Raw genomic sequence first — 70,020 nt, forward strand, 5'->3', positions numbered from 1 at the left:
ATAAAACACTATAACTTACCCAGCAACACAATCGCTGTTGTGTCACTCAGATGGGGTTACCGTCTTGTTCTAAGCGGGGTGCGGTAGCGACTCTGAAGGAAACGACACTAGCAAACACATCAAAACGACCACCAACAAACACGTTTATACATAGAATGGACTAACATTGCAAGCGATTTGACAAACTAAGTTTGTGTGACCATCTAAGACAAAAATAAGCACATAATATGCATTATCTTGCCCATAATACCGAGCGAACGCGACCATTTATTATCTCCGCTTAATATGCGTTTTCTCATAATAGGTTTTTTGGTAATCTGAAGAAGGCATATGTACTATGGTTTTGTGCTGAAGGCTCGCCGTAGCCCGCCCTTTCGGTATCGGTTTCCTGCTAGTGGTGCCGATTGAGTGCCCATTACTACGATCATTTACTCTCAAACACTTTCATCAATCGAACACGCATCGACTGAATTGATACAACGTTCGAATCTTGTATGACGCTCAGTTTGCGTTTTAAAATAATATGCATAATCGGCAAACACGGCCTAAACTTTGTTGTGTATCCATATTTCGATACCCTGATTAACTAACCAAAAGGGATGTGTGTTGCCTTCAACAGGAACACCGCAATTAGAGCTCGCGTTCGGCAGCAAGTCATGCAGTGTGACGGGGTCACACATCGCCTTGCGCTAGAGGAAGTTGGCTTTCGAGAGTATACAAACTCTCAGTGAACGGCAGCTCACAAGTCCAGTTTTGCCTAAGGGAGCGAAGTGACCAATTTAAGATAAGCTGTAAACTAAATATATTCATAGGTAGACTAAGCCTGAGTTAAATATACAAACTATAAGTCACCTATAGAAAAGCAATGTCATCAGCCAATGGTTGGCCTCGGACGAACCTGGTACCATGTACCAGATATTCCGAAGTGTGACGTGTCACACTTCCTGTAACTAGGGTACACTTGAGGCTACGTACCCCGTTACATCCCCTACTTAGGTTCGGCTTACCGATCAATCAGAATGAGGAAGTGTACGTCACAAAAGCTCATTCTCAAAGTCGAAATACATCGACTTGGCTGCGCGAGCGCGGCGAAGGCTCACTTTACAGTTAGCGTCTCGAGCAGCGGTCGAGCGCTCCTCTTCTTGGTCTCCATATCGACCGTTACCATGCCCCGTGGCACTGCGAAGAGCGGTGCGAAGACACGCTCCAAGGCTGCCTGAAAGGCATAAGCCAAGAGCACTAAGCCTCACGGCAAAGGCTCGGCACTCCAGGAGGCTACTCAGGTGGCCTCCGAGGCGATTGGCTCAACTGGTGACGCGGCTGTGGGCAAGCGAACGAGCAAGCGCCGCACTCCGTCACCCTCGGCCTCTCCAGACAATCGTCCGAGTCCTCGGTTCGCTGAACGCGAGTTCGACTCAGGCAGTGAGGACGAACCCGAGTCCGGGAGTACGCACGATGCTCCTGTGGGCTCTACTGGAAGGCACAGCCCAGTGCCCGGCAAGCACAAGGACGACAGTGCAGTCGCTCGCTAATGATCACGGTGATCACAGTCCCAGGACGTCTGTGCGCTCTGAGAGTCCTGCGGGCAAGGCTAAGGGCACTCCCAAAGCTAACAGCGACGAGGAGAAGAAATATCGCAAACGTCTCTCGCTCGCCGAGAGTCTTGCACGTGCTAAGGCCGCCAAAGCCGAAGACGCCAAGCCTATTAAGAAGCGCACGGCTTCGAAGTCCCCACTCCGCGAGAAGAAGGAGACTCGGTACTCCTATCGGAACCTCTTCGGCTCCTCGGATGAAGAGGACGACGAGGAGGAGGAGGGTGCTATTCATGAGCCCGGGAGATCGCTAACGACCTCGACCAGCAGCAGGAGTACTTCCAAGCTGACCAGCGCACGTGTGCGGGTCCGGCGGTAGCACCCGTCACCCAGGGAGTACCATCAACGCAAGGGTTTATTGGCCTCCCGAGGAGAGCTCTGGGGCTGACCTCTTCCTGGAGATCCTCGTCGCTCCTCGTGGCCTTGTCGGTGGCCACACTTCTAAGGGTGTTTATGAACGCGCCCTGGTCCAGAACGAACAGTTGTTCGCTGACAACTTTTATGCCGCCCCGGTGCGTGCTTCTCGCGCCGCACCGAATCCCTCTGAAGGATTTCACGACTTGTCGTAAGAAGCCCGAGAACCGGGGTGGTCTCTACCGTCTCTGGGGTTACCCCGAGAACTGCCCCAATTGGAGCTCTTGTGAGGGCATGTTCTGGGCTTGGGTGGAGTCTCTCAAGTACTCACCCTCGGAGTTACGGGCACCCCATGAAGATCAGCTGTTGTCCCGCATCCTGGACCAGCGTGATCTTCGTGTTCAGTTTGCCCACAGAGTCAGCAAGCGCATACTGCCAAGGGACATTCTGAAGCGCACGGCTTCTAGCGCTCATGATGAGCGCGAGTACGGAGTGTCGTCAGCGTCCGTACCCCGTTCGGGCAAGAGGCCCTGGACTACTTATGAAGCTGCCATCGCTTCTGTTCCCAGATTGCGACAGCCTTCGGGCAGTCAATCAGGAGTCGCTCAATCGGCTCCCCCGAGTTCTCGGAGTGGGCATAGCCCCTTCACTTCGCGAGAAGCTGTCCCTTACCACGACGCCGTTGCTCCTGGAGGATCTGCTGCACGTGGTAGTGGACTTCTCCGTTCTGGTCAAGCAGGGGCGGAGTTGCCCTCGTACGAGTACGAGTACTCGGCGCCTCCGGAATGCTACTCTCGTCCGATTGCTTCTCCGGTGGGTCCGACGCAGGGTCCTGAGGTTGATCGCCTCCGTCAACGCGTCCTCGTGCTTGAGATTGCACTTGGCCTTGGGACTGGCTGGGATGCTGCCGCCCAGGCCGGAAATCAGGGCGGGCTCGCTCGTCTTGCGGGCCGCCTGGACCTGTTGGAGCGTGAGCTCGCGAGCCTGCATCTGCGAGTGGCCCAGCGGGCCTCTTCGTCCGATCTTGACGAGGCCTTCCGCATGATCCAACGTATCGAGGCTCTGATGTCACGCCCGGAGCCGCCTTCGGCACACTCCCAGTCGTATGCGTATGGTGCGTACCCGGCGTACGCGACCTACTCGGCGTATGGATCTGGGGTCCGTTCGTACGGGGATCCTCCGGCGTACGGTCTCGACCGCCGCCTTGCTGTTCAGCCCGAGGATTGGGTAACTGCTTCGACGCCGTCGTCGACGTCTGTGGTCTGCCCTCGCTTCGAGGAGTTGGGCAAGGTGGGTCTGCGAGTCAGCGACCGCCTGCGGATCCTAGTATCGCTTAAGACGTCCAACGTCGAACGTCGGGTGCGTCGTCATTGACTTGGTCAGGTCGATGGTGTACGACGCACCATGCTTGGCAAGGACTGTGAACGGTCCAATGAAGCGGTGATTCAGCTTGTTGCTGACGACAGAGCTTACAGTGTCTAGCGGTAGGTTCCTCGTGTCTAATAGCACTAATTCACCCACCTTAAGTACACTTAAGTTTCCTCCTCCATGTTTGTCAGAGTACTCCTTCTGCCTATCCTGGGGCCGCTGCCATGGCATCGCGGACCCTGCTGATCGCGCTCTGCTTGGTATCCACAAAGGTTTCCACCTGTTTCCGCAGCGAACCGGGCTCACATCTGAGACGTGGGAGGAAAAAGATTTCCGAGCCTCTCCCCCACTTAGAATAGAGGATACAGTCTCTCCTTGAAGTGTGAGAGGCACTCTGGGGTGACGGAAGCCGTTCAAGTAGAACGGCGTGAGCCCCGTGGACGCGTGCACCGCGTTGTTGAGTACAAACGCAACAACTGGAAGCTGCATCGACCACGTACGTGGTGCTTCCGCGCACACACTGCGCAGAGTGTCCTCAAACACTCGATTGACGCGCTCTGTCTGGCCGTCTGTCTGTGGATGGTCCGCGGTGGACATCTGCAGACGAGTTCTCAGTAAAGGAATTAGCGTTTTCCAAAACGCGGCCGTGAACCGCGGGTCTTGGTCCGAGACAATCGTCTCCGGGAGCGGAGCACAACATCGACAAACAACCTTGCGTTTCGCTCGCCTGTGACGATAACGGGTACTAGAGCAAGATGTACCATCTTGCCCAGCCGATACGAACACCAAAATCTCGGTGTTGCTGTGTCCGTCGGTGGGAAGCCCAAATATGAAGTTAAAACTCATCAACTTCCAACAGTCAGCCGGAACGGGCAGATTCTGTAGTGAAGCCGAAGCGTGCCCTGCGGGTTTAACCCGCTGACATGTTTCACATGTCTTCACGTACCGTGCGACCCACTTGTACATGTGGGTCCACCAGATAGCCTGAGAGACCGACAGGAAGGTCTTCTCGCGTATCCGATCATATAGATCCGTTGTCACCCGTGTGATGTGGGCCAACTCGTAGTCTGGACGCCGAGAGAGGGCGTCCGCAAGTACGTTGAGCTTGCCCGGCTTGTACTCAACGCAGCTCTAGCTTCGTCCAGTAGCACAAATAAAGCACATAGGCTTTGTTATGCTAAACGTCTTGAATTCATGATCACGCGTTCCGATAGACGAACAGTGGCTTCAGATATACTGAAGATGGATATCAAATCCTTTCATAATTCTTCCAACTTTGCCGGTATTGTGTGATACAATGGTACCTGGGGGCGATTCCAGCTAAAACGACGCCGTCAGTTATCAGACCACTATACTCCTAGTCATCTATTTTGTACGCTGTTTCAACATCTCGCCAGAAGTGAGCTTTCTCCGAAAACTGGGGTCGTTAAATCAGCTCGAGTTAAAGTTCTTTCCTACAAGTACAGCAACCAAACAGCAAGTTGCACTGCAATTATATCCAAAATTATACGTACCAGTAACTTCAATAAGTCTTGTCACCATATCCTTAGACAGCACATTATTCGCTAAGCGGAACATGCAGTGCCAGGTACGATGAGTGTTGCCAGAAGCCATTGTCGATGCAGATGAAAGGCCTTCGCCCTTTTTAACCAGCTCATCATATCGGTGGAGGAACTTTATGCGATTGGCATTGTTTTTCGGCGTGTGAGGCTTGATCTCGCTGTAGTGCCCATTCCTTGCGAGTGAGATCCTGTGGCATTTTCTCGCATGAGTCCCCACGCAAAATGTCCTTCCCTTAGTGTGCCACAAAGGGTAGTAGGGACCGTATTAACCCTTTCCTCATCATTCGCTCTTATTTGCGCTGGGCTTTCCATGATGTAAACAGTGCGGATACCGTAAATGGTGGTATCGACAACCCGGCAAATGCTATCGCCGAAGCTGCCACAGTAACGAGCTCCACTGCAAGACGGCGAACCACCCGAGCTTGTCGATTTGGGTCCTTCTCAGCTTTCATTGTTTGGCTTAGTAAGAACGAGGAGGCGGACTAAGCTTGGATCCACAGCATAAACAGCGCACTTTACTGCCTAATATCTTTATCGTTGTATTAATCATTTTCGCTCAGTTTTATGCTCAGTCGAGCACACGGGTATGATAACCGTGCACCGCATGCGTCAAGAAAAACGCAGCGGTTGAGAATGGGCCTTCGTAAATAAAAATGCAACATGGCATAGGTATTTCGGCGGGCCATTATTTATTAAAGCACCAATATACACTACATTGAATAATATAATGTGGTTTTTCTTAATCATACATAAAATGCGCTATTCGGTGGCCTGACTACAGTGCATAGCGTTTGCTAGCCTAGCGTGCCGTTCTTGTTCTCCTGGCTTTAGCTAGTGGTTATCGGTCGAACGTTGCTTACTAGATAATATCTCGGGCCCTCGCTAACAATCGTCGAAAGTGAAAAAGTAAGTTTCCAACGCGATCCTCAAAAATATACTTACTGAAAATAGTGGTTCTCATGGCACGGCTCAAATGTTTCGCATGTTTCAGCAGCCAATAGGATTTTAGCGCTTTTTTCTACCGGCAAAGTTGCGCTGACCCTGAAAACTGAGAGTAAGTATGGTGATCACCCTGCAATGATTGTTTTCTACCTGCCGCGGGGCTGTCGTAGATTTAGCGTCAGAGGATGACGTTCGACTCAAAGAGTCCTTAATACAAAGTTCTTTATCCCAAGGAATTTAAGCACGGCCCTAAAGCCAGGGTCAAGAGTTATTAACTCGAAATAACTCTTCTGCTTCAAAATCCGAAGTGTTTTATTTACGTTTTTTTTGTCATTGGCCGCCTAGGGATAAATTTATCTGTTTAACTATCTAGCATAGTTAAACCTTATCAAATGTATAAAGTGTGGCTTCTCGCAACGTACTTAGATGTATTGTTAACTCTCCAATTTATGTACCGTATTCCTTATGTGATTGGCGACAGTCAAATTCTTGAGGTGGTCCAGCCTTTCTGCCAGCATAAACGATACCTGCATAGAAAAACTATATTAGATGTTCAAAAGTATATTAGTCGCCAAGCACATAAAGCGCGACGACACGAAATTTAAATCAATTTGATTGGCTGCTGGATTTGTCGCTAATGACCGAGCGTCGCCAATCACATTAGGAATACGGTACTGTGAGTTTGCTAACTCTGCGGGTACTCCGTACCCTGTGTGTGTCACACACCGTGTAACCCGTTGAACTCTCCCCCACTAAGATGCGAACTCGCTCACTCTCGAAACTTCCTCAGCAAGGTCTTGTCTTGTCAAGACGTTAGAGGTTACTACCTTTAACGCCGCATTTCACAGCTCATCGAGCTCCCTAACTCTTTCCCATCTTGAATGCACAACTCCACCCTCTCGGCCCACGGCCCAACTACGCGAACTCCGCCTTCAAGTGGCCCCCGAGTGTCGCTCACAGTCAGCGCCATCACTCATAGCCCCATCCGTCCTCTCCGTTAAGCAGTATCATCGCGAGTATGAACTTTGTCACGGCACGCGCTCCATAAGCCGCCATACCAACAAGCATAACACTTCGAGCTCGCCGGAGCCGCGTACGCCGCCCAGGGCAGACGACATTCTGTTTGAAGACCTCGAAGAGGGGCAAATGATTTCATGGACAGTGAGTCGCCCCCCCCCCCTTGCCTCCGCAGTCTAATATCAGCGACCCCATAGCGTGTGCTTAGAGCTCCAAATCCGCACCCAGAGCGTGACGACAGCGTGCGCGCCTTGCACGATGCTCCGTTCCTACCGGCTCAGTACGAAACCACTGATCGTTTTGATTCGGGCTCATCAGCAATGACTTGGATAGGGCTCAAGACCAACAGATATCCGCGCAGTCGCGCTCTCCCCAGTCCTTTCGACCCGTGACTCGGCCACTAACGAACCCGTCGCGACTATGGCTTTGATCCCCGTGACCCTGCCGAGACGGCGCGCCGTGCTGCTCAGCCGCTTTTGGACAGTATGTCTGCGGCCCGGTGGCCTCTACTGCAGATGAGGGAGATCGATGTCATTAGGTCCGTGAGCAATTCCTGACTCCACAAGCCACTATTCCCCAGACGTATTGGGAGCGCTTTCGGCTCCAGCTGAACCAACAGTCGGATCCAGCCATGCGCACAGCTCCTGCGGTCCTGATCCCAGGATAATCTTTGTTCGCTTACGAAGCGCAGTTTGTAAACTGGGTCGAGCACGCTCGACAGGACCCCAGTTATGCAGCTCTCCGAGCGAGTTTCGCTAAACTGACATTAGCTTGGAGAGGCGGCTACGCCTGGTCTTCGCAAAGTCGAAAGCGCGACGACCCACCCCTGGACCTCGTCCTCAACACCATGAGGCCCCTATTTCTTCCGCTACGAGCACAGCTCTTCCTTATGAGCCTACTGCTCCAGTCACCGGCTAGCGCCTGAGCTCAGCCGCCGCCCTCTCGTCTCCCCTGTCTACGGGGAAGCGCTCCGCGCCTGGCAACGTCACCGTACATCGAGGTGGCGCGCCGGCATCGGATTTGCCTGATCATAAACGTCCACGACGTCTGGGTAATCCTACATCACGAGGTCCTTAAACTACCACGAGCTTTGTGAATGAGGATATCATCGCTACTTCGCCCAATTCTGGGTTTGACCTTGGCTTCGACGCCGCGCCTCAAAGTGTTCCACAAGGTAGTGGAGTTGCCCATTCTCGTCGAGCAGCGCAGGTGGAGGACGAGCCTCCACTGGATTGCCACGCCGCAAGTCGTAGCGGCTTATTTGCGCTGGAGCGACGTGTGAGTTCGTTGAACCGGAATCTGTGGGATACGAACGATGCCCTGCACCGGTTTGCGGGTGATCTCGAAGAAACCCATATCCGTGTGGACTGGCTGGTCAACCGCAATCGGTTCAGAATCGGGTCTCTGCTCTCGAGCATGAAGATGCTCAGCTGCACAATCGGCTCGACCTGTTGCTGCGTCTTCACCAAATCTTACCTTGCGCTGAGGTCCTGCCACCCGCTGTCGCTGCTCCAGTCGTGGGGCCATCACAGGCACCTGTCCCGCCTGCTGTCGTGGCCCGGTCACCTGTCGGCCCAGCGTCAGCATCGCTGCGCTCACCTGAGCCGGATCTCGATATGACTCATGCAAGCCCACGTAGAAAACTGGATGTGTCCGCATCTTCTTCGGAAACTTTAGCGTGTACACCAGGCCCTTCTTGCCTACGACCTTGAAAGGTTTGATAAACCTAGGTCTCCGTTTGATCTTTAAGACTGCAAACACTGCAAATGTAGGTAGGTATTTCTGCCCTTAATAAACAAGGTCTTTAACCTCTTCAACATTTCCTCTGCTTCTCGCATCAGCATGTTCTTTTGCAGGTCTTGGCGCTCGGCCATAGCGTTGCGTACCTGACGCATAACGCTAGGTCTCAGTGAGACAAAGGAATCGAGTTGCTTGCAAACCGCAACAGGCTGATATCAGCAAGCCGCTTGGCTATCTCTCCCCGTCTAAGCGCTGAGCCATTGCGTGGTGGCGACAGTGGGACGCGAGGAGCTGTCAAGCCGTTTACATATAACGGGGTGAAGCCTGTCGAGGCATGAACGGCATTGTTCAAAGCAAACGGCGCATCGTGCTCCAGCGTCTCGGTTCCCCACCGCATACACTTCGAAGGATGGCCTCCACAACGCGGCTCACGCGTTCTGTCTGACTACCGGTCAGCGGGTGATCCGCTGTGGACATGTCTAAACGGGTGCGAAGCACCATGAACAAGAACGTCCAAAACTTCGCAGTAAAGCGCGGGTCTCGATCCGAGACAATTAAGCCAAGTTGGCGAAAGACACGGTCTAAAAGAACAACGTTGTACCTTCACCATCGATGGTGTCCAAAAGCACCGCTAAGTGAGCTATCTTGCTCAAACGGTTGACAAAGACCATGATGCCTGTATTACCCGCCTTATCTTTCGGAAGGCCAAACCCAAAGTCGACACTGATGAACTGCCAACATCCCGTGGAGAGAGGCAAGCTTGCCAACGGCGCTGCCGCATTCGGTGTGGCCCTCGTCTGTTGACACGTCTCACGCGTGCGTACGTAGGTGCTCAGCCATTTGTACAGTTTGGGCCACCATTACATCGAGCCCACCGATCCATAGGTCGTTTCACGACCCAAGTGTCGACCGACGGGTGTACCATGTTCCTCGTAGAGAATTCGATACTTGAGGTCCTCGTCATGAGGATCGATAACACAAGGAGTGACCTCAGTGTTAGTGCTGTAGTACAGCAGGTTATTATCCGGAATGCATCGATGCAGCCTCGTGCGTAGGCGCCTAGACAATTCCTTGTCAGAGTCTTTAAACGCCTCGCTCCCAAGAGCTCGTAGCAGGGCTTGGCACATGTCATCCTGTGCATACGCTGTGCGTATTAGTTCAGGTATGGACGACGTCACTATGGTGACGTGGGCTAGCTCGATGTCCGGCCAGCGCGAGAGAGAGAGCCGACCACTGCATTAAGCCGCCCCGGCTTGTACTTCACCTCAAAGTATACTTGGCGAAGAATGAGAGCCATCTCGCCATTCTCTGAGAGAGAGGTGTGGCGACTGCGTCGCAGTGCGTAACGACGCATGGTCAGTAAACATTACAAAAGACTTAAAGCCCAGCAGGTGTACCCTGAACTTGACTAGAGCATACTTTATGAAAAGTAGCGCTTTGTCATGACCTTAGTAGCTCTTTTCTGCAGCTTTGAGCTGGCGAGACTCAAACGCTATAGTACATTTTGCGCCCTTTGGGGTCTGCCTGTTGTAAAGCACTCCCGATTGCAAAATCAGAGGCGTCGCAAACGACGCTAAACGGACAATCCGGGTCCGGTGGCGCAAGTACTGGCGCCCGAAAAAAGGCCCTCTTTCACAGCCTCGAAGGCTTCGTCGTGTCCGACATCCCAGCACCACGGTGCATCCTTCTTGAGGAGATTCGACGATGGCCGAGTCATCCCCACGTAGTTCGCGCTGTACTTATGCAGGTAATTGGCTAAGCCAAGCTACTTGCAAAGTCCTTCTGGTTCTTGTGAACCGGCCAGGTCACGATGACCTTGACTCCGGCAAGATCTGCCCGCAAGCCACGCTTCCCAATGAAGCAACCGAGGAAAGGTATCTCCTCCGCGCCGAAGACGCACTTGTCCAAGTTGGCCTACAAATTATTGATGCAAATACACTCGAGCACCGCTCGCAAATGATCAATGTGGTTCTCCATGTCTGGCGTTCCGTGCTCAGCACGACTATGGACGAATATATCGTCAAAGTACGTCTGAGCGCACGCCCGATGGAGCCTGAACAACTGGATCACAAGACGATTGAACGTTGATGGTGCGCTCGACAGCCCCTGGGTCATGACCAACCACTTTCAGAGCATACCGCTCAGACTGCACACCGCTGTCAGTGGAAAATCGCTTGCTCTCATGAGGTAATAACCATCGACCAAGTCGAGTGCGCTGAACAACGTACAGCCTGCCATGTCGCTCTACAGAACATGTCTGCGAGGAATCGGCGTCTGCGCCGGAACGGTGGCCGCATTCAGCTTATTGAACAGGAACAATGCGCCACTTGCCGTTCGGCTTTCTGACACAGAGAGTGGGTGTCGAGTGCGATGCCTTGCTCTCACGCACCATCCTTGCATCGTGCTTCGCACGGAAGAATGCTTCAATTACGTCACACGGCAAAGACCATTGCCTTGTTGCGCAGTATTTGGTTCCAGTAACCAGATCAATCTCATGACACACGCCTCTATCCGGAGGCAGGCCCGTCGGTGGGTCCTTCGAAACAACGTCTCCGTACTCCTTCTCCACCGGGTAGAAGGGATCCGAAGGATTTTTTAGGATCGCCGATCCACTTCTTGCGCTCAGCGTCTTCTTGATGTCCTCTAGGACCGCATCATCCACGACGAACGAGGAGTTCAACTCCTCCTCAGGTCTTAGCAAGACCACTTCGGCAAAATCACCCACCTTTCAGGCCTAGCCGAATTCGACAACGGACATCTCGTCCAGCTCTAGCAGAGCCTGGAAGTGCGTTTAGGCTGATGTCGCCTCCGACCTCTCCCGTCTCTCGGCTCACGAGTGAATACACCGGTTCGCAGCAATCACTTGGCGCCTCACCGCTCGACACGTTGGCCATCTCGTCCGGCATCGAAGACGAGACAGATGCCCGGCGTCATCTTCTCCTCTCCCTCCGTGACCGAGCCCGGTCGGAAGAGGGTGGTGCGGTGACATCTGCGTCACCACCACCGGGTGCAGCAGCACCATTATTTCTCAGAGAGGATACAGCGTCTCGCGAGACACTCGCCTCAGAGCCATGCGGTCCGCGCCCCTTACTCAGTAAACTAGGCGTCACGTCACATGCATCGCCTGAGCCTTGTCCACAATGCCCCGACCTACGGTCGTCCTCAGCCCACGGGCCACGCGGCGGTGGGTCATCGACCAGATACATACCGCTCAGTGGATTAAGCGCCTCTTCGCGCTTTCCCTCGCCATGACGCAGCCGTGAGCCCTCGACCAGACCTGCACCGCTCTGCGGATAACGTATCGCAGCACGACCGCTTTCAGGGCAAACCAAATCCTCGTTGTCTACCAATCCGACATTCTAATGTCCAGCACTCCGGCCGCTTTGGCCTCGTGCTCGCGCCAAAAGCGCTTCTGCTACCTAGCAGAGATGGGTTCATGACTCACCAAAGCTCCACTAGGTACAGAGTGCGTAACGTCCAGTGTTTCTGACGTCCAGTCGATCCATGGCTCATGGCGCTCCGGCCTTGCCATGCCAAGAATGAGGTTATACCTCAAATCCAGGTCTAAGCCCAAACAGCGCTCCACGCCGTCCAAGTCCGCAAAATTCACACCGAGACCAACGGAGACCTTCGCCACCGTCACAAGTGTCCCCGTCATGAGACGGACAGAGATGGTATCTCCTGGTTACATATTCAGTGCCTCAGCATACCGCGTCGTCCCTTCCCTGGTGGAGCGACGGGCGCGGTGTGCTCAAGGCTCTCGAGTCAATTTAATCTCTCCACGACCTCGCGAAGCACTTCCCGTCCGCTTAGACGACCAGCCAGCCTGACTTGCACACACTCTTTTTGTAAGAGAGCCCGGATCTCTTCGGGGCTGAGCCCCGTTGCCCTCTACCTCCTCGAGGGAGAACTCAGTTCTTCCCCAGTAGGCTGCCCCGCGCCTACTGGGAGTTGCCGTATCCCGGCGATGACCCGGAAGGTTGGCTCGCCGGATACTCTCGCTTATTGCGCAATGGACAATAGACGAGCATATGCTTGATGCTTCTGCGCACGAAGCATCGTCGGATCCCTGCGCGCTGCTCCGCTGCAAGAAGTCCCGCTTCTTCCTCTTCAGCATAGCTGAGATCCATCGGCTCTGGGCCGCTCGAAGGTCCCACATTACCAGTGTACCAGCCCGGTCTGGCCGACTTAAAGTTGGGTTCGACATTCAATGCCACGTCCACCGCCTCTTCAAAAGAGGTAGTGTGTACACGGAACAGGGTCCGCGAGACATAGTCCAGCAGCTCCTACTTATCCTGTCGGGTGGCAAGGAACTACGACCGAACACAGTATGTCTGGTTAGGCGGCGCAAACACGCGCGACAACTGTTGTTCTCACAGCGCCCAAGTGGGGCACAGCGTACACAGACGTACCGCATGTTAGTGCCCACTCGCGATCGCGACGTCCAAGTTTAAAACCAGAAAATGCAACGCATTGACTGCTCAGACTGGAGAGAAGCCGATCCCATGGTCATCTCGATCTCACGGGTCCAGAGACGGATACTCGCTTCATCCTTCTCTTCGAAGCTCTTCACGCTCAGTAGGATCGGCTTTGGTCTCGCCGAATCATTACTCGTGGCCGATGTTCCCACGGTTGCGGGGCTCATCTTCTCTTAAACATGCTCAAGAGCGCGTTCTCATATCGGGAGAACGACTCCAGCGGGGTGGTCACCGCTTCCGGACCTTTCGATGCAAGGTGAGCCACACCCTCCGGGCCAAGCAAGGGCATAGGCTTGTTAAGCTTTTTAAGCGCGCCCTACTGCGCCAGAGGCAAATTTGTGAGCACCGGGTGCTCTATCTCGCAGAGGATACATTCAACCGACTCAGGAGCGGGATTTACTACAAGTACTACCAACTGTAGCGAGGCTGCGGTAGCTTTAACGTCAGAGGAAGACGTTCAACTCAAAGAGTCCGTAATTCAAAGCTTCTTATCCCGAGGAACTTCAGCACACCCCTAAAACCAGGGCTCAAGAGTTACTCGAAATAATTCTTTTGTTTCAAAATCCGATGTGTTTTATTTACGTTTATTGTGGCCAAGACGCCTAAGGGGTGATGTATAGTTGTCTGGTCCGACAAAGAATTAACAGTTCTTTAAATCGACGATAACTTCGGTGGTACAGTTTTAACGGAAGCGTGGTTGAGCTAGTTTGAAAGCTCTACTTACGTACCGTCAGCACAAATTTTTATGAACAATTTCCCACCAATTTTGCCAATATCTGACCATTTGAACGATCACATTATGGAGGGGTCGAGTTTATTTTCACTTTGACGTCAAAAATAATCAGAATTAAACATTAAAATATACTGGAAATAGAGCTTGTTCTATTGGTATATCACTAAAAGCAATTGAATCCATTTTCGTGCCAATTACTTTCAATCCGTGTGCCTACAAATCCTCCTATAAACTCATTTTAACCAATCGTACCCATCTCAGAATGGATATTGACCAATCACACATGCGAGGTTTTTTAAAGAGAAACCTAGCTGTTAATTCTTTTCCGGACCGCAGAAGTCTGTTTTACTATCACGCATCGCTAAACCTAACCAAAATGCATATTGCTTGGCTTTCAGCCCACGTACTGAAAGTCTTTAATAATTTCCAACTTATGTACTGATAGTTTGTTAACTCCCCGTGTACTCCGTACCCTGTGTGTGTCCCACACCGTGTAACCCTGTTACATACACGTTTCGTGAACCTGATTGGGCAGTAAAACCTGCAATTTGCCAATCTGCCAACCGTGATAACCACTAATACATTTCTGGAACTCTGGAAAATCGCTTACGTATGCGCTGGCTACATTTGGAAATTTATATCTGATGCCTTCCCAGCGCTCAAAAATCTCTTCTAAGCAGGTCACCACTGCCTTCTTTTTCAACTTGAATTTTTTTAAGCGATTCCAAGAACAAAGTGAGATCATGTTACTGAGCCATAACATATGTCCATCCGGACAGTTCATATTTATCCCAGACAATTTTCTAAGCAATTAACAATCAGAGTACCGTATTCCTTACGTGATTGGCGACAGTCATATTCGGGAAAAACTAACGAGGGCCCTCCTAGAGAGGGCCCTCACACAAAACGGGCAGAGGTATTACCGGTACTGTTATCGGTACAGCGTTACCGTACTGTAACCGGTACAGCGTTGCCAACCAGACGAAAGGTTGTTAACATATTGAAAGGTTGTAAGAGTACCATTACTGTGGATGGGGTTGCCGTACGCGAATGGCTGGCGTGTACAGGAGCTCAGTAGCGAGTACCACAAACCAAGTTACCGTACAATGGAGAAGGAGAAACCCCCGCTCTTTTTAATTCCACCTCCACCTGAAGCCAACTACTCGTCTCATGACGAAGCAGAAGCCGCAGTACATGCATGGACCTTAAGCCACGGCTTTAATGTATCTCGACGCCGTGTACGCTACAACATCAAACAAGTTGAAGTGTTCAAAACACTTCAACAAAGTCTATAGAAAATTGAATAAAAAATATTATAAAAATCACAAAATAAATTGAATTGAGCTATTGGGTTAAGAGTGTTTGCGGCTAATGTGACTCCTCAAACTACTTTTCACTGCAAACGATTTTTGGCACAGATCACACGAGTAGGTTCCCTTTGCGTTCTGTAGTTGCTGCCGAATCACCCGGTGTTGTTGTCCGACTGGGTTAGATAAGCAAAAGTAGCGATGGTTACGCATTCGATTGGAAGATGCATCAGCGTAACCAGTATTGACAGTTAAAACTTGAGGTTAAAGCAGACATGACAATATCAGGTACCCACGAAACACCTTCAAATTGCAAGTAGCAGTGGACTCTGTAGTTGTGCTGTGAATAGCTTACTCCAGCGTGAAGAAGATCGCCCCGAAAAACAATGCAGTAACCAATAGGGATATCCACCAACCGGGATCGCTCCTCGCGTGCCACAGTGTAACATCCGGCGTAAACTCTTAATTGTGTACCACTTTCGAGCGCGACGACGACACTAGCTGGAATGCTGCGGGGAAAACGCATCTTGACAGCTTCCACGTCGCTACTTGTGAAGTCTGCATGCGGTCCTTGCTCAGGCCCACCAGGGCGCGAGTACAAAAATGAATAAACTTGTGCTCGAAAGTTTGCATCAACTAGTGTAACCACCTCCTCAATTTTCCTGTGGAGCTTTTTCATCTGTGGCGAAAGACAATTTTGACGTGATTGGCTTCGGAATGTGTCGTCTTCTTCGCCACCCACCTCACGGAAAACACTAATATATACAGATCGTCTTGCTTGTCGAAGCACACATGAAATAGTTGCTTGCGTGAGATTGAGGGGCAGCACTAGATAGCCGTCGGGCGGAAACTCAAGTCTTGGGTTGGAAGCCATTTGAAGACTGAAGCTGTTTTCGTTCAGATAGCACTTTGGAAGATCTATTTACGTCACAAGCTGTGAATTGCATCACTAACGATTTTTTTGCATCACTAACGGTCTTTTTGCATCACTAACGGCTGCGTCACTAACGGTCTATTTGCAGCACTAACGGTAATACCTCTGCCCGTTTTGTGTGAGGGCCCTCTCTAGGAGGGCCCTCGTTAGTTTTTCCCGTCATATTCTTGAGTGTGGTCCAGCCTATCCGCCACCATAAAAGATACCTGCACAGTAAAAATCGTCTAACGTGTGGTAAAATGTATTTGTCGCTAAGGCTCGGTCTTATATCTGCCCACAATAGCGAGATGAGATGCCTGCAATTTCGAGAATCCGCAGGACTTCCAACCCGGTGTTATAGACAGGTGGCTCGTGTCAGCGCTGTGGAATGGACTTGAGATGAGCGGGATTTGTGTATCCCAAGACCGTGCCACACAACGACGAGAAGGGGTGTCAGCCTTACAGGTCATCCCAATATCCCGCAAACTAGATCGCTGATTGGTCCATCCCTCTTTTGGGACGATATAAGACTGAGCCTAAGCACATAAAGCTTGAACATATATTTTACAGGTAACTTTATTATAGTTATTATACTTTACGGAACCGTGGCAAGTTGCCACATGGTACTTCTGGTCAGCGCGCAACTATCCGTTCACCACCTTGTGTCAGCTGTGCACCTTGCTGCATAAGAATCTGGACAGTGCAATGTTCTCCGCAACTATTAATAACTCCATCAAGGCTGCCCTCCCACCGATTTACCTCGTTCGCAGCACATGTTTAATAAAAAAACGATATGCGCTGCGCTGAATTAGTGCACAGCTTCAAATTATCACTGGCAAATGAGAGATTGTCGCATTGCAAAGTGACGGGGCAGGCGCTGGAAATAGCTGTAATGGAGAAGAAAGCTTGCAGTACGCTGATCTAGTGGCTTGTCGGGGTGAGATCGAGGGGCAAGGGTTGTCAAGGCGGTGACTAGGCGGGCGATGGAGCTGCCAAAGGACACGGTGACCACCTCGACGGACGCAATGCTGCCGGTCTACGAGCGACGTACGGGGCGCATCGGCAGTCTGCATGAATTTCAGCAGCGCGTCGCTCGGTACAGTCTCCAACCCACCAACGGCCACGACAACTTCGCCGCCTTGCTGAGGGACGAGATCAATACCTACATTGACGTCGTCACTCCCGATCGCCGTGAGAGTGACGGATCCGACTTCGTGGAGGCCTTCAGAAAATATGGCGGCAGGAAATCCGTCTCAGGTGTATCACTCTTTGGGGGTGAGAGAAGTCGAGCTCTTGATAAGCTCAGATACTACCGTCGCCAACTCAAAGCGGTGAGCTTCTTGATCCTCCTGGGTGTTATCGGAGGGCCCTTGAACTACGGCATTCGAGTGTTGTTCAATTACCTCACGGAATTGCGAGAATATCTCGTGAATCAGTCTCCGACCTACGCGTCAAAACTCACAGTGTGGACAGTTCACACTGTCGTCTTCTCCGGTCTGGGAATATTCTTTACTCAACTCGCCCCCGTTGCTGCAGGCTCCGGTGTCTCACAAATGAAATCGATTCTAACGGGCATCGACCCACAGATGTATCTACCTGGATATTTCGACTCCTCGACGTTTCTCGCTAAAGTTGCTGGTTTGGTCTGCTCTGTTGGTGGAGGACTAATTGTAGGCACGGAAGGCGCCTACGTCCACGTCATGTCCATCGTCACGCACCATTTGCTCAAGACGCCTATGTTTAAGGGGTTTTGTCTGCACCTTAACGGGAGACTTCAGTTACTGGCTGCGGCTTGTGCTGTGGGCGTGTCGTCGCTGTTTTCGTCACCAATCGGTGGCGTTCTATTCAGCATGGAGGTCACATCCACGTACTACCTCATGTCCAACTACATTAAAGCCTTCATTAGCGCAGTGTCAGGAGCAGTCATGTTACGGCTAACGCTGGTACTGGCAAAGAGTGAATCCAACCTCGCAACGCAGGCGGTCTTGAAGACGCAGTTTCCCACTAGCCCGTTCACGATCTGGGAAATCCCCTTGTATATTTTGCTGGGCGCTGTACTGGGTCTGTTTTGCACTGCAATGATGTGGTTCTTGCGCAAAATTGCTGAACGTAGGAGCGCATTTCGACAATCCTCCCAAAAGTGGATGACAGTGCTCGTCACTTGGATTGATCCGCTGGCTGTGTCGATATTAACCGCAGTATTAACCTTTGTACCTGGTGAGTACGCCCGGCACAACTCGATGGACGACCTTGCGATTTTGTTTACCGAAGGAGAACTCCCGTCGTCTTGGCACGTGATATCCAAGTACTACGCCCTCTCGATCCTGTCCGCTGTCTTCATGTTCCTGCTGCCATTATGCATCACACTGAAGATTCCTACTGGAATTTGGGTGCCAACGTTCATCGCAGGTGCTGCATTCGGCCGCATGTTTGGCGAGGTCGCCGCTACAGCGTTTCCTAGTCTGAACGTGATTCCTGGTACGTACGCATTGGCTGGTGCTGCAGCGTTTGGTACTGCAGCCACTCGAGCAGTCTCCGTGGCGGTCATTACGCTCGAAATCACAGCAGCGATGTCCATGATCCTTCCGTTATTTTGCGCATCACTCGCGTCGATGGCAGTCTCCAACCTCTTTAAAGAGAAATCCGTCTACGACACGCTACTGATCGTGAGTGGGATGCCATTCCTGCCTCTTGTGGACTTTGAACCAACTGGAACAGCAGGTGACGTCGTGGAGCCATGCCTAGTGTACATCACAAAGCGAACGTCGATCGCTCGTATCCTGCTCGCACTCCAACGACTGCCACACCACGAAATCCCTGTGGTTGATGATGAAGTGTCGATGATCTTACTAGGAGTGGTAAGTGGCTCCCAGTTGCGAAGGTTTGTGCGGAAATACTACGAGTTGAACGGCATCAATGAGGTTGACGTGGATCTTGGCGAAAAGCCCCAGAGCGATAAGCCTTTGCTATCTTGGGCCACGCTAAAGGACAAACTGACGAGCACTCGAACCGACAACACTGGAGGCTTTAACGGCATGGGCTCTATAGATATCACATACAACGCGCTGTCGACCCAGGAACACCATTTGATTGGAGCTGGAGGTGGCGCTGTCCCGTTCCTTATGGATGACTCCAAGATGTTGGGGCTGCTAAATGAAGGCTGGGGGAGCGACAAGGCCAAAAAGCTCAACACCATTGTAAAAATCACTGAAGGTCGAATCTGTGTCATCCGTCCCTTGGCCATGACTGTCTCGAGTAACACGCTTCTGGACGACCTCCACATGATCTTCACGATGCTGCGCTGCGACCATTGCTTTGTATGCGACCACGGAGCATTAGAAGGTGTCGTCACCACCAAAGGACTGCTGCGTTCCGGCGATTTCTCTGGTGACGCGTAACCGAATTCAAAAGATGGTTCGAATCAAGCCCTCTACATGTACATACATGTACAAGCTGCTAAATTCCTGGCAAGCAGAAAGGTTATGGTCCTGCTGACTTGATAAGTACTACTGTAGTAGGTTTTATTGGAGAATGCTTTATTTTTGACCAAAAAGACTTGATTTTGTATCGTGATGCTGATGTATCTACTGCCCAACTACATCAATCAGCACGAGATTTGTCCTATGTGAATTTCATTGTAAAACCACCCCTAGGCAAAAATAGCCAATCGGTTCCGTTTCCCCTGGTCTGGTTTAGTGGCGCTGAGGCCTCTCGAACGCAGTTTTAGAAACCAGAAATAAACGCCAAGTCAAGCATGCTATCCCCCTACAATTGGCGCTTTACAGACAGTCTATGTAACGGGGTACAATCCAGTGTGCCCCACGATACATAAAGAGTGACCCGTCACTCTTGTGGACACCTGGTACACGGTACCAGGTGCTCTCGGAGCCAGTCAGTGCATGACTACTTAGCTTTACTATATGTAACCTCTAGTTTGTATGAGACCCGAGCTTATCTTACTTATAAATACATCAGTCTTAAATCTACTCCCTAAGTAGCAAACCGTTCCCACTGAGGCCGGAAACACGTGGACTTACGTTCACTCGGGTAGTTAATTCCCTTAAGCACTTCCTCTGTGCAAAATGCTGTGTGACCCCGTCACATTTGGTAGCACTCGTAGTCAATCCAGCACCTTTGCGGGTAGATTGAACTACCTGAATCCTCTGTGCGCTCACGTTTGAGCCAAGATGGACCGAAGCGAGTTTTCTCGCTTGAACGACTCACAGTACGAGTCTGTTCGGAAGATGGGAGGCATCTTTTGACAAGATATCCTTCGCAGCTTGGCGGCGGCGACACCTGTCGAGCAACAAGAACGCGTGACTGCGTTTGAGACCTACGAGCGTGGTCTCATCGCTCACGTCCGCGGGAGTTTGGAGGTCTCGATGGCCGCTCCCCAGGCAACCAGGCCTAAGCCGGTGTGGCTGAAGGTCCCCGCGTTTGAGGGGAAGGAATGAGAGAACCTTCACTTCTGGGTCCGTGAGGTGGAGATCGACACGACGGCGGGTCTCATCTCGGACGAGTTAGTTCGTGTGGCGTTTGCCCTGTCCAACCTTGGTGGACGTACCAAGCACTGGGCATACACCAGGTATACGACATCTCCTGGATGTTTTGCATCCTGGGCTCAGCTGTGTGAGCAGCTTCGAGCCGCGTTCCTACCGGCGAATAATGAGTTCCGTCAGCGCTCACGCTTTCTCGCGTGCAACCAAGGTACACGTGACCTGCAAGCGAACGCGCAAGAGATGCGCACGTTGGTGGCATCTCTGGCAGGGGATCCTCTGCCTGAAGACGTCAAGACAACAGTCTCCATGGACGGCCTGAAGGCCGGCCCTGCTCGCACCCAGCTATTTCGGGTGCAAGCGACAACTATGGAGGAGGCGATTCGAATCGCCCTCCAAGAAGAGTACAGCCACAAGCAGGCTGGAACTCCTCAGGAAGAGGACCATCGCCACGATGAGAATGGCGTTCCTCGGGAGGCGGAGCATCGCAGCAATGACGCTGTTGCTCCTGCTGTCACGCAGCCCGGTGATACCGGTGCGTACAGCGAGCCCAAACCCATGGACTCAAGCTCAGCCGAGAGCTTGGTCCGCTGCTATGGATGTGGCGGACATGAACACTACTAGCCTGTGTGTCCCTCGCCAGTCCTCCGGAAGAGCCCGTGGATTCCACGTCCGGTGGCGCAGGCCACGGCCAGGTGAACAAAGACTCCCCGGCCACCAGTAGAGGCGGTATGCCCTACTGGAGAGCGCTAAGTCTTCGTGATGGGTGTGCAGGTTGTGCACACCACGGGATTTAGCCCAGAGAGACGTGGTTCTTTCAAACCGGTGAAGGGCAGTGAGGGCTGCTGGTAGTACACGCAGTGTACGGGGGTACGGTACCCCTTGAGCGTTTGATGAGTTCTGGGGCGTTGCTACGCCGCCGGAACGTCGCTTAGCATAGCGACACCATATCGCACTCTATGTCAGAGTGGCGGTCGTGGGCTGGTCCTTGGTGGGCTAGCCTTTGGTACGGTGAAGGAAGTACCAATGGTTCTCAACGGACCTGAGCGTTTCGGCTCGATGAACTCGCGCACCGCGGTGTCGCTCGCAGCTCTCGCCGAACATAAGGCACAGCCCGGACTTTGGTGTGGCAAGGCTGAGAAGGGCCTACCAGTCCAGGTCAATGACGGAGCGTTGGTGAGTCATGTTCCCACCTCCGTCATGACTGGGGCGTCTGATACAGACCGCCAGGACGCAGAAGCGTCACGGATCTGTCAACGCGCCGACAGCTCTGCGTACAGCAAGACCATGCTCCGCTGCGGCAATGCCACGGGCGTGGGTCTTTTGCCCGGCGTGTGGACCTGCTACATCAGCAGCGTCCAACGCCGAAGGTCGTCGCGCCGTACGGGCTTCGACAGTGGTTATGCCTTTAAGCGCTAACCAGGTGGGTAACTTAGGACCACACGGTCGCCCAGACCTTAACTGAAGAGGAAGGCGCTGAATGCGCTTCCTGTGTGGATAACACAGTACCACACGCAGTCGCCCAGACTATAACTGAAGAGGAAGGCATGACCGTGCTTCCTGTGTGGATAACACAGTACCACACGCAGTCGCCCAGACTATAACTGAAGAGGAAGGCATTGTTTATGCTTCCTGTGTGGGTAACACAGTGCCACACGAGGTCTCGAGTGCCTCTGATGTCGTCAACGAGACATCACGACGTGGGTAGCAAAGTTCCACGCAAAGTCACTCAGACCATAACTGATAAGGAAGTCGCTGTATGCGCTTCCGGTGTGGGTAACAGAGTTCCACACCCAAGGCGGGTAACATAGCTCCGCACACAGAGCCATTGGATCGATGCGCGAGGTTGTCTTGGCCTCGCCAGACGTGAGCAACTCGCTCGACGTCAAGTCGCGCAGACTCAAACTGCTGACGTGAAGGCTGTATGCCTTCGGTCGACACGGCCGACGCGGTCGACCATACCGACGCAGTGCACAGGGAGGAGAGCCGTTGCGCCTGCAAGTGGCTATTAGAAGCCACGAGAGACTCAGTAGTCTCGAGGTTAAGTGGGGGGGGGAGGCTTGAAAATACCTTTCCTCCCTGACTTTCCAAGAGGCAGGTAGCCGTCGTGCTGCCCGTGGCTATCACAAGCCACGAGAGACTCAATAGTATCAAGAGTAAGTGGGGGAGAGGCTCGGAAAGCCCTTTCCTCCCTGGCCTTGAGGTAAGACCAAGTTCCTTACGGAACCAGGTTTTCGCTTATATCAATACAGGCTAATAAAGCAAGTAATTGATGCTCGCTTCGTTAGCTAAACCCGAATGTTTGAATGGTTGTCGCGCTCACCTTCGACCACGCACCCTCTCACCACATCAATGCAGTAAGTAAATCCACTTTATAAGGCTCGGCGTGTCCTTCTCCTAAGCGATTTAATGCATGCATCACTTTTTTGATAATAGAGTACCTTCTCCACTGGTTGCTTCAGTAGTGTAGCTGACGACTTGCACGTGGTGGCTTTGCCGGGAGTGGTTGGGAGACAGAACTCGTTTACGGCCCATTCAGCGATTGCCTTGTAGGACATAGTACGAGAGAGTGACCACCTTCTCGGCCCAGGTAAGGCGTAGCCGCCTCGTAGGATTGCGGGGCATGGCGGATTTCGTAGCTTAGTAACGGCGGGATGTGAAGGTCGTTAAACTACATGCGCATAGTATGCATGTATTACATACATGTGCAAGGCGCCAAAAGCGCGCCAATTTCCATTGTTGAAATGTACAGTACTGCACCCCGTTTTCGCGCCCTTGGACCTATGATAAACTTCCGGATGTGATGATCCTGAATTCAAAAAAACTATTGAAAATAAGCTAAACTCTGATTTATTTTCAAATCCTATATGGTCCACCCCCGCGAAAACGGGGTGCAGTATTGTACTGGATTTTTTGCTTGTATCTCCGGTGGATTCAATCTTAGCTCAATACCTTTGCACATTCGTGCTGATAGGGTGATATTATTCTTTGTGGTAGTTTATCCCGTTCACTATTCACGCAGAATACTGTACTTTTATCGATTCACCTTTGTTTATCCAAATGATATGGCTGCCATTCGTACTTAGTTGGGAATCTAATAATTCCGCGTCCAATTACAACTTGCTCATAGGATTCCGGGCCTGTGGAGCAATACCCAAATACATTGGGTCGATATGTTGCTCCTCCACTTTCGCGTCGCCCATAGGTGCTCCATCTGACACGAAAAGAGTACCGACACGCTCGCCGTTGAGGATTCGCAGCAGGACTCTCTGCTCTGCCTTCGCCACCACAGCAGCACGCACGGCGCCACTGTCCACAGCGCGAATGCATGAGTGCAGCTTGTCCTTCTGTCCGATGGCCCCGACGCGACTCTCGGGCGCGATCATTTGCTTATCGCCCTGCTGGAACCTTGAAATGAGCTTGCGGCCGTCCTTAGTGCTCGTGTAGATACCGTCAACGTCCGTGATTAGCACCATGAGATCCACCGCCATCTCCTGCGCGAACAGCGCAGCTAGTGAGTCATTGTCCCATGCAATCTTGTTCTCCACGATAAGTGGCGTAGTACGCAGCGTGATGACGTCGTTCTCGTTGATAACGGGGATGATGCCCACGTCCAATAGGGCACGCATGGCGCGCTGCAAGTTGGTACGGACCTGTGGCTCCCTGAAGTCAGCGTCGGATGCCAGCACCTGGGAACAGGCCAGGTGGTACTGAGCGAAGAGCATCTCGTAGAGACTTTGGAGGCCGCTTTGACCGGCGGCAGCGCACGCTTTCTCGTCGAACTGAACGTTGTCGCCCACCTGACCGCCGAGATGCGACTGCATAGAGCCCGAAAGAAGATACTGGCGGTGTAGCACCATCTTGCCTATGGGCACGGAGCCGCTGGACACGAGAATGATGTTGTGGCCGCGCATATGCAGCGCCGCAATCTGCTCAACGATGTTGCCGATCTGGCCCATAGCTAACAGGCCTTCTGGCGAGTGCACGATCTCCGTGCCGATCTTGATGAGGATGGTGCGCGCACGGCGGAGATCGCGACCGAACTCGCGCATCTCTAGCTCAGACATGCTTCGGAGGTGGGCCCCACCAGCAATGGAGGGTGATTGGTCGGAAAAGGGCTTGAAGTTTGTAGGGCGCTTCTCGGTCTTTTCTCATGGCATCTGTGACGCGTGAAAAGGGCGAGAAGTGGCTCAGAACCAAGGTGCACTTGCATCGTTCTGTGTGAACGCTGGAGACGGTGAAGCGGTTTATCAAGGCGACCAAAACTGCAGCGCAAAGTTAGCGGGAGGTCGTCAATGTAGATGGCGTTTAATGCATGTAGTCAGCGAAGAAGGCGCACGTCAACGCAAGGGGACCAGGGCAGCATATGGATTAGCATTGACGAGATCTATGGACAGGGCACACGCATCTCGAGCAGCGTTGTGATTGCTTGTTGGTGGTACCCGAGAAGGCCGACGGTGAAAATTAACAAGAGAAGACTAACTATCGACTGACCAGCTCAACGCCAACAACTGCCCATATATTCCCTCTAGGCGATGGTTTCGCCCACCTTCTTGGCGGCATCCTGCAGTGAGCGCAATTTAACCTTCTGCTCTCCGTCCAACAGCCGTTTGTCCTCGGTCGAGAGCTCCTGGCCGAAGCGGTCTTTCTTGTCGGCCATGACGGCTGCGTACTCCTCCCACTCGCGCAGAAAGAGAGGCACAAATTTGGACGCCGCGCTCTTGTGCCGTTTGAACTCGTCACGTAAGTATTGGTCTCCGAGCACGCGCATATGCGGCTCCAGCTTCTGTCGGTGCAGCGTCAGGATGTGTTTATACAGCGCCAGCACCTTTGCTCGGTCCGCCATCTTTCGTATTCTCGATTGTCCATCTTTTAAGTTGTACAAATCCATTTTATGTTGCGTATATGTTGCCCAATCTCCTACGGTTGCTCATCATAATATGTTTTTTTTGAAATTGAAGACTTTAATATTATTTTAGTCTTCAATTTAAAAAAAATGCGGTCCATAACCAACGTGAACCTCGACTCGTGGCTCCTCGGCGAGGACAAGACCAGCGCCCCCCGGTCGTCGCTCAATGCCGTGGGGGCAAGTCCTCCGCCTGCCCCTAAGAGAAACTCAGTGCGTCTCACAGGCCACAGCTCCCCGCCCAAGTCCAACATGCTGGAGCTTTCGTACCCATTCCCCGTGAGCTCCAAACTGCGTAAGCTCTTCCGTCCTAATAAATTACAATGGAAGAAAAACATGGACAAAAAGCAGCGGCAAATGTTGGGGCTGGATACGACGAGCTTCCAAAAGCTGCAGGGCCACGTGCCGTTCACGCTCAAGGAGGTCGTGAAAGACCCAAAGAAGCTGCCGTATCTTTTGCAATTTCTTGCAGTGGACGCGGAGACTCCCAGCGATGCCACACACAGCAATTATCACCAGGTTTTACTATATCTAATGGAGATCGAGCAGCTCCAGACGGTGGACGAGGGGAAACAACGCGAGCAGGCTCGAAAGATATGGCACAAATACATCGACAACTCGTCCGAGTTTCAGATCTCGACGACGCTGGAGCTCACGGCCGAACTGGAACAGCTGGTGAAAGACAACATTGATAAGACAGACAAGGTGAACGACAGCTTTTTTCCTATTCAGAAACTGGCCTACATGAGGCTCACACGAGAGGAGATGCCTAGGTTTCTGAAGAGTGACGAGTACCTGCAGATGCTCATTGATACAGAGGACGGTACTAGAAGGATTCCGATGGAGAGGGTACTACAGCAACCACGAGCAGCTCACTACTTTTTGCTGTTCCTAATGCAAAGCCGACAGCATTTCGAACTGTATTTCTGGCTACATGTCGAGTATGTGCTGAAACCTCTAGTGGAAAAAGCCAACTACGAGCTCTTCTGGCGTCTAGCGCGCGTACTTGTGGATAAGGCACAGAATGACTCGCAGGCCATCACACTCGCGACCAAGAACGACTTACACCTTGCGGTGTCTAGTCGTCGATTTGATGATAAACTCCAACCCGCACAACCTAAAGCCAAGGCGCTTTTTAACAAGGCGCAGCAAGAGATTTTCGCCATGTTGCGGTCCTCGTGGTACGATCGATTTATCAAGAGCGATCTTTACAAAGTTGCGCTGAAGGATTCACTTATCCACTTTGATCTCGTGGAGTCGAAAGACTCGCCACCGAAGCTGCTGTCCAGAGCCTTCTCTTCTGCTGAGTACTCGAAGGTGCACAGCAACGCTGACGAGGCTGATGGGGAGGGTGATGCGGACAGGAATGAAGTCGGAGATGCAGAAGAGAACAGCGACAGCAAGCCACCAACCACGGAAAGCTCAGATCAGATGAGCACAAGCAACAGCGAAGCCGGAAGTCTGAGCGACTCAGAGGAGACTGATGAGCGCGGCTTTTCAAAAGTAATCTTGAATCTCGAGAGTATCATCCGACTGACTAAGCTTCCAGAAGGGCTTCAAGTCCACTTCCGACCGAACTACGAATCTCCTAGCGCTAGTGCACCCGTGCCGAAGGAAAATGACTGCGGCATCGATACCATTCTGACGTTCGCGACGTTCATGGAGAAGCCGGAGGGGGGGGATGCCGCTGCTACGTTGATGCTGATGTCTGTTCCCAATCCATATAAGGGAAAAGATAGCAGCGACGAGTCATTTGGGGATACTTCACGACGAATCAAGACCTTCCTTGTGCCAAGTGGACGGATCCTCATCAAGCGGTCAGGTGGTGAAAAATGTCCCGCTGATATGCTGTTCCCTTTCCAACAAAGTGGCCGAGATGGATTCTTGTTTGGGTCCGTCTACTTGACGTATGAGCCCATGCACGTGGGATCATCCAACGAGGAAATGTATGTAGCTAAAGGCTTCTGCTTGCTATCTCACTTACCGCTTGTGAACTCGCTTAGAAAGTTGGTGGAAGATCACGTCCAAAGCGCCCAAGATCAATCCAGTGTTTTCGCCCACGATCGATTGGCACTGCTGTTTCAAAGCAGTCTCAGCTGGAAAAGAACAACGATTACCAGCGCTAGATTCCACACGTACGTGCACCCGGAAATGCGACGTCTGGCTCATCGCAAACACAGCAGCATTCTGAGTCTACCTTTGAGTACACTGGAGACACAAGTGGACGTCCCGATGACAATTCTTTTCGAGCAGTTTGGGACAGCAATGGTCCTCCAAATCCTCGCCAGCGCGGTGCTGGAGTGCAGTATTGTGGTGGTTGCCAGTCAGTATTCGCTGCTTACAATGTGCGCTGAGGCTATCCGCAACTTGCTGCGTCCGTTCTCATGGTGTCACGTGTATGCTCCTGTACTACCGAAGCAACTGCTGTCTTATCTCCAGTGTCCCACACCAATTCTCGTGGGTGTCAACACTGAGTTTGCCTTGCGATCCAACCTTCCAACGCGTGGTTTGTACCTCGTTGCTGACGTGGATCGCAAGGTCGTGGAATATGTTGGCGATCAGTCCGTGTCTTGGCGTGGTCTGGGGCTGCGAGATGATGTGGACGAGGGATTGATCTTTCTGCCCAGCTGCTTCGAAGCTGCGAAACACGAACTGGACAGATTACTCTTCCCGAGAACGCTGCAGTTCGACGCAATCGGAGGATGCAAGACGACGTCAATCGACAATGTTGACAGCTCCTTTGCCTTTTCTTCTCCCCCCGAGACGGAGGCCGAGCGCGATGAGCAGGTGCGGGGAATCTGCTTCGATGTGTTCTCGGAGCTCTTGAGTGGCCACACGAATGCCTGTCTAGTGGTGGGCGACACGAAGGAGTCTGTGGTTATCTTTGACGAGACCGAGTTCCTTGCGACTCGTGCAGAAGAAGACCAACCGTTCTATCGGGCTCTACTGCGTACACAATGCTTCTCAGAAATCGTCAGTGCACACCGGATCAATATGAGTTCGAAAGAGGCCGACACGGAGACGTTGGAGACAGATGAGGACCTGCAGGAAGGAATTATCTAGTTAATGTCAACCTTTGCTAGTCTCGCGGTTTCTAACAGTTATGGCAGGCTTGCAAATGCGAATGTCTCATCTTAGTGATGAAATTTCTTCGCTGGCGTGCCCTCCTCCATCTGTACATCTTCAGCAGCGCGGCCTCGCTTAAGAGGTTGCACATCGGCGGCTTCACCCAGCATCACGTTCTCCTCGCTGCCGGCAATCTTTGCAGCTTCCATCTCAGCAGTAACCATCTCAGTGTCCCCCGCAACAACGTTAGCCTTGGGATCCTGCTCGGTGCCATCTTCAGCACTTTCGAGCTCTTGAGTTTCCAGCGCGTCTGAAGACTGTTCCGTTTGATCTTGAAGCCACGCCTCTTTGTCCTGAGATTGGCTTTCGTTGGCGTCTTCGTTCTTTGACGAATCCGCAGTCGGACTTGTGCCGTTAATCTCCTCGTCAGGGACGGCATCCCCATTTGTCGAAGCGGTATCAGTGCTATGCGATTGGAGCGGATTTCCTGCTGCACTCACTGGTCCTCCTAAAACCATGTCGTCGTCGCTGTCATCGTCGCTTAAATCTGCTCCGCGACGCAGCCGTCGTCTGGGACGAGCTGTTTCTAGCCTCGCCAGGTCCTTTTCTAACCTGGATTCCCGCACAGTATTCTCTTCGAGCTCGCCGTTGTGTTCACCGTCAGAAGCACTTAGTTCGTTCTCCTCTTCATCAGATGAGTCGTGCGTCTTTCGGTGAAGCTTCAGGTATTTCACACGACGCTCGATCTGCTCCGGTGTCCGGTCGCGTTCCTGGAACATGTCTTCGTACGAAATGACCTCGTAAACGGACGGCAGATGGCGAAACTTCATGTAAGCTTTCGCCAGGTAGCGATCCTCAACCTTGCTCCAGTTCTTGGCTCGCTCTGTTGCAGCGCGAGACAGTGGCGTCTTCCGTTTCGTCTTTGGTTTTGCAGCGGAAGCAGCTTCTGAGGAACCTGCCACATTACCTCCAGCCTCGCCCTCGTCTTCTTTGCTTTCCTTATCCACAAGCGACGTCGACTGGAAATCCGCCGGACCGAGTGTGAATTGGAACTCAGCCTCGCCCTCAAGTTCTTCATGATCCAAAGCAATGCGGTGCCGTCTTGACTCGTTAAGCGCCTCAATCCGCCTCTCTCGACCCAGTGCCACTGCCTCTGATTTGGACTTGCTCATCGAATCGATCGGGTCGTAACTTCGCTGAATGAGCATGCACGATTTGGAAGGGTACGTCTGGCGTAGAAGAGCCTCCACAAAGAGTAAGTTGTTCTTGTCTGCGAGGGTGAAAAAATCACGAACAACGCCACGAATGAAGTCCAGAAAGTTCTTGTACTCCGGGAGACGCTGGATGTACGAGTCTTGGAGCATCTTGTTGAACAGCAGGAGCATGTGGATGTTAAAAAGCATCGGTTGCATCGTCCATGCTTCTTGCTGATAGATCTGGAAGTGCTTTGTCCGATAAAAAAACGAGTGAATGTAATGGTTCACTTTTGCGCTGTTCTCACGGTAGTAGGCCAGTAGGGAGCAGTACATCCGGATTGTGTCAGCTGAGACCATACTTGAAAAATACTTTCGCACGTCAAAGTCAGCTTCCTTGCGCTGCATTTCCATCAAAAGCTGCGCTCGCCTTTCCGTTTCCTCCTCATCCGTCGAACTGTCATCCGAATTCTCGCCATCTTTCGACTCTCCATCCTTGCGTTTTTTCTTCTGCCGCTTTCTAAACCAAGGCATGTACGACGGTGAGGCACTGACACCTGCAGCAACTTGTGGTACCCAGTGGGGTTTACTTACTTGTCTAGGTATGCTTTCCTTCGTGAGAGTACCTTGATAGTTCCTTGAGAGTCCAACACTTTGAACACGAGCTGTGTTCAAGAAAGATACCGCCACACACAGTCAGTCAACTCAGTACAAGTGTAGACGCTGAGCCTCAGATCTATCAGACTCACATGCGTAAGGGTGACAACATCGACCACATATGCGTTTGGGAAAAGTCCTGGAGACCACGTCTTCAACAAAACTGGCAGGCGGTCCAGGAAGTCACGCTCATAGAAAATTTTATGCTGCAATGAGTCAGCGATCCGCTGAAAGCGGGAATCATCACTGGCCGTCAGCTCTGCGAGGTACGCCATCATCTCGGCCAAAAGCTGGACAGAAACAGTCATGCCGTGATAGTTGTTCATCGTGGCGTAATTTTCAATCGACTGGAGCACAAAGTTGAAGGAAAACATATCCAGCGTTGAAAGTACCGCCTTCTCGTCGTAGCCCGGCTTTTCAGGGGCTGGAGGGGGGGGAGTGGTAAAATCCAACGCATTCTGAAGCTCCGTCGTCTTCTTTTGGACTGCCTTCAGCTGATGCTTGTAGTGTGACTTCAATGCTTGAACTTTTAAGCGATGATACGTCGTAAGGAACCAAACGAGGTGAAAGTACTGGAGTCGATCTGTGGAGATCAGTTTGTTGCTGCCTCTACGGAACTCTGTCTTCAACGAATTGGTGAGCTGAGAGTATGATTTTCCAATGATGGAGTCGCAAACCTCCTGGAGGACATTCATGGTTAGTCTGACAGAACAAATCACAATGCAATACACAGTCAGCAAAATCCAAAGCTAGGTCAAATATCCGCAAACCAAACTAACTCATCCGACTCCGTCACTTTTCCTTTCCCGCCAAAAATCTCATGGATGTCTGTAACTGGGGTTGCACTCTTCTTTCCTCTTCTCCTCGAGACTGGCTTCTTGGCTACCTGAGGGACCTGATCGTGCACTGTCTTCGAGAAATCCGACAGTACTGTCGTCCGTCCAGTCGGACCGACCATCGTCAAGATGCCGCCAAAGTTGGAGTGTCTCCGCGATCCTGATTGATGCAACGCCGACGCCTTCTTTTCGTTGGTAAGTGTCGTCAGGAGATCTCCACCAGCGGGCGCCACAGTTCGTCCAGAGCTCAAATCTGCAGAGCTTCGCGACGACGTCGATGCAGCGAGCTGCTCACCGGAGCATTTGGTCGTCTCCCCCGCCCACCGTTTCTTTGCGAATGCCACCACCGACTTGGGCTGAGAGCAGTCAAGCGTCAAGTCGATCATCTCCATGATCATCAAGTTCCATTCTTTGTTCTCGGGCGAGTCAATATCTTGTGCGAAGAGTAGTATCATCTCGTACACGTTCTCTTCGTGCAGTGTGCAGATCAAATCCTCCTGTAGATGGCTAAAGTACGACGTGGTCGATGTCACGAATCTGGGGTCTTCGTTGGGGATTGCCAGTAGGTTCCTGATCAGAGTAAGCACAATTTCCATGTTCAAATAGTCCTGAGCCGTGCGTTTCCCTTTACGGGACAGCGGCTCCACGAGGATCGTCATCATGATGGGGATGATGTCACAGCGCAAGAATTCGTGCTTGTATTGACGCAGGTACTTCAGCTGCTGGGCGATGTTGGTCGAGTCTTTTGGGGGTTCCATAGTTAGCATCACCAGCACTTTGAGGATGGAAAAGACTAGCGCCCAGTCGTGCTGGTGGTTGATAAGCAAAGGCAGCAGCTTCTTCTGTAAGATTTTCCACTTGCCCAACTGCTTGGCCACCAGTTTGTGCTTGGCGTGGTCTCTACGCACCGCGCGCTGCAGGTCGTGTATCCACTCGGCGCAGTTCTCGCCACGCATGAGCACAGGCGGTTCACCTTCGTTTTGAACGCGTAACATTCCCAGGTTGGAGCACACGAGCAGGAGCTCGTTCATCATGGCGTCGTCCAGATGTGGATCATTTGCGTCGGTATCTTCGTCGGATGAGGCCACGCCAAAGTCCTCCAGCTCTTCGTCGCGCTCGACAGAGGCTGTGGGCTCATTGCGCTCGGCGTCGCTGCCAGTGCGGGTAGTGCTCTCGGCCATTGCTGCTAATTTAGAAATTACCTTGGTGTAGCGGAAACACTCGACTAAGTGCGATAATAGAAATCTGGCGCAATTTGAGAAATCGACGGAGCAGGAGCGAGTGCAGGGGCGAGTGCAGGACCAGCAGGCACAAGAAAAACAGCAGACGCAAGCCGCCGAAGAACTCGGACAACAGATCCCTCAGAAAAGCCTGCAACCTTCATCTCAACAAGAGCAAACCCCTCAACCGCCTCTACAGCAACCTCACCCGAGCATCGTTTCCTCCGGTTATAAAGCGGCCTCCATGGACTCCGTACCGGCCAGTCAGCATATGCAGGCTCAGCCTCAGCAGTTCCATACCCAGCAATTGTATAATCCTCTTCAACAATACCAGCAGTCACAGTACAACCCCCAGCATAGCCCCCAGCAGCAGCAGATGAACGCCTATGGCCTCAAGGCGCCGCCAGCCATGGCATTTGGCGCCTCCTCCACTACCGTCGAAGAGCGCGCCACTCACCTGCTGGCAGCCTGTGAGTCCTGCCTCGTGGTCTCGCGTATACCGGGTGTCGACATGTCATTCCGCCGCATTATGGAGCGCAAATGTCCTCGTTGTGGAGGCACCCTGGTGCTTCCTCAGGAGGTCATGGAGATGCTCATCCTCTACGGCAATTTCGTTACCGAGTCGGTGGCCGTCGCGCTCGTGCTGGGCACTATGGTGCTTCATCCATCACTACGGGCGGATTTTATGGCGGCTGCGATGAACGATTTGCTCACTCCACTCCAGACCGACTTTGTCTATGATGTGGCTGTACCCAAGCGGCCAGAAGGACTGGGCATGTCCCTGCGAATGAATCGTGAGTGGACTTAGCACCTGGTTAGTGTATATGGAATGCTGACGTTGATGTGCTGTATGGCTGTGAGTTTGCAGAGGGAAATCTTGTGGTTGGCGGCTTCATCGACTTTGAGAATAATCAGGAGAGTCCATCCGTTGCTGCTCGGATCATCGCTGTGGACGACATTTTGGTGGCGATCAACAAAAAATCCATCACGTCGTGGACATTTGAGAAGAGCATTAGCATGTTGGCTCATGCGGCGTCGCCTGTGTACTTAACTTTCCGGCGCCGCCAGCTGGTCATATTGCTCTAGAGGAGGCCGCTGGGGAGAGGGCTCCACCGCTTCAGCCCTAAAATGAATCTATTTTTTACTAAAGTAATTCCGCTCAAGAAATTGTAGACATCTGGTGCTGATGAAGGAGGTGTCCAGCGTGTTTAGAGTTAAATACTATGTACATGTGCTCAGTACTAGCTGCTGCAGTAAGTTTTTCCGGACTGCAGCAAGCCCTTCATGGTCACAACACCCTCGAGTGCGCCACGGTTGCACACAAAGCAGTGGTCACAACGCAGCATAGTGAACAGCATGTGAACGTCACCCAGAGATGTGCTGCTCGAGATGGTCATGCCAATAGGCTGGATAACGCAGGTATTCCCTTCCGTGATTTGGACCCTGTCATTTAATTTAGCTCTCTTGAACGCGGACCATCCATCACTCAGCAAGTTGAGCATCTTCTCGTCGTTCATCAGGAACGGGGTTCGAGCACTGCCGTCCAGATGATTAGCTGCCGAAGTAAGCGCGCTGTACGTCCCGTCGACCGACCTATTCCCATTCAGTCCTCCAACCCGGTTGCTTCTGATGCCGTCGATCATAGTAGTCCAAGAGAAACCTGACGACGATAATTTGGGCTCTTCACCGAGATCCTGCTCCACTTCGTCAAGCCCGTTCGCAGCATAATACGCCCGTACATACTTTTTGAGATGCATGGAGCTGACAACTCCCAACAGGATCATTGATTTTTCATCTTGAACGACAGGAATGTCCTGGTTTGGCAGCCGATGAAGTGCCAGTAGTAGCCTTGCCACTGTTGTTTTCTTCGTGATGTACACTGTGAAGACTTCAACGATATCTCCAGCACAAGCATCTGGTTCAAAGTCCATCATCGGGAGAAATGGAGTGCCGCTTACTATCAGCAGTGTATCGTAGACTGACTTTTCCTTGAACAGGCTTGACGTTGCTGTTGCGGCCAACACTGCACAGAAGATTGGGAGAATCAACGACATTTCACCTGTAATTTCGACAGTGATTACAGCAACAGAAACAGCTTTCGTGGCAGCGCCCCCAAACGCAGCAGCGCCCGCAAGGGCATACGCGCCAGGGATAGCCCCGACACTGGGGAATAACGCTGACAACGACTCACCAAAAAGTCGACCGAAAGCAGCACCGCCGATAAACGTGGGAACCCAGACGCCAGTAGGCATCTTGAGCGAAATACACACTGGCATAAGGAATATGAAAATGACTGGTAGAACGGAGAGCGTGTAGTACTTGGAGAACTTGGTGAACGAGTCTGGGAGATCCGATTCCGTGAACAACGTTGAGAGTGTGTAAATCGTCGTGCTGCGGGCGAACTCACCCGGGGCGTAAGTCAGAGTTCCACACAGAACGGCGACGATGAAAGGATCGACCCACTCGACAAGAACTCTCTTCCAGGTGTGTGAGGATTTGCGTAAATCTCTCCGAGTCTCAGCAATGACTCGTAGTAACTTGATCATCGCAGTGCTCATGAGTCCCAGAATCACTCCCATCAACATGTACAATGGGATCTCCCAGATGGAGAAGGGGTGCCCGCCGAACGACGTGGCTAGAATTGCTGTGGTCGCTTGCTTGGAAGTACTCTCCACTAGAACCAACGTCATCCGAAGCATCACAGCTCCAGACACTGCACTGATGAACGCCTTGACGTAGTTCGACATGAGGTAGTACGTCGCGGTGACTTCCATTGAGAACAACACGCCACCGATTGGAGAGGAAAACAGGGATGACACACCCACTGCACATGCTGCTGCCAGGAGCTGGATTCGGCCGTTGAGATGAGAACTAAAGCCACTGTAAAATGGCAGTCGGAGAAGATGGTGTGTCACGATGGACATGATGTGCACGTTGCAACCTTCCGTGCCTACAACGAGACCTGCACCCACCGAGCAACTAAGACCCAGGATCTTTGTCACGAGTGTCGTAGAGTCGAAGTAGCCAGGGAGATACAAGCTTGGATTAATCCCTGTGAGGATCGCCTTCATCTGTGAAACACCAGAACCTTCAAAAGACGCAAAACGTTATACTTCCACACACACGCACAACGACAACACTTCAATGGTTCCCCTATTTACCTGCAGCTACTGGCGCTATCCGTGTGATGAGAAGACCAACCAGAGAGAAAACCACTGTGTCAAATAAAGTATCGTTCCATCTCTGACGTTGTCTGGCTAACCATCTTATTTCTCAAGTCCAGCAATTCCTGGCAGACACTAGAATACATGAAACCATCGGGTTATGAGCCCACTTTTTATCTTCCTGTCCATTACGAATTCACCTTCTGATCCCGTAATTTAATGGCCCAGCAATAATCCCCAAGAGCACCAAGAAGCTCACTGCATTGAGCTGTCGTATGAAGTATTTACGCTTGCTCTTAGCGCGCTGTCGCTCTCCACCAAAGAGCGAGCTACTGGACATGGACCTCTGCGCCGCATACTTGCGGAATGCATTCAGAAACTCTGAGTCTTCGCTGCGAGCGTCCACATCAACTATATAATCGTCAATGTCCTCGTGGTTATACGATGCTGCACGCTGCTGGAACTCGCTGAGACTTGCGATTCGCCCCGTACGGCGTTTATGAGCCGGCAGCAACTGATCCTGCACTTCATTGGCAGTGGAGACCATCGCTGGGCGAGAATGCGTGGCACGATGCGCCACGCTACAATGTAGCACGTGTCATGTCCCACCCACGTGATCGAAAACAGTTACAGTACGGTACTGCACCCCGTTTTCCTTATTTCTTCTAACAGGATTTAAAATATTAAAAACATTATTAATAAAACCAGTTTTATTAAAATATTAACTCAAGACTCGCATAAAGATGTTGACGCCGGCGGTGCTAATTGGCATCGCTGCAGGCGCCATGGTGTTCATAGGCTCGCTGGTGGCAGTTTTCTTGCTGCTTCGCCACGGAGGTTCATTTGACCGCATGAAACAGGAGGCGGTGGGGCTACCGGCCACGCTGGGCGAGCAAAAGCCACTGTTGTACGATTACCTACTGGTCAAGGCGAAGACGCTGGGGCTACGTCCGCCGTCGCTTGGGTCCGACAAGGTGCTGGAGGGGAAACGAGTATGCATTAGGGACTTTGTAGCCTCCAGTGATGCCGCTGGTCTCTTCGCCGTTTCGTGTGGGGATCCAAACGGTGGCATCTTCCAAAAGTTGTCCTTCGACGCTGACGAAATGATATGGCGGTATCTCCCCCATGGACCCTTCGCGTCGGTAGATGAGTTCAAGAAAGTTTACCTTACCGAGGAGACTGACGCTCATCACTTTGTGCTGACGGAGCGTGAGACCAAGCTACTTATTGGCATGGTGACGCTGGGGGGACATTCTCCACGGAACCTCCGCATCAAATTAATGAACTTGTGGCTCGCTCCGGCGTTTCAGGGCTCATCAGCACTGACCGAGATTGTGCTGCTGCTGTTAAAATATCTATTCGATATCGGGTACCGTCGAGTGGAGTGGCGATGCGATGGACATAACGTACGGGCGAGACGAGCTGCACACTCATTGGGCTTCACCTTTGAAGGCGTGATGCGGAAGCATCGCATCGTCAAAGACTGTAATCGGGACACAGTCGTCTTTGCTGCTATCAACAGCGACTGGGTGGTCATGGAGGAACACTTGCAACATAAACTTCATCAAGCTTTGCAGAAGGAGGAATCAAGCGCACCAGCTGAAGGAGATACCGGTAAGAAAGCACAGTGAGACAGTAAGGTGTGGTAGTCTATGATTTGTGCTCTTTTTTTGGATGTTATACTACGCACTGTAGTAGCCCAACTACCCGCAGCCTAGTCGATCTTTTCAATTCGATCACTCTGACTGCCAGATCGCCGCGCCTTCCGATAGGCATTGTGGTCGACCAAGTGCACTTCTGCATGTTCGAGCCAATTAATGACAGGAAAACTATTCTCCGGGTGGTTCGTAAGCCAATGATATGTGAACCAAACTTGGATCGTGATGTAGATAGCGATGAGGACGTCTAGTGTGTAGTGCAACCGCGTGCCCACGATAGCGAAGATGCCACAAGCCGACAGGATGTAGTTGTAGTAGCGAATCATCCACAACACACACGGGAAGCGCCGGGTGAACGGCGTATTCAATTCTGAGCGCACACAGTACTGCAAATATCAACAAACGGTTTCGTAAGTCGAACGTAATAACGACCACCGCAAATATCTAGTCGTACCGTTCTGGCGAACATGCAACAGAGAATTAAAAAGACTGCGTGACCGCTGAAGATCATATCACCGCATGTGATGTGCTGTGACGGGCGGATCAACACTTTCCAAGCGCGGAAGAAGGCTCTGCATGATAAACACGGCAGGACCGACGTGGTTAATGACACGCTCGCATTGCAACAACAAAATCCACAGCAAATTCGCGTACGCACTTTGGAAATATCGGCAGAGACTTGTAGTTGCCGCGTTCCTTGCTGTCGAACTGGGAGATACACATGGGACTGGCGTCTGGCAGCGACGTGACCGCCACGCAGCATGCGCGCATAACGTTGATGATAGCAAAGATGAAGCAGAAGCGACGCAAGATCAGCAGGCGCTACAATGATGAATCCAAACAAAACATTACGCAAACTTGCCAGCGATGTAAAGAGCAAGGGACGAACGTACCCGCGGATGCAGAATGAGGATAAACGACGTCAGCATACCAACAGCAGCAAGGAACTCGTCGGGCAGGTCGAACCATTCAATGTACGTGGTTTGGCCGTAAATCTTGGTCATAACAAATCTAAAGAGGTCATGTCCAAGATCCGGAAGAGTCTTATGGTCGGTACTCTCCTTGGCAAGATCAAGAATCACCACGTTGGGAGTGCGCCAACTGTCAGCAGTTACGACGTCAGCCACCAAACATCTATTGGAGGTTGAAAACTCCTTACCCTGCAATTACAGCAGCCAGCGTGTTGAGGTACGAAGCGATGGCGAATATCGAGAGCGAAAACGCGAGTCGCGAGAGGTAGGCGTAGCTAGCCATCTCGGCGATGAAGCCCTGGCGGCCTGAGTGGTCGATGGCACGCCCCTTAATGTACTGTAAGTTCTCACCTACACGTGTGCGCTGGTCCGATACGTAATCTGACATGTCCTGAAGGTTCTTCTCAACGCGCGAGCGTAGCAGAAGTCCGCGCCTGGACACGAGTGCACGCGCCGTGGCAGCCACGACGCCCACGAGCAGAAGAAATGCCGAGATGACGATGATGAAGCCTGCTGGGTCAAAAGCCGACACGGGCCGCGCCTTCATTGCGTAGAAGTGCGACGTGAAGTAGTCCGTCCAGCTCTCCATCTAGTTCCTTCCAGTAATGGTGTCGGCGACGCTGCAGTGAGGGGGCAACTGCTCTTGAAGACAAATAGAAATCGTGCAATCGTGATTGGTCGCAGGATTATACTTCAATTCAGTACTACTGTAGTAAGGTCGAGTATGGGCTAGTACCACCAGTTGAAGCAATTACTAATACTGTAATTACATGTACTTTATTATAGGCGTCACGTTCGTGTAACATGAGCTTGTGGTCCACATCATGATGTTTTGAACTAGAGTGATTTTCTACCCCCTATAAATTTTAGTGCGTACGGATTCAAATAGAACTGCCATTGTGTGGCACGGCGTAGTTTTCTTAGAAACCACCATCGAAATTTATATTTTAGACACTATTTATTAAGAGTACTGGTCTTTATTTAAGCTTTAATTTCACCCAATAATATCACTGCATTCTCAATATATTCAGCCAATCAGACTACATTTGGTAGCAGTGTGAGACACAATCGTAGAGAAATGATACCATTTCTGCATGATCGCTTCTTTCAAATTCCATCGACAGTATACACGATGAATCAACACTGTAACGGGGTACAATCCAGTGTGCCCCTTGTTACATAAAGAGTGACCCGTCACTCTTGTGGACACCTGATACACGGTACCAGGTGCTCTCGGAACCAGTCAGTGCATGACTACTTAGCTCCACTAAAGGTAACCTCTAGTTTGTAAGAGACCCAAGCTTATCTTACTTACAAATACATCAGTCTTAAATCTACTCTTCTAAGTAGCAAACCGTTCCCTTTGAGGCCGGGAACACGTGGACTAACGTTCACTCGGGTAGTTAATACCCTTAAGCACTTCCTCTGTGCAAGGTGCTGTGTGACCCCGTCACACTTGGTAGCACTCGTAGTCAATCCAACAGATTGAACTACCTGAATCATCTGTGCGCTCAGCGTTTGAGCCACGATGGACCGAAGCGAGTTTCCTCGCTTCAACGACTCACAGTACGAGTCTGTTCGGAAGATGGGAGGCATCTTTTGACAAGATATCCTTCGCAGCTTGGCGGCGGCGACACCTGTCGAGCAACAAGAACGCGTGACTGCGTTTGAGACCTACGAGCGTGGTCTCATCGCTCACGTCCGCGGGAGCTTGGAGGCCACGATGGCCGCTCCCCAGGCAACCAGGCCTAAGCCGCTGTGTGTGGTGTAGTGATTTCTCCGTAGTTGCGGATTATCACCCGTCGACAAAGACGTGACACCGCCCAAGATGTTCAAGCAACGAACCCTCGGTCATGTGATGTACGGAGACGCCAAGGTGCAAGGGACTCGACGACGTCACTTCCGAACTTTCAACGAGTATTGGATACGGCCATTTGTCACTGAATCCAGGCTGTCCTTATTATTAATAATGGACTGGCCGGATTCGCATTCAGCGGACCATCTACGGTACGAACCCTCAGTGGCGGTTGGGATGAGTTCGCGGAAGACTCAGCGACCCTTGGAAGGCACGTTCACCGTCTGGGACAGGGCGCGGACCGTTAAAGATGCTCATGCGACGGTACAGACGACGCTTGGCATGCAAGAAGATCCATAACGGATCATTGTTCACTTGATATTTGTATACTTGATTAGGACTTCTTATTAGGAATAGACCCGAAAGGGTAAGCTTAAATACAGAACAGAATTTCCACTCAAGCACACAGAGCGACGTCCGGCTTCAAGGTAAGCGTCAAGTCAAGCTTGTTTGAGTGTGTTATGCCTGTCGGTGAACTCGAAGCTCTGTAGCGAGGGTTCATCCGGCAAGGCCAAGAGACTTTGTGTATTGGCCGATTACTATCGGGAGGTTTTACGTGACGGCTTATTGTTGCCTATTTGCACGACTGGGAGTGCTTGAATTGCATCCCTTTTATTCTTCCAACCGAGTGTTGAACACTCGGTGATCTCGTAAAAGGATTACCCGTGCCTGGTACCCTTCCGCTGTTGGGACCACGAGGATTCATAACACCTACTAGCTTTGCTCGTGCTAGTAGCGTGTTCTTATTTTTACTGATTGGCCTATATAAGTAGTTTACAAGGTCGAGTAAGTAGTTTACAAGGTCCAGTTTGTCCCGGTGCAAGGGCAGAACTGGGGTCTTCAGGTCCGCCCGAACGATCGTTTACTATCCTAGTAGACGTATTGTTGTGGGAACATCCTAACTACATCTGTAGCTAGAGTTCACGTGGGATTTCCAACACCACAACTGGTGCCGCGACCCGGGAACAGATTGTGACCATTGTGAACTGTTTGTATGGCCTTCCAGTTTACGAGCTACCAAGAGAAGAAGAACAAGAAAAAGACAAGAAACATGGCGAAAGGACAACCGACGGTACCAGTTACGCCTGCCAAGTCTGGCGGGGCTCGCAACGAGAGTTCAAGCCCGGCTGCGGGCTTTGCAGCCGCCACCGAGCTTTCAGTGAGCTTCGACGACGAAGCGGACATTGGTCCTGACGCCCACGATTATGAAGATTACGAAGACAAGACGCCGGCTCCAGAGCCAGGCGCAGCGACGCCGGAGACGGCCACGCTATCATCGGGGCTGAGCGGGGCGACCAGGTCCCTTTCAAAGAACCTCGCCGATGAGCTCGATTATGTTGCGGGACCGGAACCGGCCTACGATGATTATGACGATGGGACCGAGGGTTCTAAACCTTCGGTGGCGAGTGCAAAGCATTCAGCACTGCTGAAGGCACCTCGCCCACCTATCAACGGTGATACACCAGCCGCCAAGCGCGTTTTCGACCGTGTACAAGCGCTGATGCAGATCGATGAGTGGATACACCTGTTCAAGCTCATCCCCAAGAAAAAAGCCGACTGGCCTGCGCTTGCGCAGGAACTTCAATACCCAGTCAACTCGGTTTCGACTAGCCAAGTTGCCGAGGATTCAGTTTCGCTACTGTTGTCGCTGGGCTTCGAGAACGAGACGTACACATCGACGATGTCGCTCCAAGATTGGAGTCCACATGAAGCCGGAGCTGCTCTCCAGAAATGGAAGAAGAAGCTTCGGAAGGCGTTTGGCGCTGTTGGCATCAACACCGGAAAACAGCCTGTGAGTCGAGCGATCGTTCAAGATGAAGATCCGTCCACGATTCCACTGCCGCCGACACCCCAACAACTCGTTCGTACTCCTCCGACCAAGCATGGAGCTGAGCGTGGTGCATTTGGCACTACCGAAGCTTCACCGTACTTTCAAGACTCGCACATGGTCACGCCACGTTCGGAGAGCCGTATGCAGCGTCTTTACGCTGGCAAAGAGGGTTCGTTCGGTCGCCGAGGTGGTCCGCGAGCTCCCAAAGGTGGTGCCGGACGTCGTCAAGTCGACAGTGATGGTTCGTCCAGTGACGATGACATTTTGGTGCGTACATTCGACGAGGAAGATCCTCAAGTCGAGTTGATGCGTCAGATGAATGAGCTGGCGACGCTGAGCGACGTGGACCCGACACCGAGGATTGAAATGGCATCGCACCGACCGTTGGATCGCATCACGCCGTTCTCAGGCTCTCGCAACAAGAGCGAGAACTGTATGCAGTGGATCCGTGGGTTCGTCTATGAAATGACTGGAACCCACACGGATGCCGACAAATGGTGCATTCCATTTGTGCTAAGTCTCCGGGACGGAGCCATTCATTGGTTCCGTCAACTTCCGAAGAAGACGAAGCGCAAGTGGAAGCTGTTGAGCGATGCGTTCATCCGCTACTACTGCTCGCGGTTCACTCAGACGGCACTGTCGCGTTACTACTCCGCCAAGCAGGAACGTAATGCACATCTGTGCGACTACATAAACAGGCTGAATGGCTACGCTCGGACCGCCCGTCTACATTTCGAGTGATCGCGACGCGAAAGAACACGTACAGCAGTTCCTGGCAACATGCGATGATGACAAACTAGCGGAGAGTCTCTACCACGCTCGAGTCGCCGACATTCACGAGCTCGAAGAGATCATCGAAGATGTTCTCAAGGGCAAGGAGAGAATGGCCAAACGTGACAGTGAGTACCGATACTCCAAGAGCCGTGACGCGCGACGCGACGATGGGTACGCCCGCAACAATCGGCGTGATGACCGTCGCCGCGATGACACCCGCAACAAACCAAGAGTGACACTCATTGAAGCCACAGTAGACGACCTACTAGCTGAATTAGAAGGTCGTGAAGCTGCTCAAGGGGGCACCGAGTATTCAAACGAAGATCCGAACGCTTACAGCGATGTCCAAGACGAGTACAACGACTTTCAGCCCGATAATACGGATGGTGATTTCTCATTGGATGAAAATGACCGATACCTCGCCGCTGCTAACGAAAATGAGCGCCGTGCAGCTGCTGAAGGCACCTACGCACGTTCAGACAACCGTCAACCGCGTGGAAACATACCTGATCGCGAGAATGGCTTCAATCAAGATCGCCGAAGTGGTGACCGTGGGTTCAATCAGGACCAACGCGGTCGACGTGACTTCAACCGCGACAACCGACGCCCACAGTACGGACCATGCGCGGTGTGCGGTGGCATGAGTCACTCCGCCCACTACTGTAACAAGCGATGCAAGTTCTGCAAGCAACTCCACGATGCTGGACAATGCGAACTTTTCCGCAGCTTCCAAGACCTTGCCAAATTCGTGCGCACTAAAGGCACGAAGGAGGAACTCCCGCCAGAGCTCAAGGCCGTCGTTCAAGAACGTCATTTAAACTAGGCAGCCCGCCAACTACAACTGGGTTGGTCCCTATCGGGCTGCCACAGTTAACCGAGCCTTCAATGGAAGCAGAGTGTATCTTTGCTTTCATGGGGCAGAGTGAATGGCCTGATAATGACGTAACAAGTGTGAACGCGACGGAAAATGAAAAGGAGAGGAGTAGAATCCTCGGTGGAGGTGTTGGAGAGAGAGTGGAGTGTGCTGATGCTGATGAGGGCACCAGAGAGGGTTCGTTCGGCTTGGTTTCGAGTGCAGCGCGAGACGAGCCCAAGGGTCACTCCAAGATGATAAAGCTGAACCCTGGCGAGAGACAGGGGTGGTGGTCGGCCAAGAAATTCGATCGACGGATCAGAATGAGAGCTCTGTTGCAAGGCGCTGTGAACGACCAGCGAACGAGGATCCCCCTCGACACAGGAGCGAACGTTAGTGTGATCACTGACGCCTTTGCCAAGAAGTTGCGACTCCGAAATGTACCCGATCACGGACGCCGCATTGACATTCAAGGTATTAACCAAGGCAAGGTGTCTACGACGCGGCGAGCGTGCGTCAAGATCACGCTTGGATGGGAGATGGTGTACGAGTTTGAGATGTGGGTAATGGCGCATAGTGCAGGCGTCGACGTGGTACTCGGGACCGATTTTATGATCCCAGCTGGGACCCGGTTGGACCTGTTTCACGGCGCGGCGCAATTACCGCACGAAGTTCAAATCCCGTTGATCAAGACCAAGAGCGTGATCGACAGCGAAGAGTACGGCTCCCATGTTAACGCCGGGCCACCCGAGCGTTTGGACATTCAAGCGCACGAGTGGCGAGAATATCGATTAGCGAAGCGCCACGGCTGGAGGAACACGTACTGTGGGTTCGTCGAACGAACAAGTTAATCCCGTCAGTGACGAGGTTTCGACGTGGACGGCCTCAGAGCATTCGGTTGACCAACGTGTCCGACCGAACTGTGTACCTACCAGCACACGACTCGATCGCGATGTAGATTCCAGATGGGGATTTGCCACGAGGTGACGGCTATGTGCGTCTGGAGTCCAAGAAGTACCAAGACTGGCAAGTGTTTGTCGCCCATCTGGGCACTCACTGCGATACCTTCTTCGCTGCGTTTGTTGGGGACACTTGAATGCGTTTAGCTGGACATGAAATCACACGTACGAGTCCAGCGCTCGGAATACCCCCTGGATCGCGCCAGCCCTCATACAGAAGCTCCTCATCGATCGTCGCAGAGACCCTGCGAACTGTTATTGGAGAGAGACAAATTGAATCTTTAATATTTGAGAAGCGTTCTGTACCGAGTCAAAAATGCTGTTCTCGATAATCAAGATATTGAATAAGGTTTGTCTTTCGCGTTGCTTCCATCTCTACTGCAACATTTTGAATCCCGAATTCTGATTCTTCCGTGTAGTCGGTGGAGGAGATGCCAGATGTGAAGTGTCTTGCGGTTGGTTTTCGGACCGACTGCGAGTCCTTTTAAATGTACTAAACTGTACTTCTCTTTACTCCAAAAGTGGTGGCATTGCTGGTTGTGGACGCTGCTATTGTAGCGAGTTGGCGACCGGTTTGTCTGCTGCGGCTAAAAAAGGTGTTAATGGAGGAAGACTTGGACCAGGACGGCGTGCTGCACCCGTCGTCACAGCTGCCAGAACTCACATTTGAAACGAAGCGAGCATCCGATCCGCGCGTGCAGTCCCAGCTAAAAAATATAGTCTTGTAATATTTCCGCATTCGAACCGACCGCTGGATTGAGTAACGTTGCAAGCGCAACTGGTCGTGGACGTCCACTCCACCCATCGTTTCGTGGTAGTCCACGACTAAGCGCGGGCATGGTACCATTGGGATAGAGAACGCCGGGCCACCCGAGCGTTTGGACATTCAAGCGCACGAGTGGCGAGAATATCGACTAGCGAAGCGCCACGTCGGGCTGGAGGAACACGTACTGTGGGTTCGTCGAACGAACAAGTTAATCCCGTCAGTGACGAGGTTTCGACGTGGACGGCCTCAGAGCATTCGGTTGACCAACGTGTCCGACCGAACTGCGTACCTACCAGCACACGACTCGATCGCGATGTGGATTCCAGATGGGGATTTGCCACGAGGTGACGGCTATGTGCGTCTGGAGTCCAAGAAGTACCAAGACTGGCAAGTGTTGGTCGCCCATCTGGGCACTCACTGCGATACCTTCTTCGCTGCGTTTGTTGGGGACACTTGAATGCGTTTAGCTGGACATGAAATCACACGTACGAGTCCAGCGCTCGGAATACCCCCTGGATCGCGCCAGCCCTCATACAGAAGCTCCTCATCGATCGTCGCAGAGACCCTGCGTACTGTTATTGGAGAGAGACAAATTGATTCTTTAATATTTGAGAAGCGTTCTGTACCGAGCCAAAAATGCTGTTCTCGATAATCAAGATATTGAATAAGGTTTGTCTTTCGCGTTGCTTCCATCTCTACTGCAACATTTTGAATCCCGAATTCTGATTCTTCCGTGTAGTCGGTGGAGGAGATGCCAGATGTGAAGTGTCTTGCGGTTGGTTTTCGGACCGACTGCGAGTCCTTTTAAATGTACTAAACTGTACTTCTCTTTACTCCAAAAGTGGTGGCATTGCTGGTTGTGGACGCTGCTATTGTAGCGAGTTGGCGACCGGTTTGTCTGCTGCGGCTAAAAAAGGTGTTAATGGAGGAAGACTTGGACCAGGACGGCGTGCTGCACCCGTCGTCACAGCTGCCAGAACTCACATTTGAAACGAAGCGAGCATCCGATCCGCGCGTGCAGTCCCAGCTAAAAAATATAGTCTTGTAATATTTCCGCATTCGAACCGACCGCTGGATTGAGTAACGTTGCAAGCGCAACTGGTCGTGGACGTCCACTCCACCCATCGTTTCGTGGTAGTCCACGACTAAGCGCGGGCATGGTACCATTGGGATAGAGAACGCCGGGCCACCCGAGCGTTTGGACATTCAAGCGCACGAGTGGCGAGAATATCGACTAGCGAAGCGCCACGTCGGGCTGGAGGAACACGTACTGTGGGTTCGTCGAACGAACAAGTTAATCCCGTCAGTGACGAGGTTTCGACGTGGACGGCCTCAGAGCATTCGGTTGACCAACGTGTCCGACCGAACTGTGTACCTACCAGCACACGACTCGATCGCGATGTAGATTCCAGATGGGGATTTGCCACGAGGTGACGGCTATGTGCGTCTGGAGTCCAAGAAGTACCAAGACTGGCAAGTGTTGGTCGCCCATCTGGGCACTCACTGCGATACCTTCTTCGCTGCGTTTGTTGGGGACACTTGAATGCGTTTAGCTGGACATGAAATCACACGTACGAGTCCAGCGCTCGGAATACCCCCTGGATCGCGCCAGCCCTCATACAGAAGCTCCTCATCGATCGTCGCAGAGACCCTGCGTACTGTTATTGGAGAGAGACAAATTGATTCTTTAATATTTGAGAAGCGTTCTGTACCGAGCCAAAAATGCTGTTCTCGATAATCAAGATATTGAATAAGGTTTGTCTTTCGCGTTGCTTCCATCTCTACTGCAACATTTTGAATCCCGAATTCTGATTCTTCCGTGTAGTCGGTGGAGGAGATGCCAGATGTGAAGTGTCTTGCGGTTGGTTTTCGGACCGACTGCGAGTCCTTTTAAATGTACTAAACTGTACTTCTCTTTACTCCAAAAGTGGTGGCATTGCTGGTTGTGGACGCTGCTATTGTAGCGAGTTGGCGACCGGTTTGTCTGCTGCGGCTAAAAAAGGTGTTAATGGAGGAAGACTTGGACCAGGACGGCGTGCTGCACCCGTCGTCACAGCTGCCAGAACTCACATTTGAAACGAAGCGAGCATCCGATCCGCGCGTGCAGTCCCAGCTAAAAAATATAGTCTTGTAATATTTCCGCATTCGAACCGACCGCTGGATTGAGTAACGTTGCAAGCGCAACTGGTCGTGGACGTCCACTCCACCCATCGTTTCGTGGTAGTCCACGACTAAGCGCGGGCATGGTACCATTGGGATAGAGAACGCCGGGCCACCCGAGCGTTTGGACATTCAAGCGCACGAGTGGCGAGAATATCGACTAGCGAAGCGCCACGTCGGGCTGGAGGAACACGTACTGTGGGTTCGTCGAACGAACAAGTTAATCCCGTCAGTGACGAGGTTTCGACGTGGACGGCCTCAGAGCATTCGGTTGACCAACGTGTCCGACCGAACTGTGTACCTACCAGCACACGACTCGATCGCGATGTGGATTCCAGATGGGGATTTGCCACGAGGTGACGGCTATGTGCGTCTGGAGTCCAAGAAGTACCAAGACTGGCAAGTGTTGGTCGCCCATCTGGGCACTCACTGCGATACCTTCTTCGCTGCGTTTGTTGGGGACACTTGAATGCGTTTAGCTGGACATGAAATCACACGTACGAGTCCAGCGCTCGGAATACCCCCTGGATCGCGCCAGCCCTCATACAGAAGCTCCTCATCGATCGTCGCAGAGACCCTGCGTACTGTTATTGGAGAGAGACAAATTAAATCTTTAATATTTGAGAAGCGTTCTGTACCGAGCCAAAAATGCTGTTCTCGATAATCAAGATATTGAATAAGGTTTGTCTTTCGCGTTGCTTCCATCTCTACTGCAACATTTTGAATCCCGAATTCTGATTCTTCCGTGTAGTCGGTGGAGGAGATGCCAGATGTGAAGTGTCTTGCGGTTGGTTTTCGGACCGACTGCGAGTCCTTTTAAATGTACTAAACTGTACTTCTCTTTACTCCAAAAGTGGTGGCATTGCTGGTTGTGGACGCTGCTATTGTAGCGAGTTGGCGACCGGTTTGTCTGCTGCGGCTAAAAAAGGTGTTAATGGAGGAAGACTTGGACCAGGACGGCGTGCTGCACCCGTCGTCACAGCTGCCAGAACTCACATTTGAAACGAAGCGAGCATCCGATCCGCGCGTGCAGTCCCAGCTAAAAAATATAGTCTTGTAATATTTCCGCATTCGAACCGACCGCTGGATTGAGTAACGTTGCAAGCGCAACTGGTCGTGGACGTCCACTCCACCCATCGTTTCGTGGTAGTCCACGACTAAGCGCGGGCATGGTACCATTGGGATAGAGAACGCCGGGCCACCCGAGCGTTTGGACATTCAAGCGCACGAGTGGCGAGAATATCGACTAGCGAAGCGCCACGTCGGGCTGGAGGAACACGTACTGTGGGTTCGTCGAACGAACAAGTTAATCCCGTCAGTGACGAGGTTTCGACGTGGACGGCCTCAGAGCATTCGGTTGACCAACGTGTCCGACCGAACTGTGTACCTACCAGCACACGACTCGATCGCGATGTAGATTCCAGATGGGGATTTGCCACGAGGTGACGGCTATGTGCGTCTGGAGTCCAAGAAGTACCAAGACTGGCAAGTGTTGGCCTACGAAGGTTGTAGAGACCGCGAGCTCTTTCAGCGTGAATGTGAAATCTACGAACAATGGCTTGCAACTCAGCCCTCGGCAGTTGATCGACCGGACTATCCAGAACCCAGTGGGGTACTAGCACGCCCTCTAGAAGACTCGCTAGTGGATTCTAGTGATCGTCTGACGTGTGCAGAGTGCAGGGCACTGATCCTGGAGGAATGTGAACGAGTGGAAGCCTGTCTGGCGTCTGGGGTGACAGCCGGGGATTCGGCCGACAGTCAGCCTTCCGAAGAACCTTCAGACACTTACACGACAGCTCACGGCGGGGGCAATATTGCAAACGAAGCCTCAGCAGCGCGTACACACGAGCTACTGAGCCCGGTAAACGTTGTACATACGCCAACGAGTGTTCGTGTCCTGTCAGGGGTGACCACGGAAGCGACAAGTAACAGCACTGGACCAGATGGATACACTAGTTTACACGAAGTTGTCCCGGCCTTTTGTGCAACCAAATCTGCAAACGAGACATCGGTGGTTGATCCAGCGGATGCAGGCATCGCGCTGAAGGTGTTGAATACGGGACCGAGTGTTCATTGCAAGAGTGGTGCGAATGCCGAACTGTCAAGACAGCGGCAGACCGAGGAGCTAAACAAAAGTCAACAACCCAATATGTCGGTGGCCCGCGCATTCAATATTGCTAACGACGACTCGGCAGATGGCCCAGAGATGGGAAACAAGGATGGGAAGGAGATGGACCCAGCACCGACTGTTGAAATTAAAGCGGATGCTGATGTTGAGTCAAGGGAAGAATCCGTAGCGACGTTGGACGGAACGTACATCTCGGTTGCTCGAGTGCTAACGACCGAAGGAAATGAAGCAGTGGAGGATACGAGAAATGATTTCTACGAACATCCAGTTAACAACATTGGCTTGGAAGACTACGCGAAGGAGCTGGCATTCCTGCCGGACCTGACCGAAGAGGTCAACACGACAATAGACTACACTGCGGCCAATGTTGCTGATCCCCAGCTGTCGACAGATCGCCGAGAACGTCTGGTCGCAACGCTAATGAACCACGAGCACATCCTGATTGGTAGTGGTAACGCACTGCCGCCGCCAGCCTACGACGCGGTATGCGATATTGACACACAGGGGCACGCCCCGATTAAAACAGCGTGCTCGGCGCGTGCCGCTACGATTTCTCGGCAAACTGTACGAGCTGCTGCGCGCTTTATTGCGTGCGACTGATCGTCTTTTCAGACAGTCCATGGGCATCGCCGATCGTGATTGTGATGAAAAGGAACGGGCTGGACATCCGGCTCTGCATTGATTACAAGATGGTGAATGCTATCACCGCGATCATGGAGTATGCAATGCCGCTAGTCGACGACCTGTTAACCGATCTCGAGCGCTACCTATGGTTTTGCTCGCTGGATGCAGCAAGCGGCTTCTGGGCGGTCATGATGACCTTGCGAGCGCGTAAAGTATCGGCGTTTGTATGCGCACTCGGACATTTTGAGTGGTTACACATGCCCTTCGGTTAAGAACGCGCCGATGATCTACCAGCGTATGATTGACAACGCACTCTGGGGGTTCGTTCAACCTAAAGGAGGTTGGTTTGAATACTCGGAGAGGATGCGTTTAGCTGAAGAACAGGCCAAGGAACGTCGTGGACCAAGCGCCGAGGGTTCGTTTCAAACGAAGCTCGCGGCAGACCGCAAAGCACCGGTAGAGACCGACCCTGTACTACAACTCGTCAACAGCCCCGTCGCTGACATGTTTACGAACGGGGAGCCAGACGAATCATCACTGGTACCTGTATTTGGTCGACGGTCGTTTGTGGATGACATTTGCTTCGGTGGCGAGGATTTCGACAGCTGCCTGGCGACGCTGGACCGATTGCTGGCAAGATTTGCACAGTGTCGGATCAGCATTAGCTTCACCAAGAGCATCTTCTGCCAACCCAAGTGGACTTTCTGTCGCATAAAATTTCGCCAGAAGGTATCAGAGCTGACCCAAAAAAGCTTGCGGCCATCACCGAGCTTTCGTTTCCAACGAGTAAGAAGGGCATGCAGTCGTTTCTTGGAGCGGTTAATTACTACAGCCGCTTCATTCAAGACATCGCGGTCTACGGTGCGGCGCTGTACCAGCTTAAGGATGAAGACTTTGTCGTTGAAGGTGACCTTTCTGTGGCGCGTCGCTCCTTCGAAAAATTGAAGACGAGTGTTTCACATTCACCCATCCTAAGGCACTTCGACCGGTCGAAGGAAGTTCATGTCATGCTCTTTGCGAATGAATGGGCGTTGAGCACTACGCTAATGCAAGAACATGAAGGCAAGTTTCACCCCGTACGGTTCCTCGGTCGGGTGCTCAAGGAGGCTGAGATGAACTACCATCCTGCTGAGAAGGAGGTTTTGGCGCTACTTCTGCGGTTGAAGATCTGTTACGTCCAGCTGGCAGGAAAGACGCTACATGTCTATACACGATTCTCGACGTTAGAGTGGGTACATAAGTCGAAGTCTCTTTTCGGACGTGCAGTGCAGCTCGCAGTGCTGCTATCGCAGTGGCACCTGAAGGTGCAGCGCGTGAAGGAGAAGGATGTCGCCTTCGCGCAGCTACTGCAGTCAAGCATCACGAGCTTCGTCGACCTGGAAGACTCGCTCGCGCCGGTGGCACCTCCAAACAAGGGTTCTCCGACTATTTGAATGGACCCCGCGTTGCTGTACGCCAGGCTTCCCCGTAATTACAGCGGATTCGTCATGTCTTTTGACGGATCAGCGAAGACAGAGAAGTACGGTGGCTACGGGAGTTGTTCATGGGTGCTGTGAAGTCTTCCTGAGTGGAAGATAGTGATTGCTGCAAACGCTTACCTCTCGGCCACCACGGTGAATGAGGCAGAGTATACATGTATGATAAACGGTGTCAAGGCTGCTATTGCGCACGGTGCCGAGGATCTAGTCATCGTTGGTGACTCAAGGCTCGCGATTCAACAATCTATAGGGGTGATCGCATGCAGGAAGGAAACTTTGCTAGCGCTGCTGAATACTCACAAGGAACTCGCGGCCAAGCTTCGATCAGTTAAATATCTTCACGTCGTACGAGAATACAACGCTGCCGCGGATTCGTTAGCCACTGAAGCGCTAGAATCGAAGGTCAGTCCGGTCATCTTGGCTGAAACTCGCAAGTCAGAATTGGCGTCGCTGAATCGCATCCAGGAAATGATCTACGAGCCGGATGAGGACTCGGTAGATGTTTCGTCACGTGGAGCAGAGCGTCAAGTACATGTACTATCAGGCAGCGAGTCTTCAAAGTGGAAAACTTTCGAAAATTTCGTGGTTGATTACAGCTCACCAGAGTGCGATTATGGTAATATGGCAGTGATGACTCGGCGACAGACGAAAGCCAAGAAACGCGTCAGGTTTGCAGATGAGCACTCGGAGGATGTCTTAAAAGCTCAAGAACAGCATGAAGAACGACGAGAGACGTCCACCGAAGATTCAATCGGCGAAGATTTGCCAGACCATCCTCACAAGACTGTACCAGCGGCATTTCCCGATGCGGAAGATGTTGACCCGGTAGCGATACAGCGGGAGCGACGCAGACGGATAATGGTGGCACAAGACGAGGAGCAGAAGTGGTTTAACATCAAGAAGGTGCTTCAGGGCCAAGCAAAGGAGCTAAGTTACAAAGAAGCTCGAGATGCTTGGAAGTACGCTGACCGATTCGTGCTATCAGAAGACGGCGTGCTTCACTATCTTGGATTGAATCGTCTGTACGACCACGGTTGGCAAGAGGAGACCAAGCTGCGGCTTGTGGTACCAACAACGATGATTCAAGAGGTCTTGCAGAACTGTCACGACTCGCTGGAAGGAGGACATCAAGGTGTGGTGAGAACGTTCCACCGCGTTAAGTCCGATTATTATTGGATCGGCTTGTACGCTGACGTGGAGAAGCATGTGAAGTCATGTCCAGATTGCAGCTCGAGTAAAAGCCGTCCACAGCTTCGTGGATACTCGCCTGGCAACGTACTAGCCGAACGACCTTTCCAGATCGTCTCGATGGATTTTGTGATCCCACTAGCAGGGGCAACACGGCGTTGCTCCTATTTCAGTGCTCGTTCACGGGATTCGTTATTGCCAAGGCTATGTCGGATACGACTGCACTGAGTGTTGCCCAAGTGTTCGAAGAATGTGTGTACCGACGGTTCGGAGCCCCATCACCGATAAGGCACGACCGTGACCCAAGCTTCATGAGCGAGGTGCTCCAAGCATTTGCAGAGATGATGCAGTCAAGATCACGAGCGACTTTGAGCTATCGGCCACAGGCTAATGGACAGCAGGAACGCTCGGTGAAGTCGGTGATGGGTTCAGTACGGGTGTACGCGGAAGACCCTCTACAGCAAGATTGGGACGAGATCGCAGAGAAGCTGGTGTTCGCTATTAATACTTCTCAGGACACTACAAGGAAGGAAACACCGTTCTACCTCGTTCATGGTTGGGATGCGCAGTCGACGTTGCGAGCAATGTCGTCATCACTCAAACGAGGACTCAGCAAGCAATCTGACGCACTAGCGTGGCGGCGTGAGATCAATCGACAACCTGAGGTCGCCCTCACTATGGCCAAAGATTATCAGGCTGTAGAAAAGGAGCGAAGAGCAAAAAAGCATAATGATGCTCTGAGTCGACTGGAAAAAGCCGCTGTATCTCAGCCAAGTGGAAACGAACACTCGGCGGACCCTCCAGAAGCTTCGGAAGAGATGGAAGATCCTGCAAGAGCCCCACCGAGATCTCTTTTTGAGATTGGGAGCCGGGCGTGGTTGTACCTGAACGCGTCAAACCGGGCTTGACGAAGAAATTAGCTCACCGATGGCATGGACCTTTTCGGATCAAGCGCAAGGTGGAAGAGTTTGCGTACGAGCTGGAACTGCCTGACCGAAGTGGGTATCGCTTCTACCCAGTAGTGCATGTATCGAGACTCAAGGCTGTCAACGAGTTCAACAGTCGACCGAACGCTCGGTTGGTACTAGATGCGACTAATGAAGCAAGACTTGACTTCGATGAGGTACTATTGCCTGAGGACAGCTGGGAACCAGATCAAGTTGCCGGTGAATATGAAGTCGAGGCCATACTCGACGACAGAACACCACTGTCGACGAGCACGGAGCGTGCTGTACGCGAGTTCAAAGTCAAGTGGGTGGGCTATGAAGATCCAACTTGGGAACCAGCATCCAACTTGTCATGTGGAGGTCTGCTGTACGACTATTTGCGAGCCAAGAAGAGCGAGAATCGGCTGCAGATGGCGCAAGTGGCGGACGAAGACTAGCGTGACTGGATCATGTGTGAACTGTCCACAGGGCGATGCAGCCTGTGGTAACAGACGAAAAACGTTACTGCAACAACGAATTGTATATGCATTTGAAGAACAACATGAACATGATTACGCTGTGGAAGTGGATTAAGAATAAGAAAAGATGAATGCCGACCGGGGAGCGACCACTGAAAACGAAACTTCGCTGGACCCATCAACAGTTAGCTGAGATGCTGGAGAACGTTGTGGAGCATGCAGCGAGGATTCAAATCGATTCCAATTGCCTGGCCGCGGTGGCCAAGAGTGCCAACGAAGTCGAGTCACCACTCTCCTTCTCCCCTTCATCAGGAACCTGAGCCTCGGCAGCTGGAGCTGCAGCCGGACCCTGCGAATCATCGGTACCAGCTTCAACAGGAGCAGCAGCCAGAGCGGGACGTAGAGTACCCGGTGGCGAGTCAAACAACGAACGCCAGGTCGGAATAACTTCAGTAGAGCCCAGAGACGGGTTAACAATCACGCTTCGGTACACATTCACGAAACGCGTACCATGAGGATTGAAGATCTCCGGATTACGCTGGCACGGGAAGTACGTGGTGTTGTACGGGTGCTGATGCGGCGCATTCATCCATCCAGTACGCCAGGGCTGACGAGCGTCGAGAGCCGGAGCTTCGGAAAGCCAGTCAGATGTCCGAGGTGCGAACGACAAGTTTTCAATGGGGTACCACGGCTTCGACGGCTCCAAAAGCAACTCGGGACGAATGAACGGCGCGCCGGAAGTACCAGAGGAAACCGAGTCACGACTCCACGCCATGTACTGCTCACGGTACTTGCTACGAAGACGATCGGCACGACGGTCGCGCTCACTGAAGAGCTTCTTCAGCAGAACTCTCAGTTCCTTCAAGCGTTCCTTGTCGTGGCCAACCTTTTTAGCTTCTTCAGCGAGACCTCGTTCAATACCAGCCAGCGGAAGGCAATGGAGACGCTCCCACAACGCGAACCCGAGGTCACCTTGCCTACCGCCGTCACCCCGAAGGTTCGCCCAGACCATCTCGAGACGGGTCTCAATCGGAGCACGCTTTGAGATGGGGACGCTCGGATTGAAGCCGACAGTGTCGAAGAGACAGGCTTGAAGAGGATAGAGCTGCCGAAGTTGCTGGTACGGGTGATCAGGATGCGAGTAATCAAAGAACGCTTGGAGACCCTCCAGCGTTGTACGCACGGTCACCTCACCAACTGGTTCGGGAAGGGTTAAGCTCAAGAGTCGCTCGAAACACTTCTTGGCGCCTGCGTCAGTAAACTCCATGTCCACGTACGGAAGAACCCACGGTGGCAAGGTGGACGAAGCCGGCACCGTAGGGCGAACACCAGACAACACTCGGTGAGGCAACGGCTCAACCGACGGTGCACCACCCCGACGTGGCACCGAAGTGTAGGTGGCCGTGATCATGCGCCCAGGTCCAGCATCGAGAGTCCAAATAGGCGGACGAGGAGACACCGGAACAGGAGGAGAAGATGCTGGTGCTGGGTGATTTGCCGGTGGCGAAGGAGGCGGACCACCAACTATGATTGGAGAAGTTATCATCGGCGAAGGATTTGGCCGAGGTGGAGTCGGAGGACGAGCTGGACCAAGATTGCTCCAGTTGCCGTCGGAATCTTCAATATCTTCGTCATAGAGTGTACTTGAATGATCGGTAGGTGGCGGAACATCACTGCCACCACTGGGAGCATCTGGATAATCATCCACCGAAGGATCATTATCATCCACGTCATCTCCACGATCGTCATCAGCATTTCCATCGTCATCAATCTCCATCGAAAAATCGGGCGAAGACACGCTTGGTACGACAACCGTCGGAACAATCGGAGCCGGCTTTGAAGACACGGAGGCTAGTGGAGCAGCTTCAACAGGGGCAGACCCTGCGGTAGAAACCACTCCCGAGACTTCAACTGTCTTGGACGTCGCAACAGACGCCGAAGCAGACTTGCCTTGTGGGACAGTGTGGTCCGACTCTTCACCTTCATCACTTGAGCCGAACATGAGTCGCATTTGCTCGGCCTCACGCACAGCTTCTTCAGCAGCACGTATGTCGGCTGAAGAAGGGGAGATCGTTGAAGCTAGTGGCTTGGCAACATCGGGAGGACCCTGAGGCGGGGGCGAAGGCGCGTCAGGAGAATCAGGAACATCGTTGTGATTCCCAGGGTCCACCTCTTTACCCGAAGGCTCTGTAGCAGTTTCTTAAACCGAAGGGACGCTGCTTGGATCAGCATTCCCCATGTCCACGTCACTCTGGTCGCCGCTGAGGTCGACCACGGCAGGAGTTGAGGAAGACGCTGATGGCGACCATGAACTTGGAGAAGAGGTTTAAGCTAAAGGCACTGAGCTCTTCTGTTAGAAAGAGTATTACATATACTTAAGTATACATTTATACACTAGAAAATCTCAAATTAAAAACAAGTCTAGTTTTAGGACATGTTAGGACTCGTTTATGACGTATCATTCGACACCTAGTGATGACAGCGGTGGGAAGTTAATGTAACCATCATCTTATTAAAAAAAACCACTTGATGAGGGTAGTAACAAACATCATTGGCATCTGCCTGCGACGAGAGGATGGTAATAAAACTTAGTATTGTGCAGGGTTGCTTTTAATACCGGTATGCTGTAATATCGCTACAGGTAGCTGCGTAAACGCTCGCAACAGTGACTGATCGAAAATATATTAATGACCGGTCAAACTAAAGTAGAAAGCTCGTAGTTTCCACACAAAAAGTAAGTCAGAGATCGCAACGCCTTCTTTCATTCTTTCACACTCAGAATACACCCAACCGGTATTCTACGGTACAGACTTGGACCGAGTCTTCATATGACGACGAGGCGACGTGGCAGGAGAATGAGGACAAGATTTCTTGCGCTTCTTCTGGGCCGCCTTCTTCCACGCCTTCGGACCGAATAGCGATCTACGAGCCGACTTGGGAGTTGAAGTATCGGCAGGTGGCGCATCACCGAGACCAGCAGCTGCCATCGAAGTACTGGCCTTGTCCGTCGGGATTGGAGCCTTGTCTTCGTCAGAGTCGTCCGGCTCGTCGTCTGAATCCTCGCCACCTGGTCGAAGGCGCTTATGGGACTTCCCATGGGTCACTTGGTGAGCGGCCTTGGCCAAAGCTGCAGGAAGAGCTTGAGGATCGTCCGAAGACGCGGTAGCAGACTGGATGCGCCGCAAAGCGACTGACGTCTCCTGATCCAAGTCCAGCGCGTCCAGGTCCAGCTCACCCGCAGTCAGACCTATCACGAAGGATTGCGAGCGAACGTTAGTTGCTGAACACACGGTGGAAGGAGCGACATTAGGAACGTACCATCAACAGCCAGACGAAGTACCTCGGGATCCATCCCGGCCAGACTCACGTGCGCACGGAGGGTGCGATTCGCATGGAGGAGGCGAGTGTTACGGCCTTGCTTGTTCTCGAGGACCTTGAGCTTGTCGTTATCAACATACTTGCCTTGGGCAAGCTTTACCAGAAGGAGGTGAAGTTTCCGAGTCTGCTCGGTATTCGCTCCAATAGAAGACTTGTACACCTCGCGTTCGCGAGCCAGCTTCTTGTGCAACGTGCTGATGAAAACGTCCCGAGTTTGGACCTCGCAGTGCAGACGATTCAAGTCCTCTGCGTGTCGCTCCATAGTGGCTTGAACAGTGGCGAGCATGGCGTCGTTCTTGGCGTTCGACTCGCGGAGAATCTTGACGTTGTGGTGAAGGGCTTCAATCTCAGCGTTGGCAGCCTTGAGGAACGCCTCCGCGTTCTCACGAGGCACGATTTCGGGTGCCACCGAACGTACGGCGGCAGCAGCCTCGGACTGAGCAAACCGCAACTGACACTCCAAGTCGGCGACTCGTTCGGGTAATGCCGACAGCGCGTCAGGAAGAGGTTGTACCGCAGCGAGGACATCATCGAAACCAACAGCAGTCTCGAGGCGACGTTGAGTGTGTACATCGCCGTGGAGAGGAGGCGCAACGCTGAGCTGCACTTAGTGACGAGCCATTGCAGTCAAGTACGGAATTATCGAGGTCATCATGTGATCGACCGATGCCTCCGTACTTTCAGCCAGCATGGCGCGCAGCGAATCCTCGGTGAGTGGTGGTGTACCACCAGCAGGCGCAGGAGGAGCAGCAGGAGCCATCTCCGCGGACTCAGCGACGACGGGGAGTGCTGCAGGAGCTATCGCAGGGAGTGAAGAGTCCGGGGCAGCAGGCGCCGGAGGACCGGTTGATGACGCTGCTGTCGGAAGAAGTGCAGCAGACTGAGGGGCGTTCGAACCCTCGGTCTTGCCCTCCTGAGAAACAAGTCGAGTAATGCGAGGTGATGAGCAAGGTACCGATGATTCAAGAGAAGGATGAGCTGACGTACCTCCAGCTGTTCACGATCGCGACGTCTACGGGGATTGAGACGCTGAAATGCGTCGGACACGACTCGATTCAGACGCTTGGACATACGGTGGCGAGATGGTGAATTGGAGAATGAAGAAATGTCACAACGGGCACCAGTACCGTGGCTTCCATTGCGACAGGGGCAGTTGTGGTGTAGTAATTTCTCCGTAGTTGCGGATTACCACCCGTCGACAAAGACGTGACACCGCCCAAGATGTTCAAGCGACGAACCCTCGGTCAGGTGATGTACGGAGACGCCAAGGTGCAAGGGACTCGACGACGTCACTTCCGAACTTTCAACGAGTATTGGATACGGCCATTTGTCACTGAATCCAGGCTGTCCTTATTATTAATAATGGACTGGCCGGATTCGCATTCAGCGGACCATCTACGGTACGAACCCTCAGGGCGGTTGGGATGAGTTCGCGGAAGACTCAGCGACCCTTGGAAGGCACGTTCACCGTCTGGGACAGGGCGCGGACCGTTAAAGATGCTCATGCGACGGTACAGACGACGCTTGGCATGCAAGAAGATCCATAACGGATCATTGTTCACTTGATATTTGTATACTTGATTAGGACTTCTTATTAGGAATAGACCCGAAAGGGTAAGCTTAAATACAGAACAGAATTTCCACTCCAGCACACAGAGCGACGTCCGGCTTCAAGGTAAGTGTCAAGTCAAGCTTGTTTGAGTGTGTTATGCCTGTCGGTGAACTCGAAGCTCTGTAGCGAGGGTTCATCCGGCAAGGCCAAGAGACTTTGTGTTTTGGCCGATTACTATCGGGAGGTTTTACGTGACGGCTTATTGTTGCCTATTTGCACGACTGGGAGTGCTTGAATTGCATCCCTTTTATTCTTCCAACCGAGTGTTGAACACTCGGTGATCTCGTAAAAGGATTACCGGTGCCTGGTACCCTTCCGCTGTTGGGACCACGAGGATTCATAACACCTACTAGCTTTGCTCGTGCTAGTAGCGTGTTCTTATTTTTACTGATTGGCCTATATAAGTAGTTTACAAGGTCCAGTTTGTCCCGGTGCAAGGGCAGAACTGGGGTCTTCAGGTCCGCCCGAACGATCGTTTACTATCCTAGTAGACGTATTGCTGTGGGAACATCCTAACTACATTTGTAGCTAGAGTTCACGTGGGATTTCCAACACCACATGTGGCTGAAGGTCCCCGCGTTTGAGGGGAAGGAAGGAGAGAGCCTTCACTTCTGGGTCCGTGATGTGGAGATCGCCATGAAGGCGGGTCTCATCTTGGACGAGCCAGTTCGGATGGTGTTTGCCCTGTCCAACCTTGGTGGACGTGCCAAGCACTGGGCATACACCAGGGAGACGACATCTCCTGGATGCTTTGTATCCTGGGCTCAGCTATGTGAGCAGCGTCGAGCCGCGTTCCTACCGGCGAACAACGAGTTCCGCCAGCGCTCACGCTTTCTCGCGTGTAAGCAAGGTAAACGTGAGCTGCAGAAGTACGCGTAAGAGATGCGCACGTTGGTGGCATCTCTGGCAGGGAATCCTCTGCCTGAAGACGTCAAGACAACAGTCTTCATGGACGGCCTGAAAGTCGGTCCTGCTCGCACCCAGCTATTCCGGGTGCAAGCGACAACTATGGCGGAGGCGATTCGAATCGCCCTCCAAAGAAGAGTACAGCCACAAGCAGGCTGGTACTCCTCGGGGAGAGGAACATCGCCACGATGAGAATGGCGCTCCTCGGGAGGCGGAGCATCGAAGCAATGACGCTGTTGCTCCTGCTGTCACGCACCCGTTGATACCGGTGCGTACAGCGAGCCCGAGCCCATGGACTTAAGCTCAGTCGAGTGCTTGGTCCGCTGCTATGGATGCGGCGGACATAAACACTACCAGCGTGTGTGTCCCTCGCTAGTCCTCGGTAAGAAGACGGCCCGTGGACCCCAAGTCCGGTGGCGCAGGCCACGGCCAGGTGGACGAAGACCCCCCGGCCACCAGTAGAGGCAGTATGCCATACTGAAGAGCGCTAAGCCTTCGTGATGGGTGTGCAGGTTGTGCGCACCACGGGACTTAGCCCAGAGAGACGTGGGTCTCTCAAAACGGTGAAGGGCAGTGATGGGCTGCTGGTAGTACACTCAGTGTACGGGGGTACGGTACCCCTTGAACGTTTGATGAGTTCTGGGGCGTTGATACGCCGCCGGAACGTCGCTTGGCATAGCGACATCCGACTGCACTCTATGTCAGAGTGGCGGTCGTGGGCTGGTCCTTGGTGGACTAGCCTTTGGTACGGTGAAGAAAGTACCAATGGTCCTCAACGGACCTGAACGTTTCGGCTCGATGAACTCGCGCATCGCGGTGTCGCTCGCAGCTCTCGCCATGAACAACATGGCTGTGCCAAACATAAGGCACAGTCCGGACTTTGATGTGGCAAGGCTGAGAAGGGCCTACCAGTCCAGGTCTATGACGGAGCATTGGTGAGTCATGTTCCCACCTCCGTCATGACTGGGGCGTCTGATACAGACCGCCAGGACGCAGAAGCGTCACGGAGCTGTCAACGCGCCGACAGCTCTGCGTACTGCAAGACCATGCTCCGCTGCGGCAATACCACGGGTGTGGGTCTTTGCCCAGCGTGTGGACCTGCTACACCAGCAGCGTCCAACGCCGAAGGTCGTCGCGACGTACGGGCTTCGACAGTGGGTATGCCTTTAAGCGCTAACCAGGTGGGTAACTTAGGACCCCACGGTCGCCCAGACCTTAACCGAAGAGGAAGGCGCTGAATGCGCTTCCTGTGTGGATAACACAGTACCACATGCAGTCGCCCAGACTATAACTGAAGAGGAAGGCATGACCATGCTTCCTGTGTGGGTAACACAGTGCCACACGAGGTCTCGAGTGCCTCTGATGTCGTCATCGAGACATCACGACGTGGGTAACGAAGTGCCACGTCACGTCAGCCGCCGCAAGTCGGGTCTGAACCTTGTTCAGGCCGACGTCGCTTCAAGCGACTCGGAGTCCAGGGCCCGGACTCCTCTGATTCGGTCGGTGGACACTAGCTCTGTCCGGTGTGTGTGCGGGTCTGCCACGCCAGCTGATCCCAACACCGAAGGTCGTCGCGCCGTATGCGCTTCGACAGTGGTGGTGCCGAAGGGCATTCACTAGGTGGGTAGCATAGGTCCATATTGCGGGTAACAAGTTCCGCAAGCAGCGAAGCTGCTTAAGGAGACCGACATTCGGTGCTCCGAGCGTGGGTAAAAAAGTTCCACGCAAGGTCACTCAGACCATAACTGATAAGGAAGTCGCTGTATGCGCTTCCGGTGTGGGTAACATAGCTCCGCACACAGAGCCATTGGCTCGAGGCGCGAGGCTATCTTGGCCTCGCCAGACGTGAGCAACTCGCTCGACGTCAAGTCGCGCAGACTCAAACTGCTGACGCGAAAGCTGGGTGCCTTCGGTCGACACGGCCGACGCTGTCGTCCATACCGACGCAGTGCACAGGGCGGAGAGCCGTCGCACCTGCCAGTTGCTATCAGAAGCCACGAGAGACTCAGTAGTCTCGAGGTTAAGTGGGGGAGAGGCTCGGAATTACCGTTCCTCCCTAACTATCCACGAGGCAGGTAGCCGTCGTGCTGCCAGTGGCTATCACAAGCCACGAGAGACTCAATAGTCTCAAGTGTAAGTGTGGGAGAGGCTCGGAAATACCTTTCCTCCCTGGTCTTGAGGTAAGACCAAGTTCCTTACGGAACCAGGCGTCGATGTACATCGACTGTAGGCTGGAGGCGAACAGCCGGGCTAGAGCTGCGGTAGCTCTAGCCGAACCAGACATAGTGATGAAGAAAGCCACTGGCGCAAGGTGTTACGGAATCGCTGAGCGAATCAGCAGTGTTGGGGTTGCAAGCAACCACACACGAGGCGAAGCGCGGGCCTAGTGCAATCAACGCACTGGTCCCTTGGTCATGAACGACCTGTCGAGTAGGGTGAACGGAACGTCTCACCCGCCGACAAAGCGGTTGCGGTACGTGATGTACGCAACGCGCCGGGTATAATGGGCCGTGGAGCCATAACCCAAGTGTGGTGCACGAGTGCACACACAACTGACTAGGTGGTGGTCGAGGCAAGGCACGCAGTCGTATCTGTTGCCGCGCCGAGCATGACACCGTGGTGATGGCAGCTTGCCTCACCATGGGTTGGTACCCGTGAGTACTCGGTGTCAATGCTAGACACCAACGCCGCAGTGGCATGGTTGGTGGAGATATGCCCCACCACGGTCGAGTACCATCAAGGTACATGGTGTCTATGATAGACACTGGTACAGGTGCAAGGAATATGCACCATACCACGACCCGATGCGCTCTGGACGCTGTGAGTCAACGCACGTACCGTGCATCGGCACTGGCCGCTGTCGAGCAGCCTGCCAGGAGTTCCACGTAATGAACTCGTCGTGCATGACACACAACGTGCACGGAGCACGTATGGTAGCTGTGGTACGTGACGTACACAGCGTACCTCGTGTACGGGCCCATGAACCTGTACACTGTGCTTGCACATGCGTCGTGCATGATGTGAGCACTGGCCATGAATTTGTTCAGGCGACAGCACAGCAGAAGCTGTTGCCGCCAAACATGGCAGCCTTGTGGTGGGCGTACCGCACCAAAGGTTAGTACCGCACGGTACATGGTGTCGATGGGAGACACCTACACCACGGTTGTGTACCGTCACGGTACACGGTGTCGATGAGGGACACCTACGCGCCGTTGGTATGGTGACCAAGACGCGAAGAGAGCGTGGCAGAAGCTCCGCCCGCAAGGATGGATCCTTGCTGGAGATAAAGGCATGGCCCGAGGTGAGCTGAGAGCTCCTTCTATTGCTGGGGAAGGTGTTGCCCTTCTCGGTGTCGTCCCTCGCGGGAGACACCATGCTCCGGACGCGTTCGCGAGGACTGTCGTGTCCTCTGGTGCGAACTGTGGTAGAATGCCACACGTTCGGATGCTGTTGCACCCTATGCCAAAGCACTGTACGCGCGCTAGCGCAGGAGCTAAGGCAGCTCTGAGTGTAGGCTCTGCGGCCAACACAGTTGTGAGCATAGGGGTGCAAATCCCAGTGAGCTTGGGCAGCACAAGTCACTGTGGGTGTGACTGAGAGCCGCGCCAGTCTCGTGGCTGCTCAGTGTGAGTATTCACCTTTTGGTGTTTTAATTCTCTCACTTTTGATTGGAAAATCAGTTGTGATTGGAGAACCAGGTGATTCTCAGTTAAGTGCAGGAGGATGTAACGGGGTACAATCCAGTGTGCCCCATGTTACATAAAGAGTGATTCGTCACTCTTGTGGACACCTGGTACACGGTACCAGGTGCTCTCGGAGCCAGTCAGTGCATGACTACTTAGCTCCACTAAAGGCAACCTCTAGTTTGTAAGAGACCCAAGCTTATCTTACTTATAAATACATCAGTCTTAACTCTACTCTTCTAAGTAGCAAACCGTTCCCTTTGAGGCCGGGAACACGTGGACTAACGTTCACTCGGGTAGTTAATACCCTTAAGCACTTCCTCTGTGCAAGGTGTTGTGTGACCCCGTCACAAACACTCTACTGGTGTACCGGGTTGGATTCATGAGAGTCCTAGTACAAATCATTTTATTTTACGTTAAAGATTACGTTGCAGAATCTTCATTCGCGCTACTGACTCCGTCACTTTCGGAGCTACTATCAGAATCGCTTTCGCTAACCTCATCTTGTGCTTTGATATGCACACTAAGATCTATCCAACAGTGTCTTCATACAGTTGTAGAAGTAGTCGTGGTCGAACATCCCATGATAATCTTTGGTTTGCTTGTCTCATTCAAAGAGAGCTAGCGTCTCTTTCAGTAATTGAGCGGTTTGAGTGCTTGAGTGGTCGCAATCAGGTACTCTGCGGTCTTTGTTAATAATAGCTGCGATTCCCTGGCGGAAGGGCCACTGGCAGCGTTCGAAGGTCTGCAAAAATCTTTCCAAACTTGGTGAACTGTATTGATTGATCGGGACAAAAGCCGACTAACTTTCTGTGCAATAAGCTCTTTTTGGCGGAGCTTTACAGCGCCAGACTTCAAATTAGCTGTCACGATAAGAACATCAACACGCTCGTGGTGAGTGAGAGCTCTTCCGCGACTGGAGATCGTATATGCGTGGGCTTGAGCGACTATGCTGTCGTCCTTGTCGGCGTTGGTGTTTTTATCAGGGGGCTGGGTTCGACTTCTCTTCGACGACGCCATTGTGGCAATACCGAGCGCATGGCGTGGTCTTTGGCAGGAACCCATATTTAGCACGCGCGAAACCTCAATTAATATCGAATTTGATATCGTACACCGTATCGACTTTGGCAGGTTACACCCTTCCACAGTCAGAATACGACCATACGGTTGGCTGAAAAGACCAAGGGGATAGGTGAGACCAAAGGGACGCTCACAATCCAATCAAACCAAGCGTTTTTTTTTTTAACTTTCCGCATACTGGACTCAGTACACACATAAGACACTCAGAAAATTTGAGCAAAATCGGATTTAAATCAGAAAAGTTAGATTTGAAAAACCTCTCGATGCTGTCGACGACTTGTTAAAACTCACGTTTGGGATTATTCCTGTTAAATAGAAAAGACGATACAAAATGATACTTACGAACCATTTAGAGTTATCGAGATAATCGAGCTATAAGTTGGCCTATTGATTTTCGCACTTAACCGAAACAACGACAGTTATTGTAAGCTTCCATCGAAGAAACTGTAACACTACCCTTTTTCAATTGCTTTTAACAAGAGCTTTTAAATAATACTTGAACTTTTAAAATTGAAAAATATTGAGCTCACAACACTCCTAAATGTATCGTCATTTCGAGGGCCTGTAAATGGAAATAATATTTTTGAGCGACCACAACGTCTTCAGTTTTAAGCATTCTGTAGCTTATAAGGGCTGAAAAGATAGAGGAGACGCCCCGCTTTCGTTTAGAGTGCTTAAATCGCGATTCGTACTTAGGTTCATAAGTATCATTTTGTTTTGGGCGGTCTCAGGCATTTAATACCCCCGAGGATTAGAATTTTAATTCTCCATCAAACCTATTTTCTGCTCTGAAACTGGTGACAGCGACGAGGGTGGTGGTCACCAGTTTCATCTTAACTTAGTTATCAGCGCGCCCAGCGAAAAACCGTTCAATCAGATATGGCGCGAGCTGCGGAAGGCTGGATGGGATTCACGAAGGCCTGAGATACTGAAGAACAGCCACGCGTACATCAAACCGGAGGTGGCTGGCCGCTTGTCAGAAGAAAAAAAAAACGCGGTGTTGATTACTTAGTTGGTACGTTCAGTAAATTTCGTGAAATTTGACTTGGCTATAGGCTTGGTTCACAGTGAAACTATAGGCAAAGACAAGCTTATGACGTTTGGGCGCCAAACTGGACTGCCGGAGCTTTCACCTCTTCCTTCCCCGTCTCCACACGTAGCATCCGCACTCACAAGACCCCTATGGGCAAAGCGATGGCGTGTGAGCTCCTACGGCGCCAGATGTCCTGAACACCTCCATCATCGCCGGTTGTGCCAGCAAGAGTCGTTACCAGAAGACACCTCGATGGTTTCTGATGCTGCTGTGGTGTAGTGATTTCTCCGTAGTTGCGGATTACCGCCCGTCGACAAAGACGTGACACCGCCCAAGATGTTCAAGCAACGAACCCTCGGTCATGTGATGTACGGAGACGCCAAGGTGCAAGGGACTCGACGACGTCACTTCCGAACTTTCAACGAGTATTGGATACGGCCATTTGTCACTGAATCCAGGCTGTCCTTATTATTAATAATGGACTGGCCGGATTCGCATTCAGCGGACCATCTACGGTACGAACCCTCAGTGGCGGTTGGAATGAGTTCGCGGAAGACTCAGGGACCCTTGGAAGGCACGTTCACCGTCTGGGACGAGACGTCGAATGCGCCGGAGACGGGTCCGTCGCGAACGCTGTCGGCGCGAGCCGCCGCGAGTAGCCGCCTGGGTGAACTCGGAGGGAGAGCGCTTATACTTCTCGATCCAAGCGTGTTCGGTCGGCATGAGCGGATACTCGACAATATGCTGATCCCACTCAGCTTGCGTCGGGCGTCGCCCGATGTCACACGAACTGCAACCTTCGCGTACGTTGACATAGCACAAACGATCTTCGGTCCAAGCGTCGTCGCAGACTTTCAGGCGCAGATCACCGAGTGAATGCTCGGCTTGTAGGGCTTCACGATTACCGTGCCAGCCGACGACACTTTCTCCAGCCTCTTGCATCCGATTCCACCGCCGAATGAATGCGCACCATGATCTCTGCAAAGCTCCGTACGACGCGCCATCGAGTGGTTTGTTCCGGAGACGCCTGAAGCGCCGAAAGTGGTTTTGCATGGTGTCCAGCGCGTCCGGGGTCACCGCCCCGGACAAGTCGTACAGCGCCCACGGCTTCATATCCTCGTTCATTACGCCGAACCGAAACCCAAGTCGACTCACGCTCTCAGGTGGGATATCAGCGGTCCACCCACTGTTCAGCGTCGTCGCCGACGCTGGAGCCGTCCGCGTTGCTCCGCTTCCTGCCTGGTTCGCCGCCCCCGTCTGCTGCGCCATGTTGTTTTCGTCCGCGCAAGTTGTATTGTGCTGCTCCTGGGCTTCGCAGGAGCTCCCACCCGTCAAGTTCTCAAGCGTTCTCTTCTCCGCCATTTCCCAGTTTTTCCCGATTGTTCTCCGAAGTGCACCCACATTAGGTGATTGCTGTCTTAAGAGAAGAGTGATGAAATGGGCCCTCCCAAGTTACATATGTAGGTAGTTTTATAGGTTTTTTGTAGTGGTTCACACCATTACATAAGTAGGTAGATTTGCATTACAAAAGTAGGTGCAGCAGCACACGAGTAGCGTGTGCTGAACCGCCGTCATCTTATTGGTTGAAATATGGGGAGCCAAACCCATAATCAACCAATAAGGAGTTGACGTGTATTTGAGTGGTCAGGGCAAGCCGCCCTGGACCTAAATAAAAACAGAGTTGATTTTCCTTCAGACTAAGTACTTGGTATCAGTATCACTGGACTTGTACGCTTCCTCATCACTACGTGTAAGCAAGTAACGGACACCCCAGGCCCGTTACACCAAGGCCGATCCAGTGGATCCGCCACCGTGGGGTGACCCATCTCCATCGTCGCTACCCAATCAATCCAGATCGCTGCCGATCTGGATTGCGGATCCAGCGCTCCAGCGACTGGTTTGGTCGGCGCTGAGTGAGATCTCCGCCGAGCTTCGGATCTGGACTGTGGCAAAGCCCGCCGCATGTCTTCCCCCAATGCATCATCTGCGACCCGGATCTCCTTGGAGTCTTCAGGATCCTCCTCATCGTCATCCTCATCGTCAGAACTGAACGAGAAATGACCCGCTGAGAGGGTACGTTTCGATGAAGAACGGATAGGAGGCCCCGAGCCGTCGGACCAGTCGGATCCATCATCCTCGTCGTCTTCCGAGCTGCCGAGGCCGAAGCCGGTAGGGATGGGACGCTTGACTTTTGCCTTACCGAACCCAGATCACACAAGTTGAGATCCAGTCGAGGCTGGTCGGGAGACGGTAGACACCGCCACGGAGGGTCCAGCAGCAGATTCCGACTGAGCCGATACAGACACAGCCGTGGACGTTACTAGCCCAGTCGTAGAGGAGGCAGCTGCCGTAGATCCAGTCGCCGAAACCGCCTTGGACGATGGCGTGGTAGCGGATCCAGTCTTGGATCCAGATCCAGACTTTGAAGACGCAACCGAGGACTTGAAAGTCTATCCTGTCTTGGATCTAGACCCAGATTTGACGACGCAACCGCAGCGGATCCAGTCAGTGGCACCGTCTTGGACGAGGACTTGGCTGCTGATCCAGTCTTGGATCCAGATTTCATCGGTACGACCGCAACAGGTACCTGTTTGGAGGATGTCATAACGCTCGATGTGGCCTTGGAAGCCACTTTGTCAACAGAGCCGGCTTTGGCCTTGGCGTTGGCAGGGGCTGTAGCAGGGGACGAAGTCCGAGTTCTCTTGTGAGGCCGGGAGGATCCAACGCCAGAAGCAGGGGATGCGCTGTGCGGTCATTTCACGGTCGAAGGATCTACCCCATCTAAGTCCTGCTGGGAGGCTGAAGTGTTAGCGGCCGGGGGCGATCCCGTTTAAGCTGAGAGTGGATCCGTGATGGCAACGGCCACCAAAGTCAACGGTCAACGCGCCATGTCACGGTCGGATAAACTTCGGTCGCGCTCCCGAACCAGTTGCTGGTGCTAATTGCGGACGGTAGCGACTTGATCCCGTAGTTGAGCCGAAGTCGTCTCAGCGGCTTTCAACTTATCACCTGGATCAACAAACAAATGAATATGGGATCACAACAAGGAAACAAGAGTGGATCCACGTACTCAGACGACGGAATTTCGATTCCAGCTCCGTCTGCGACCGCGTGGCATCTGCCCACTGGGTAGCTGCCTTGTCGCGTTGGAGCTCGGTATCCGTTAACTTGTCTTGCCGTTCGTCGCAGGCTTGAGTCATGCACACGAACTTCTTAAGTGCATAGTCTCGCCCAGCTGACAACGTCTCAATCAACTCTTTGGCATCCTTCGGCTCATCAGAGAGACGGGTGAGGGCGACGTTTGGCGACGAGGAAGGTGAATCCGGCGCGGGAGACCCTCTGCGAGCTGACCCTAATGCAGATCAACCATGGGCGGATCCCACATAGTCATTGGTCACCACCTCTTCCTGAGTCAGGCGCAACTCGTCGCGGAGCCGGTCCAAGCTCTCGTCAGCAGCGACGCTAGCAGCTTGAGCACCTTCAAGATCCAGCTCCAGATCGTGAATCTGCGATTGGAGCTGGTGGATCTCGGATCCTGCGAGCGCCAAGTCCCGAAGGAGATGGTCGTTGTCATCTTGCAAGCCATCCCGTTGACGAGAGAAGCGATCCAGTCGTCCGGTTAAGTCGCGAATCTCCATAGCTTGGTCGGCGAACAGAAGTCGCAAGTCCTGTGAACGAGAAGCTGCGCGGTGTTCCCATCCTTGGATCTCCATAGCTTGATCATGAACTTGAGCCTGCAAGGTCCGGAGTCGGGTGGCGAAGGAGGATGCGGATAGAGATTTGAACGCCTGCTGGGCCACAGCCTCTGCACGTTGAGCTCGATCCAGAGCATCTCGAGCAGTTTGGAGCTGTGCCGTCAAGGTCCGTACCTGATCGGAAAGAACTTGGGCTATGGTCCGCAAATCCGTAGGCGACGCAGGATGATTGACCGGAGAAGTGGTTTATGGGGTCTTTCACGTTTCGAGGGAGACATGTGTTACGCGAGCGAAGAAGCTGTTGGAGAAGTAAGAACGTTGGGAGCGTACGTCGTGAGCGCTGTCGGGCAGCGCCAACCGCGTACAGGAGGTGATAGTGGTGAAGTGCTTTCTCAGAAATGAGAGACGGGATCCGACAAGGAGTCATTGTCATATATTA

At 52.5% G+C, this 70,020-nt stretch overlaps 11 protein-coding genes across 11 annotated transcripts in view; 4 read left to right on the top strand and 7 right to left on the bottom strand.

Annotated features, from left to right (window-relative positions):
• PITG_02971 (uncharacterized protein) overlaps positions 1–267 on the bottom strand; it is a gene marked incomplete at both ends in the record, with an annotated part of 2,669 nt that extends 2,402 nt beyond the window's left edge. The window contains one exon of the mRNA XM_002907773.1: positions 251–267. Within this exon, the coding sequence (XP_002907819.1) occupies positions 251–267 (17 nt within the window). The remainder of the gene's footprint in view (positions 1–250) is intronic.
• A 16,722-nt stretch (positions 268–16,989) lies between these two features.
• Positions 16,990–19,404, top strand: PITG_02972 (Chloride Channel (ClC) Family; the record flags this gene model as incomplete). Its single annotated transcript, XM_002907774.1, has 1 exon — positions 16,990–19,404. One exon carries the CDS (start codon positions 16,990–16,992, stop codon positions 19,402–19,404), a length of 2,415 nt encoding a protein of 804 aa, XP_002907820.1.
• Positions 19,405–23,553: 4,149 nt separating this feature from the next.
• Positions 23,554–24,585, bottom strand: PITG_02973 (delta-1-pyrroline-5-carboxylate synthetase, putative; the record flags this gene model as incomplete). The annotated part of the gene is made up of 1 exon (XM_002907775.1): positions 23,554–24,585. The coding sequence occupies one exon, from the start codon at positions 24,567–24,569 to the stop codon at positions 23,616–23,618; it is 954 nt and encodes a 317-aa protein (XP_002907821.1).
• Positions 24,586–25,030: 445 nt separating this feature from the next.
• PITG_02974 (uncharacterized protein) lies at positions 25,031–25,348 on the bottom strand (the record flags this gene model as incomplete). The annotated part of the gene is made up of 1 exon (XM_002907776.1): positions 25,031–25,348. The coding sequence occupies one exon, from the start codon at positions 25,346–25,348 to the stop codon at positions 25,031–25,033; it is 318 nt and encodes a 105-aa protein (XP_002907822.1).
• A 150-nt stretch (positions 25,349–25,498) lies between these two features.
• Positions 25,499–28,530, top strand: PITG_02975 (uncharacterized protein; the record flags this gene model as incomplete). The annotated part of the gene is made up of 1 exon (XM_002907777.1): positions 25,499–28,530. One exon carries the CDS (start codon positions 25,499–25,501, stop codon positions 28,469–28,471), a length of 2,973 nt encoding a protein of 990 aa, XP_002907823.1.
• Positions 28,531–28,750: 220 nt separating this feature from the next.
• Positions 28,751–32,341, bottom strand: PITG_02976 (uncharacterized protein; the record flags this gene model as incomplete). Its single annotated transcript, XM_002907778.1, has 5 exons — positions 28,751–28,756; positions 28,975–30,187; positions 30,262–30,332; positions 30,417–31,004; positions 31,280–32,341. 5 exons carry the CDS (start codon positions 32,339–32,341, stop codon positions 28,751–28,753), a joined length of 2,940 nt encoding a protein of 979 aa, XP_002907824.1.
• An 86-nt stretch (positions 32,342–32,427) lies between these two features.
• PITG_02977 (uncharacterized protein) lies at positions 32,428–33,466 on the top strand (the record flags this gene model as incomplete). Its single annotated transcript, XM_002907779.1, has 2 exons — positions 32,428–33,174; positions 33,249–33,466. The coding sequence occupies 2 exons, from the start codon at positions 32,625–32,627 to the stop codon at positions 33,464–33,466; spliced, it is 768 nt and encodes a 255-aa protein (XP_002907825.1).
• Positions 33,467–33,621: 155 nt separating this feature from the next.
• PITG_02978 (Chloride Channel (ClC) Family) lies at positions 33,622–35,451 on the bottom strand (the record flags this gene model as incomplete). Its single annotated transcript, XM_002907780.1, has 1 exon — positions 33,622–35,451. One exon carries the CDS (start codon positions 35,449–35,451, stop codon positions 33,622–33,624), a length of 1,830 nt encoding a protein of 609 aa, XP_002907826.1.
• Positions 35,452–35,653: 202 nt separating this feature from the next.
• On the bottom strand, positions 35,654–36,091 carry PITG_02979 (uncharacterized protein; the record flags this gene model as incomplete). The annotated part of the gene is made up of 2 exons (XM_002907781.1): positions 35,654–35,669; positions 35,745–36,091. The coding sequence occupies 2 exons, from the start codon at positions 36,089–36,091 to the stop codon at positions 35,654–35,656; spliced, it is 363 nt and encodes a 120-aa protein (XP_002907827.1).
• A 185-nt stretch (positions 36,092–36,276) lies between these two features.
• On the top strand, positions 36,277–37,175 carry PITG_02980 (uncharacterized protein; the record flags this gene model as incomplete). The annotated part of the gene is made up of 1 exon (XM_002907782.1): positions 36,277–37,175. The coding sequence occupies one exon, from the start codon at positions 36,288–36,290 to the stop codon at positions 37,173–37,175; it is 888 nt and encodes a 295-aa protein (XP_002907828.1).
• Positions 37,176–37,258: 83 nt separating this feature from the next.
• Positions 37,259–38,813, bottom strand: PITG_02981 (uncharacterized protein; the record flags this gene model as incomplete). The annotated part of the gene is made up of 5 exons (XM_002907783.1): positions 37,259–37,588; positions 37,657–37,774; positions 37,861–38,024; positions 38,096–38,303; positions 38,362–38,813. The coding sequence occupies 5 exons, from the start codon at positions 38,760–38,762 to the stop codon at positions 37,259–37,261; spliced, it is 1,221 nt and encodes a 406-aa protein (XP_002907829.1).
• Positions 38,814–70,020: the final 31,207 nt, after the last annotated feature.

The sequence above is a fragment of the Phytophthora infestans genome, genomic scaffold (genome assembly GCF_000142945.1).
Source record: "Phytophthora infestans T30-4 supercont1.3 genomic scaffold, whole genome shotgun sequence".
Taxonomy (NCBI): Eukaryota; Oomycota; class Peronosporomycetes; order Peronosporales; family Peronosporaceae; genus Phytophthora; species Phytophthora infestans.